The sequence below is a fragment of the Equus asinus genome, chromosome 1 (genome assembly GCF_041296235.1).
Source record: "Equus asinus isolate D_3611 breed Donkey chromosome 1, EquAss-T2T_v2, whole genome shotgun sequence".
Taxonomy (NCBI): Eukaryota; Metazoa; Chordata; class Mammalia; order Perissodactyla; family Equidae; genus Equus; species Equus asinus.
In genome coordinates, this window is record NC_091790.1 from 149,108,285 (window position 1) to 149,180,373 (window position 72,089).

The window sequence follows — 72,089 nt, forward strand, 5'->3', positions numbered from 1 at the left end:
GACTTGGTGTTGGTCCTTGCATCTCTGATCTTCCAGCAGGATAGACCGAGCGTGTTCTTATGCTAGGCAGAGGTACAAGAGCAAGGGCAATCCAAATCATACAAGCGCTTTTCAAGACTCTGCTTTTGTAGCATCTGCTCACATTCCATTGGCCAAAGTAAGTCACATCTATATGCAAGGGATTGGAAATAGAGTAGATTCTAACTCTTTAGTGAGAGGAGCTCCCTGGATACAGGGAAGGGTGATGAATTAAAATCGTCACTGCAATCGCCACACGTGTCTTTTTCTTTAGGGAGCCTACACTCTCAAAAAGATTTTTAAAATTTAGTTTTATCTTAATTAAAAGTACGTATGTACATAAAAGAGTCAAATGTTTCTATAAGACCATTGGTTCTATAAGTCCCCTAACAGTTTCAGCTCTTTTAGCTGTTTCTTTTGTTATCAGCCTCCATAGCTCTTAAAAATGCTTGCATTGCTGCTTCTTGGCTTCTATTTTAGATATCGCCTAATGACTTCTCATCAGGGAAGGTAAAAATTTACCTCTCTCTCACTGACCTCTCTCACCTCTCGTCAGACACATGCACACTTCCCATGCTCCTGCCTTTTCAGTATGGTCTTATAATTTTGTTTAGATTATTTCTAAGTATTTAGATTATTGAGACTTTATAAACTCTATTCATAGCCGACCCATATACTAATCTATGATTACTTTTCCACAGTCGCACACTTTTTATTGTCCCTGAAGTTAATTATTGTCTTATTTTTCTTTGCTTCTCTATTATTTATCATTAATACAGCCTCAATTCTTTTTCAGTTGTGTAAATCATCTTGCAATATGTTCAAACACACTGGAAATTCCCTCAGTTTCATTTACATAGAGATGTCTGTCTCAGAGCTGGTGACCTGTTCCGACCTGTATGATTCTGTCCTTGTATCTTTTAGCATCATCCCGGAGATCAGCATTTCCTGGACCCATATCTTCCTATTGCTTGTATTATTCCCCCTTTTGATGGAGTGCGTCCTTCTATCGCTTCCTAAAAAAGTAGTTGGATAGTACATTTTTACCCTTAGTGTTTTACTACATGCTACTGTCAGTATATAAAACAGATTAACTTTGTAATATAAACACCAACTCAAAGAGACAGGTGTTGAAGATTAACAAAAGTAGAAATTTATGAAATGTTATTTTTTGTGATGGATAAGCTTTTGCACATTCTCAGAATAGCCTCTTCTTTGACTCTTTAGTGATATATTTTTCCTCAACATTTTATTATAAAATTATTCAAATACAGAAAATTTGGAAAGATAGTAAATGAATAGTCACATACATTTACCTAGGTTTTGTAAATTATTACAAAATTTATTATATGTGTGTGATATACACATATAATGAATATATATATTGAATGAATACATATAATGAATATATGAATATATATTTCCCATATATATATCCGTATCTTTATTTGGGTACCATTTGAAGGCAAGTGGTTGACACTGTGAAATTTACACCTAAATATATCAGCACACATCTCCAAAGTATAAGAATAATTTACAAAGAAACCGCTATCTTTCACACACATAAGAAAATCTAGCGTCAGGTTCCCATTCAAATTTTCACAATTAGCACAAGAATGCCTTTTATACTTCCGTTGTTAAAAACAACAGTAACAGCGAGCAATCTAGGTTCAAGCATTGTAATTGATTATTATGTATTTTCAAGCTCTTTCAATCTAGGCCAGTTTCCCTATTAAAAATTATTTTTAGTTTACCTCCAGCCAAATTCACTTTTTTTGGTGTATAGTTCCGTAGATTTTAATCCATGCTTAGATTCATGTAATCACCGCTACAATCAGGATACGGACAGTTCCATCACCTCAAAACATTTCCTCATATTTCTCCTCTGTCATCAATCTGTCCCTCTGCCTACCCCCGGTAAGCACTGATTCTTCTAACTGTTATCTGTAGGGAACTCTGTCCTACACTTGTTTTTTCCAGAATGTCATTTGAATGGAATCAAATAGTACGTAACCTTTTCAAATTGACTTCACTCACTGATCATAATGCATTTGTGTTTCATCTATGTTTTTGTGTGTATCAATAGTTCATTCCTTTCTATTATTGACTTACATTCCATTATATAGATATGCTATGATTTCTTTATCCATGTACTCATTGGAGACATTTGGGTTGTTTTCACTTTCTGATAATTGTTAATAATGCCACTATAAACGTTTGTATACAGGGTTTTTTTTTGTGTGTAAGTCAGTCTTCATTTCTCTAGGGTAAATACCTAGACATCGGTGGCTCACGACATCAAGTGGTAAGTAGATGTTTAATTTTTTTTACTGCAATCCCCCAGATTATTGTTTCCATTCAATCTTGGGAGAGGGAACAAGGGTGGTTAAAAAGCTTCCCAGTGGCTTCAGGGAGAGGCTCAGGTAGAAGTGCTAACACCAGGGGGATGCAGAGGGCCCCTCAAAGTCTGGAGATCTCTAGTCATGCTTGAAAGTGAGCCTTTTGAAGAGACTAACCTGGGGCCAGCCAGCATGTGGAGCTAGTCAGGTGGTTGCCCATCTTCCTGATGAATTTCACCTGCTCTTCTGGGAAGTGGCTCTCCAGGGAGATGCAGAGATGTGGGTCTGTGTGGGCAGTACCCATGGCACACAGATCCCAAAGGGTCTGGGTCAGGTTCATTTCCAGGTCCATGGCAGCTTCCGTGGCACCCAGGGTTTTACCCTATTCATCTTGGGACTGCTTCCACACGTCCTGGCAGAGGATGTGGCCACCACCCCAGTTTTGCATCTTCTCATGGAAGAAGTGGCCCTTGCAGTACAGAGCTGCATCGTAGCTGTCAAAATAGAAGCTCCAAGAGAGAGGTAGGTGTGGGAGGCCTGTAGATGCAGGTTGACCAGGAGGTTGGCAGGAATAATTGTAACAAATCTGGGAGCTCATATTTGGTTGGCAGTAAGGGGCTAACCACCATAAATGGTGTTGGCTGGGCCCAGAGGAAGGGGATTATCGAGAAGATGGCCCTGTAGGTTGCAACTGGAGAGGAGGTTGGAAGGTATTCAAAGGCTGGAGGAAGGGGGTCCCTAGGTCTGTCCCATCCAAACACTGTTGAAGCAAGAGACAGATCCATGGGACCAACGGGCATGCTGACTGTGTATGTTTAATTTTCTAACAAATGTTGAAACCAATTGCCAAAGTGGCTATACAATTTTGGGTCCTAACCAGAAATACATGAGTTTCAGTTGCTCAGTACTTGGCTTTAATTTCATTTCCTTAATAACTACTGATGTTGGACCTCTCTCATGTGCTTCTTTGCCATCTGTATTTCCTCTTTGATAAAGTGTGGAGTCAGGTCTTTTGCCTGTATTTTAAATGGGTTATTTGTTTTCATATTGCTGAGTTTTGAGAGATCTCTCTATATTCTAGAAAAAAGGTCTTTCTCAGATATGCAATTTGTAAATATATTCTGTCTGTCTGTTGCTTGTCTTTTTTCCTCCTACCAACGTCTTTCAGAGAGCTGATGTTTAAATTTTGATGAAGTCTAATTTAGCAATTATTTGTTTTTTGAATTGTACTTTTGGTATCTAAAAATACTTTGTCTAACCTCAGTTGATGAAGATTTTCTCTTGTATTTTCTTCGTTAACCTTCTTATTACCTGGTTGGTTAGTTTGACATGACACCGTTTGACCGTCTCTTTTACCTATATTTCTACATCAGTGCTTATGTTCTTCTTCCTTTGTCTATTTTTACTTTTCCTACATGTGTTCTAGATGCATTCTTTCTACTTTGCCAGAATATCTCATTTTTATATACTATTCTTCCCCCTATATCTCCAGCCTCGTTGTAGTTGTAGATCTTCAATTCAACATAGTAAATAGTAAATGTTCATTATCAGTGCTTTTTCCTGATGTTTCTCCTGTTACTTCTTGGTTGGATGAAGCTCATTCTCTAGAAGATTTCTTGTAAAAGGCTTATAAGTGCAGTACTTTCTGAATTCTTGCGCTTTTAAGACTGATTTGCTATAGCCCTGATACTGGAAATTCAGCTTGGCTGGATATAAAATCCTTAGTAGTTTTCAGTTTTTTCTTTGAGTTTTAAATGCTTCTCCACTGTTGCCTTTCTTTTTTTGTTGTTCTTGAGAATCTTGGTTAACATAACTGTTTTACTGTTAAAAATAATTTATTCTTTTTGCCTTGAGGTCCTGTGGATTTTTTTCTTTCCTTTAAAATCTGATATTTTGCAGGGCTGTTTCAAATTTGATCATTCTGGGTAAACGTCTCCTGGTGCACAGTAGGCCCTTTCAATATATAGATTTAGGTGGTTTTTTTTTTTTTTTCAATAACTCCAGCATTTTTTTTTTTTTTTAAGATTGGCCCTGAGCTAACATCTGTTGCCAATCTTCCTTCTTTTTGTTTTTTTCTTCCCAAAGCCGCAGTACATAGTTGTATATCCTAGTTGTAATTCCTTCTAGTTCTTCTATGTGGGATGCCACCATAGCATGGCTTGATGAGCAGCGTGCGGGTCTGTGCCCAGGATCTGAACTGGTGAACTCCAGACTGCTGAAGTGGAGTGTGTGAACTTAACCACTATGCCACTGGACTGGCCCCAGATTTAGGTTTTCTTGAATTCTAGGTTTAAATATTCTGTTCCATTGTTTTATTTTTCTTCCTCAGGGACTCCAATTATACATAAGTTGGCTATTTGCCTATCTTGCATTTCAGCCGCTTTCTCTCTTTTTTTAGTTCTTTCTTTAACTCACTTTCATTTTCTTGATTTCTTTCCTGCATTTATTCAATATTCCTTAATAATGTTTTATTTGAATCTACTTTCCTTTGGACACCTTATTATTTATTCTTCATTTTGGACATGTTTTGTCTATGTAATTTCTTTCCTGAGTTCTGCCAAGTCATTGCATTTCTTCTTTTTTGTGCATGTATTTCTGTACTTAGTTTTTGAATTTCTTAATTGTGAATTATACATCTATATCTCAATGCTTATTTGCAGATATTTAATTCAGCTTTGAGAGTTATGTTACAATTTCTTCTGCCTTGGGGTTGTGTGTAAGAATTTTTGTCATTTGTAATATGTTGATTTTCATTTTTTATAATAGCTTTGTATTGAATTGGTCTTATTTTGTTTTTTATCCACTTTATTGATGGTTTTCCTTGTTAAAGTGTGCCCTCTTCAGGGACCATAATAAAGTTACATATCTTTAGTAGATAAATTTCTTGGTGGGGAGTGGTGGTGAATGAGGAAGGAGAAGAGTTTACTTGTCCTGTGATGGTTTATATTTCTGTATGCTTCCTAATTTGTCCCTCTTGCTTTCCTTTTACTGCCACATCTCTAAGGGGTATCACCTCTTCTTTATTTACCTACTTTTCCCCAAGAAACAGTGTTTCTTCAAAGTTGCCAATTTCTAACTCACTCAATTTTAAACCCCTTCCCTGTAGCTATTGCTGTGAATTATCTGGTCCCAGACCTGTGTTCAGTACTTTAGCTCTTAGCATTGGACTTTTTTCTTTCTAAGGGTTATTTTGTCTGTGCTTCATTTAAGTTCTCTGGTTCTTCCTTTTTGTACGTAGACGGCTTAAAGACTCTGCTCGTTCACCCTCCCCACTCACAGTGTTGAAGGCAAGGTATGCAATCTGCTGGAAATAGAAGTTCATTGTATTCTCTGTCTCTTAGTGATGCTGAAGATGTGGGTCAGGTGTGATTTGATTTGCGCTCCTCTTCCCCCTTCTTCTCTGCTCCTCTTTCTCTCCCCCCATCTCCTCCTCCTCCTTCTTTATTTTAAAGTTGTGTGGGGAGATTCAGATTTAGGCAGCCACTCCTATGGCCAATTGGAACTCCTACTTTCACAATTAATTGACACTTTTTCTGGGTGTACAATTATTAGTTGGAAATCAGTGTTCTTCTATTGTCTTCAACATCTAGTGCCAGTCTGATTCTTGATCTTTTATATGTGATATACTTTTGCTCTCTGGAACTTTTAGTATTTTCCCTTTTCCCAAAGTTGTTGCATTTTCAAGGTGAATGTCCTGCTGTGGGTTCCCTTTCCTCTATTGTTTAGGTTCCTAGATGGACCATCTCAATCTGAAAACTTAGGTCTTTCAATTCTGAAATATTTTTTTTAACTTTTTATTAAGATTATGATAGTTTACAACCTTGTGAAATTTCAGTTGTACATTATTTTTAGTCATGTTGTAGGTGCACCACTTCACCCTTTGTGCCCTCCCCCCAATTCTGAAATATTTTTTAGAATTATTTCATTAATAATTTCATCTCCTTATTTTTTTATCCCCCCTTCTCATCCTAGAATTATTATTCAGATGTTGAGCATTCTAAATAAATCCTTTAGTTTTCTTTCTTTTTTAAGGTCTTCTTTAGCTTGCTATTTCCTCTCTTTCTTTCACTCTCCATCCCCTCCTTCCCTTTTCTTGTGTTTTCTCTAATTTTATCTCCCCATCCTCAAATCTTTTATTAACTTTTAATTCCAACCATAATATATTAAATTCAAATATGAAGTAAAAGGGTATAGAGTGAAAAATATAGAGTAAAAAGTGTTTTGTGGGAATTTTACTTTGCTGCACTATCTCAATCACCACCAAGCTGCATTTTATTTTGCTTTGCTTTGTCTTTTGTATTCTATGTTAGAGTTTTGCCTTAAACGTTTAGTAACCTTGGGTTTACCTGCTTATGTTAGTAAGTGCGGCACTAAGCAGCTGATTGCAAACTGTAGGTATTTTCATGAGACTTGTTGGATATGGGCTTTCAGTAGGAGAGTGTGGTTTGATTATTTTTATTAGGGAAACATCTGATATCATAATCATTAAGTCTTTTTTTCCTGGGATCCTCAAATTCCTCAGAGAAAAAATTTCCAATCCCTTACTGTTAGCTGTGAAATGAATAAACTAAACGACACCCAACAACATGGATGAGTTTCACAAGTGTAATATTGACTGAAAGAAGCAAAACAATGGAATTCATACAGTGCAGTTCCACTTTTATAAAGCTCAAAATTATGCAAAGTTAAATGTGTCGGTTAAGACTGCATATATAAGTGGTAAAATTATTTAAAAGAGGGCTTCCTTTGGAGTTCCTTGAAAGCAGAACATAAGTCACAGGCTTGTGGCAGTTAGTTTATATGGGAAGAGATCCTACGAAGCAGGCTAAGGGAGTAGGGAGAGTGAGAAGGGAAGGAAGACCAGCTAATATAAGTGTGTTTTTCCCAGGCCACGGCTGAAAGCCAGTGCCTCTGAGGACTGGACAGAATGCCTGCCAGAATTATCTATATGATGGACTGGAGGCTGGGATATTTACCCATCAGCTCCCATTGTCCATTGATACAGCCTCGTCCTCACGTGTGTTAACCTCCCCTCCTACGCTTCATGCAATGACCGAGCAGGCTTGCAGAACGTCTTCAGGCAGGAAAGCTGAGAGATGCAAGCCAAGTACTTTAGGTGCAGTAATGTCAGTGTAAATCTGAGCTCACACCTAGCTGTCTGACACAGCTGTGGTTGCAATCAAGCTGGACTGAGGGATTGTGGCTCAGGGCACCAAAAGTGTCTGCCACAAAAGGCAAGATCACAATTAATAGCAGACAGTATCGTGGTTACGTCTAGCAGCGAGAGAAATAATTGTAACAGAGGTGTAAATTGAGGGTGTGAGGGCTTTGAGGGTCCTATAGCATCTCATGATTTTTCTTGTGGTTACAGATATTGTTTTTTAACTTTCTAAATGGATATATATTTATAACACATTCTTCTGTGTTATGACGTAGCCAATAATAAAGAGGAAACTAGACGGATGGTAGTGGCCTTGAATGCCAGACACTTGGCCTCATTTCTCTATTCAAATTGTGTGTGATGGGGCTGGGGGCATTAAAGATTCTATTCAATGAGGAAACATGAAAAAAAGTGATACAAGAAGAAAGAATTGTGGTTGTGTTCAGAATGGACTAAAGCAAAGATGGATAGCATGGAAAGCACTTAGGAAACTGATTATACAGTTTAGATGTTTGGCAATAACGGTCTGAATTGATGTGATGACAGGGCAAATGTGGAGGAAGGAGTTGATGTAAAAGCTATTCAGGGCAGATAAGTCTGACTTGATGGAGAAATCAACAGGTAAATCTCTGAGACTTTAAATCTCATCCCTTTTCTCAATCTCACAGAACTGATCACACCATTTTTTGGTGTACCACCACAATACTTTGTACCTTATCCTTAATCTGATTATAGCTCTTATCTTATCTGGAAACACTAGTGTACAGGTATGCTTTTCTATTTCAGGGTAAACATCGAGGGGAGAAATTGTGAGTGTCTTATATACATTAGTTGCTTGATGATGTTTACTGAATTACCAAATAAAAGAATGGATTAATGCGTGAGAAATATTTGGCCTAAGTGAAAATTAAATCCATGCTGGGTATTTACTTCATCAATGAGAGCCTTTGCTAATGCTAATACATAGCTGAATAGGGAATAGGAGAATTGGAAAAATGATTAGTAGCAGAGATGAGATTAAAAATATATGTATATTGGCTACTGCTTCTCCCATAAAACAGCAAAAGTGTGCTCTTCCTTGACTCATTCTTTTAGGCAGCTGTACAAATAACACCAATATTCTCAGTTGTTCTTTTGACTTTCACATGGTGGATAAGGATGGACCTTCACAGACTTTTATTCTCTGCTGTGAAATTGAGCCTGTGTGTGAATTTGTCTCTCCTTACTCCCTTCTTAATCCAGCTCCCTGTAGGGGGAACGAAGGGATTTGACGACATTAGACAGAAGTTCACTATTAGTTGAACACAGAATCACCACTTTCATATGACAAATATCACAACACTATCAATAAATGTTGTCGAACAGATGGGTGAATGACTGGGGCATTTTTTGGTCACCTCCCTTGAGTGATCTAGTATATTAAGAAGTACCAGCAGGGTAGGATCAGTGAGAATGGGCATTGGGACCACTTTAGACACCCAATGTCAATCAGATCAACTGCTACATCTGGGAACATGGTCTCAGAGAGGTTACTCAAGACCAATGTCCTGAAACTAAAAAAAGGGAAAAAATACTTCCCAAAAACTATGTCAAAGAAAATGATTTCATAACCTATTTTTTTGCAGATGTCAGAGTGAATGGAGTTAGCAAATAGGAATCGAAGCAGTGTGTGCTTTGTCCCAGCATTGTTAAAATTAGATCAGAGTCTGGGATAAGATCATTAGCAACAGACATCGATTTTTCACATGGTAACAAATTTGGAAGCTTAAAAGAGTGCATAAAACTGGTTTTCTCCATTCAACATTGTCCAGACGCTCTCCCTCCTCCCCACTCCGCTGTCTTAATGACTCCTTGACCATTTGAAAAGAGCAGGATAGTTAGAAAAAGGAAATGAATAAAAGGAAAAGAATAGAAGGTGAGGGGATGTAGCTTGGAAAAATGTACTAGTAACAGCGGTCTTATTTACACTAAACACTTGACAGTATTTTAATAGATGCAATATGAGGGAACTTAAGTTGCATCTATTAAAAATACCTTCACGTACTAACATGAATAAACTATTTCACAAAGAGTAGTTATTGAATTTTTGGAGAACCTCATTTTTCACAATAGAAATGATGCTGAAAACCTTGGTAGTATCTTGTAATAAATATAATTACTTGTGAATCACTTCATTTTATTTTATACTTTTGTAATAAAATTTTCTTTTGCTTTCTTTAAAATTGTTACTTGGCTAGGAGAATAATCAGTAAAATTGAGACTACAGAAAAAACGGATTGTAACTTCCATCATGATTTGCTTTTGCAAGCAACAAAAGCTACTGATTTTCCTTCTTTGAATAAGGTGAATGAGTTTGGCTAAGGATGGGAAAGATTTGTAGGTAGGGGAGGGCAAACAGAAGGGCATGAGGAACAACTTTTATTTGTTTTGGGGATGGAAACAGGGCAGATACACCAGCATCATCAGTACTATGGTTTCCTGAGCTTTGGATACTGACATAATGCCTCCAATGGATGCCCAAGACAGCTGTGGAATAGAGCTGCGGGCACACTCCTGATCTTCTGGTCTACCCATTTGCCCAGTTTTTCCTCTAGAAACTTGCTGTCTCCACCCCAATTTCATCTCCTCTGCTCCTTAATCCCCCTGCTGCAAAGAAAGAGCAAAACGTTGCTTTGAGGGCTAAGATTTCACCATATGCACAAGAATGTGTGAGTCTGGAAGAGTGGAACAACATGTTTGCATGTGGAGGCCACTGGTAGATCATGTTTAGTAGAATGGGATTTGCAAGAGAATAAAGGATGGATTATGATCTCCAACTGAAATCAAAGGAAAGATTTTGTAATTTGTAACTATTCTTAGTGTCAAAAATCTCTCAGCATTTGGCTCTAGGGACCATTTCTACATACAACATATTTGTGTTTGCTTTATGTAGTGTGAAAGCTTTATACAAATGTCATTATTATGAGATATTATAGTTTCAGCAAGATTGTAGGAGATCGTGGATATATGGTGGAATGTCTGCTAATTTCTCTTAATCTGCATACTTTATGCTGTTTTTAAACTAAAGTAGGATTTATTTATTTTTTAATCCTCTTTTCAGATTTCTATATTGTAATACCTTTCAGCATCTATGAAAAATATAGAAAGTCTGGTTATTGTTCACTAACCTATCATAGCACATGTTAAAAACCTTGGGGTCTTTTTTTTGGCCACTCATCTTCCCCATGTAGTAATGTATTTTAATCAAAAATATTCTCTAGATATTTCTCTTTCTGTATATTTTTAAGCATCCTCCTATTTCTCACATCATTGCATTATACCTAAACTACTACAGTAGTTTTTCTGTTGCTCTGTCTTCAGCATTTCATCCTCAAATCCACAGATGTTAGAACTGCTCGAAGAGTTCAACACATTTTCCATCATTCAAACTAAGTGTAAAGGGACCTACTTTGCAGCTGAAGTAACTTTTCAAAAGAACGAGGGAATATTATCCTTAAAGGAAGATAACATGATTGTACACCAAAAATTTAACTGGAGAATTATTAGAATTAGTAAGAATTTGTAAAGCAGTCAAGCACAAAACAATATGCAAAAATCCATGATTTCCTTGTCCTCCAGGCGCAATGACAGATCTAGTTGTGCTCATGTACCCGATGAAAATGGTTTCATCACCTTATGCATCTCACCAAGTCCCTTATGGAATCATGGCCAAGCAAGTGTAGGTCATTGTACACTTTATTTCTATAGGCTAGACAGGGAAAAGGAGAGAGTTTCTCTACCCCAGGGTAGTTGAGTCTTGCCTTGTCAGTTGCCTCACAAGGAGAGATCTGGGCCCTGGCGGGTCTGGTCCAAGGGTGCAACGCGCTTTGGCTGAACGATCTTGAAGGAGCAGAGTCAATTCTCAGGCTGCCCAGGAGGCCAGCCCAGCAGGAGGATGATATAATCTAGTTGCCTGAAACTCACTCAGGCTGGATGACTAAAGTAGATGGAAGAAGTATAAAAGGAAGGTATATATTAATTAATTATATTAATTAATATAATAGTTGCTTCAACTGCTTTCTTAAAGTTTTCCTTTAAGAAAGAAAACTTCACTCTTCAAAATTGAGTTTACGTCATTTTTCAAAAGCACAAAAAAAAAATGTCAAACTTCTGGTCATGTCCCTTAAGTCTGACACTTGAGCAGATGCCTTTGGGTGAGACTTTTCTTGCCTCCATATCTTTGGGAAGGAATGGGAACAATCCAGTGTTCTGTCAGATGGCCTCTTGAATGACTCTTTAAGTGGCAGGTGAATACTGAGACAATCATGGACAATTCCAAAGTAAAAACTTATATCATTAGATCTCACACATCACATATCAGATCTATGTCTACTATTCTCTGAAATGAATACAGGTTATATGATATCACGTTTTTCAACACATTCTTTTAGAAAGTTATTAAACTTTGATGCATAGATAATAACTTTATCAAGTGAACTATATAGAGTACAGTACAGTAAATGAAATAGAATAGGTATTACGATTCTCAGCTAATTGCAAATAATCCCACACCACCATTAAGAGCAATGGAGATATAATTTTGATTAAGGTCACAGCTCAAGATGGATTTGGGAAACAGTGAGTCATTGCCAGATTAATGAATCAATTTTCTTGGGGTAAAACTTCTACAGATATTTTTGCCAACTCTGCTAAAGATAAGAACTGAATTAATGTATTCAAAATAGCTCTCATCTTATTGGACCACTTTTATGTGGGAAGGATAAATTTTTTCACATGAATAAGAGTTCTAATCAGGGCAAGATCTTCTTAATATATAAGTAAAGTGTTTCAACATCTGATTTCATCTTTTGTAAAAGTTGCACTTGCCAAAAAGTTTGACGGGGTTAAACAAAGGACAAGGGCCATACTGATAATAAAATATAATAAAAGAAAAGAAAAGAAATTTTAATAATTTAAGTTAAGGAAAAAGTTAATCGAACCTGGTGACTATTGATGCGGGCTCGGTGAGTCAAGGAGTCGAAAGAAAGATTTCTGGGACTCTCAAGTTCTGGCAGTAGTGCTCTTTTATTCAGAGAATAACATGGAGTAGCATAGGGACAGGACCCGGCTAGTGAAGAGCTGCAGCATGGGGACAAGACCCATGGACAGTAAGAGCTGCAGGCATGGGGACAGGACCCATGGGCAGTCAGAGCTGCAAACATGGGTTGAGGGTAGGGCTAAATTTAAGGCATAGGTATGTGAGTTATCTCTTTACAAGACAAAGGAAAGATTATGTTAAAAAAAAGTCATTAAAATGGTATCAGTGCAGGTGGGGTCTGGTTATTGGGTGGTCCTATTACTTTAGATAAGAATCAGATCGGATGAGTTCAGGATATCCTATGCTTTCCAGGAGGATGATAGAGATCAGTATGTAGGGCAGGACTCCTTGGGCTTCTTTCCTTGGGGGAGGGGCAGCCTTGATCTTCATCAACTATAAATCCAGCTTCTCTCAAAATACCAATAAATAGGTGTAATTTATAGGGGTTTAAAAAAATGTTGTAGTTAGACTATTGGGGCAAATGTAAGGATGTAGGGGTGATGAGGTAGTAGTTTTGCAGACTATACACACCTAGAGAGTTGCAAAGTGTCCCTGGCTGAAAACCCAGGGAATTTTATTGAATTATTTAGAGAAACGACCCGACCTAGGTTTTTAAGATAGTTGGTAGTGAGATATGTTCATATTATAGTTTTGATGAATTAATTGAAAACAACTTAGAGATGCCAATATTGCCTTGGTTCTTCTGAGAACTGTAAACTCTTTGTTTACTATTCAGTTACCTAAAAAAAAAAAGCAATGCATTTTAAAGTCAGCACTAATAAGTGGCAGTGGAGTCATGCTGTCTAGCAAAAATAAAAAAGAACGAGGTCTTGGAAGCTGCCTTTTTGTGGTTTAGGCTGACTTTTAAGTCTCACCGGAAGTTAATTAAAATGAACTTTTTTTTGGCTTTTAAAGTTTATTTTATTATCTTTGAGTTTACTCATTTAGCGGCAGATGCCAGAAAATTCCTCAATCCATGGTACTAATTGAAAAGCAACTCTTCAATCTGGGTGGAAAGCTCAGACATTCCAAATATCTCTTTTTAGTTGGATTAAAGGGTTTGCAATCTAAATATCTTGATTTGAAAAAAATGTGAGGAATTTCAAGGTTTCCAATCTTAAAACCATGAACGAGAGGGTTGACCATGCCAAGCTTATTCCTCCAAATTCTTTTGGAGTTCAAAGGGTGTGGTCTAGACTAGGATGCCCACGGGGCAATATCCAGGGGTTTTATATATATATAATCTGAGTGTATCCTGATTTTAAAAACATGTATATTAGTTCATATCCTGATTCCTTTAGGGAACCTCAGTTTGCTTTGATCAGTAAGTCTCAGGGTCTATGATATTTTTCCTGGCTGGCCCAGTGAGCACTTAGACTTCTGCCCTTCAAAGATAACACTTGGGGTGGCGATGACTATCTCTGTGTGGGGGCAGATTACCAGCAGTCATTTCACATTGTGCACCTTGGGTGTTTGTTTTGATGTGGCTTCAGACAATATTTGCACTTGTCATTCTTGACTCAGGGTTAGCTTAGACTTTTCTCAAAACAGAATAACCTCTGTGTTGTAGCAACTTACTTGCTGCCTACAAGCGTATCAAGTTTGAGACCTTCCTTTTGCTCCTTTGAGGGGGTTTCTTTTTCCTTTCCTTTTAGCGTCTAGTAGTTCATGTCACATCTCAGGGTACCTCACTGGATAATAAAATTGACGACATCCTGGGGATGCCTCTGCATAGTGCTTAGTTTAGCAAAGCACCGGTTTTTTCCTCATAAGGGATAGCCAGGCTGTGCAGAGTGAACCACTGATTTTTACTCCAACTTCAGTGACTTAGCCTGGCAGATAGAAGACAGTGAAGAGACAGAGGCTGAGACCCTGGGGAATGTGTGAGGTTGAAGGAGAATTAGCAGAAGTCAGAGGAAAAGGTAGAGAGATTTGTAGGGAAGATCAGAGTAACACACGCTGGTCCAACTTCAACAACTAAGGGAAAGAGTTCCAAGCAGAGAGTGGTCAAGCCAAACTTTATTGCTTAAGAAAGTCATAAAAATGGTTGTAATGTGGAGACCAATCCCAGAATAAAAATCATTTTGTGAACACTTGATTGGGATTTCTAAATTTAATCATTTTCAGCTGTAACAACAAATGTTCAAACCACATAAGAAGCTTTGGCTTCACATAGTTAACAGGTTTTTTCTCCCTATTCACTAGTTTTCTTTCTTTCTTTTTGTTTCATGGTGCATCATAGTCGCATGTCTCTAATTTGCCTTCCATTCAACTGTCATTGTAACAGAGGATAGCAGGGTGGCGAAGGAAAAAGTTGAACTTCAACACTTGAGTTTCAATCCTTGCTTTTACAATTGCTAGCAGTGTGACCCTGGACAATTGCATCCACTCTCTGAGTCTCATTTTCCTCATCTATAACATGGGATATCCATACAGCACCTACTACGTGTTTTCTCTAACATAGGAGACACTAGAAATGGTAGTTGCTTTTATCACAATGATTACTATTTTGAAGGTGGGGGCAACCTGATATAAAAAAGCATTTAGTGAGATTTTTTAACAGATTAAAGGGAATGAAATAAAATCTAAGGGTCAATATAGAGCAAAGACGTGCTGCTTAAAATAAAATCAGGCCGGTACTCTAATTTGACATACCTATCATATTATGCCATAGACCTGCACTCTCTAGCTTATCTGTGTTCTGGTGAATCAAGCAATGGATCTCTTTGGGGTGTGAATAAAGTCTTCCATAGGTTATTTATCTAAAAGTAACTACTATAAAGATAAATAATGTGCCCTACTTCTTTATTCCTGGCTTAGAGATCGTCTGAGCTCTGTATGGCCTCTCAGTTTTCTTTTGGTTTCTGTGGGTTTCGTAAGTTTGTGTGTGTGCATCTGCCTACCTGGTACCCAGGGGGTAATGGGGAGGAAAATCGGTCCTTTTGCATCAATTTATACAAAGACATTAATTAAGAAGCGTGTATAGCTTTAAAACACTTCTAAAGTATAGTCTTGTAAAAGTACATTACCACTTGAAGTATCGTTCTATTTCTTTAGAAAATCCTTAATTTGTTTACATTTGTGTTACCCAATCACTTTGTGAGGTCTTTTACTTTTTATACAAGCAAAGTCGTCAGACCTACATATTTCATTCTTTGGGACTGTTTTGAAATAAGCATACACTTGCTGACACATGTTTCTGCCACATTCTTTGCTTTCCCTGATAGGCAAGTTCAGACTTAGAAGGCAAAAGTCCAGCGGAAAGTACCGGAACCGAGGGAAGAATATTTGTCTAACCACCCACACCACAGAATGCTTTCTTGGAATCTGCTAAATGTATAAGATGGTATCCTACTCACACACACGTAACCTTTGCCTTTCTGAAAGTCAGATCTGATTCTACATGGAAATCACAAAAACAAAAACAGTGTTTTCTCAAGTTATATCAGATTTGTTTCCTTCCTAAAAAAAAAAAACCAGGCTAGTTTTAAAAATTATAAACTGTCCCACGTCAAGCATCTAACCATTCCTGGAACTTGGCTTTGTGACCTCAGTTTTTAGCAAAGGCCGTGCAGGCTTTATTTATAAGAAAAACAACTTAAGGGTGATGAAGAGCTATAGAAATTAAACTAGTTTTTTAGTGTATGGAACTTTCCTTTTGCTATTCCTTAATAGTTTTCCTGACTGTCCTGAAATGAAACCTGATTTGTTAGGGTTGTCTTTGACCTCTGCCTTGCCCAGCCATGGACTCTTTATAGCACATTATGTTTGATCAGTCTATGACCTTCTCACCCAATCAGTCACTTTCTCTGTGGCAATTGCTGCCATTTGTTTCCATGACACCATTCTTGTATTCTTCTTCTAGCCCTTCCAACTACTTTTTATTAGTCTCCTTTACTCCCTTTTTTTACTTTACTTATTTCATAATTATTGGTTTTTCCCTGGGGTTCCATTCTTGACCCTTTTGTGTCTATATACATTCCCTGGGCAACTTCACTAAGCCGTGAATCAAAGTATCATGTGGACGCTGACGAATCCAAAATTTCTATCTCCAGCCCTGTCCACCTGCCCTGGACAACTAACCCAATGTTGTGCAGACGGTTTAAAATGTCCAAAGTACAACACATTTTCGTACTTTTCTCCACCACTGCCCTTAAACCTGCTTATCTTCCTGTATTTTCTATCTTACAGCATCACCGTCTATCATGGGACCCCCTAAAATCTTTTTTAAGTTAGGCTGTGCCATACTCCCTTCCCTCTAGGACCTTGCCCACATTCTTTCTCTACCTGGAACATTCTTAGATGTCTTTTCACTTAGTTAACTGTTAAGCATCCTACACATCTCATGCTAATTCCTCAAAGATGCTCTCTCAAATTTATTTTTAACCAGCTGCTTCAAAACTAACTTTTCCTTCTTAGAATGTATTACAGCCTGAAGCAATACACATACTTGAGTGACTATTAGATAAATGACTATATTTTTCACTTACCCACTGTTTCCAAGAGGACAGGGGGCATATTTATTTTGGTTCACCATTTTATCCTCATCCACAAGCACGGTCCCTGGCATATGGAAGGCTCTCAATAAATCCTCTTGGCTATTGAATGAGTGACTTCTTCTTGGCACCTCCTGATCGCCTCCAACTTCAATTAGTTGCCATATCCCCTTTCTTCTATCAAACCATATATTTTTTTCTTTTCTTTTTTTTTTGAGGAAGATTAGCCCTGAGTTACCATCCACTGCCAATCCTCATCTTTTTTGCTGAGGAAGACTGGCCCTGAGCTAACATCCATGCCCATCTTCCTCCCCTTTACGTGGGATGCCTGCCACAGTATGGCTTGATAAGCAGTGTGTAGGTCCAAGCCCGGGATCTGAACCAGCGAATCCTGGGCTGCCAAAGTGGAGAGCACAAACTTAACTGCTTTGCCACTGGCCAGCCCCAAATCACATATTTTTTCAAATCTGCTGCTTCTTCACCTTCCCCAGACCAGTCCCTGGAGGAGGTCCTCAGCATCTCTTGCCTACCATCAGCCTCAACTCCATCCACCAAACTGTCAGTATTGTTACTTTTTAGATACAATTACAATAGATATGCTCTCCTGCTCTGGCATCATTAATGACTCCCAAATTTCTCTAGGAACAAATATAAACTTCTAGTTTAGCCTGGTCTATGAGATTCTCAATAACCTGACTCTAACCTCCCTTTCTAATATCATCTTACCAACTCATTCACCATATGTTTCAGTCACTGCGGAAGTCTCACGTGCCATCAACACTCCATATTCCTCATTTTCTCTGTTGGTTCCCTCTGCTGTTTTGAGCTCCTCCTTCATCTTTGTTTTGGATTCTAACATTTACATGAATCTAACAATTTTAAATAATAGAACTCCTACTTTGGCAGCGTATTACCTATCTACATATTTATAGAGAGCACATTTCCTAATGCTGTATTAGCCCTTGGATGCAGTTAATGAGTAGAGGCATAATATGATGGTAAGATAATTTTCTCTGACTTTAGATTCCACCTTCTTTTTGGCTAAGAGGACTCTGGTTCCATTTCCAGCATAGTCTCACATTTTCTCCCAATCATTTTTTATTGCCATCAGTTTTCTGCCAGCTGCATGCGGTCACGTTTCCTGTATCACGCTTTGGCAGGCAGCGATGCTCTGGTCTGCTCCAACTGCGGTTGTGCAGAGATTGGTGGTAAGTATCCTCTTATCACATGCATTGATCTTATTTGTGAGTCAAAAACCAGGGTGACCCCATTTTCTGGTTTCCTATACTGATGGAGTACATTTCTTGATTTTTTAATATATTTCCCGCTCTTGAGGAAATTGCCACAGAACTTTGAGAGGCTGGCTCAAAAGACAACTTAGGTAGCCATCCTCCACATTCCAAATCAAGTCTTTTCCTTACTCCCAGGCAAGGTGCCTGGTCTGGGTTGTCACTCTGAAACTTTCACCTGAGGAGTCAGGCTGTGGAGCCAACTGCAAGTTCCATCTCCTCCAAGCATCGTTTTCCTGTGGGTCTTACTGGATCTTCAGGCAAAACAGTTCTCCTGCTAGATTTCTTAGCTAGCTAGCTTATTAAAATAAGTCATGGACTGAAACCAAGAAACAGAAAATCTCAATAGAAAAGATATCTTAAAATTAAGGCATAAATGGTTAGCTTTTGAGGGTCTAAAAATAGATTATCTGTTGGTACTAGAAGTCTCAAAATTATTTCCCAATATGTCCTCTGATATTATTTAATAAAAAAATTGCTAATGGTCCCTGATATCCTGCAATAGATAATTTATGAGGAGGTGCATGTCAGCTTAGTTTGACAATTTATGTATGTGGCTACTAGTAAAGCAGATTCTGAATCTCTTGAAGAACCAGGGAAAGAAAAAGAGGTTCTCATATACTCAGTGAGGATATTTCTGCAGTTACTGGTTTGAGTGGATTCCCTTTGTAGAGTTTAGCTTGAGGGAATTTGGACTTACTCTAATATGATATAGTAGGGTGAAATGTTTTGGCCATCTGCCATTTAATGAGATATTGGTCTATAATCTATTTAGCATTTCTTCCATCCTTTTTTAAAAAGAAAAGAGGGAAATATGATCTGTATTTAGATTCATGGTGATTATAAATGATAGAAAACCTTTTGTTCAGGAGAAGCAGAGCTTTCCATTATGCTGAACACTGAGATAAACATTTCCTTTATATGTTTGTTACAAAAACAGATGTAATATAATATAGTGGATATCTACAGTATATATATAAAGTGTATAATCTACAACTTGCCTCTAATAGGTATAAATGTAGTAATATTCATATGGGTGTCCTTATTATGTCCTTAAGGTAGACTGTGGAATTCAATTCAGTAAAAGAAATTCTGCAAGAGATAAGCACAGTCTATGTGTGTGGATATGTTAATCTAGCAAGATGCATGAAATTTAAAATTTCTTGAATTTCTTCACGGAAAAGTAGAAATTACCAAATGTGTTTAGGAACTGTGTTTACAGAAAAATTACACAGAAAACATAGCTGCATTGAGGATTAAATGTTTTTATAAGCTAATTTAGCAAAATGACATAATTGCATAAAGATTACTGGAGACAGTGAAAAATATATAAGGATATCATGCTATCACAAAATCAGAGGTGATCTGTGGATAATTTAATAAGTTAAACTTCAATAGAATTTTTCTCTGTATCATGTTCATTCATTATATTAGATTGGTTATCAGTATTAATCAAGTTAAACAAAGTAACCAAGTTTGACTTTGCTAGACCTTTTTACATCCTAACTACCCTTCAAGATCCAACTGAAGTCCTACCACCCCCTAAGTCTTCTTTCTCCTCTTTGTTTACATGTGTGGTTTCTATTGTATAACATACCTAACTGTACAGTTCTCTACTTGAATTGTTTATATTATATGCATAGTCCTATTGTAGTTGACAAATTATCCTAATACAATACAATTCAATAACACAAAACTTTCAAACAATTGCCTTACATAGTTAAAGCTGAAACTTAAGACCAAGACCCATACACTCTATCTGGAAACCCAGTAATTTTTCTTTTTACATGAGTGCATGATGAATATGTGGGTGGCATAAATTCATTCAAAACTGAATGAGCCTTGAAGGGCGAGCACAAGGTGGTAGAATTTTATTGAGACATTGAATGCTTTAGTTTCAGCCCTTCTCAGAAAGGGCTCTGCTTGAGTCTATGTCTGTGTCTCTGTGCAAAATCATGTCCATTGATATTTTTCACTATTACAGGTATACGGGTTTTACTGAATATTGTTTTATTATTGCTTTCTATTACAATGCCTAAACAGAATATCATTTTACTATATCTACATTTCCTATGAGTCTACATTTTATATAAATCATTAGATTTTTGAAATATCATACTATATTTTAGCTGTGAGTCTTGATACTTCTTAATTTTCATATTCCGGATACAGTACACAGAAATTTCAATGGGATGTCACTGTCTCCATTAAGATTCTACATCTCTGTCCTGGAATTTAATCCATCATTGAAATTACAATTATGTGTAATGAACAAGCTAACTGTTCTAGCATGGAAACATGAAACCTCATTTGTGATAATAGGATATGACTTGTCTTCGTCCTCTCACTTTTAATAATATCATAATGTTGATGCCTCTAAATGCAATTAGCATAAACAGTCTTAAGAAATGCTTTACTCTACCAGAAAACATGGATTAGACTTTCAATTATTATTGTTTTTCCAGACATTGACTTTTGGGGCCAGGCCAAATGGATTTCTGGTTCTTGGACTGTGCTAATCAATATAACTGTAAGTATATGTTTTCAAGATTAATTTTATGACGGATTTTCTGGTCTTGATGACAAGAATACTTTTCCTCTTTGGTGTCTGTTAGAATAGACTCACTTACTTTTGGAGAACACTAGAGGGTAAAAACTAGATGGTGGTAAGAGAAAAAATCCTTTTCCTCTACTTTATTCCTTTTCCTACATGTAGATAGTGGGAAATTGAGTTAAAAATAAATGTTTCACTTTCTCACTCATGAATTATTCATGTGAAGTGAAAAGGCAAGAAAAACATAATATGGGAGATTGATCTGCAAAGAAATATTAATTCAAAAGAAGTTTAACTGAAATATTTTAAGAAATAACCAATAACTTAAATATATTTAGCTGAAGGTGTATCCTAGATATATAGACATAGCACAATAATTTTACATGGAAATGTACTGATAAATACTGAGGGCAGAACCTCATTTGAGAGAACCTGGACCTCGAGCCTCCAGTGCCTCTGGAGACCTCTGAGGTCAATGTGTGACAGCCTATGGCTTGACTCGGGTCTAGTGCTTCCTCTTCCTGCGTAAGAGAGTGAGATATCTCTCTCACTAGCTGCTGTCTTGGCTAACAGAGTAAATGTGATTTCTGTGGGTTGGAGTAAATGGGGTCTGAAGTTAAATTTTGAGGTTTACTACGTCCTACATGGGGATTAGAGATCTTTAACTTAAAATTTATAGGAATTTTGAGTAATTTCTCAATTTCTGGAGATTTTAGAGTGCTCAACTGGACTGACATTTGTTCCTGGATCTTGTCATCTCAAATACAGCATAGAGCATTGTCTAGAAATCAGACAAATTGACATATCCTCTCTTTGTGGATACGTGTAATCTCATTTTTTATATTATAAATATAACAAATATGTTATATTGAAAATATAATGTTATATTGTAAATATTTGCTTTTGGTGTAGATTCTTTTTTAAACCTTGGGAACTCTGAAGAACGTTGTGTATGTATGAGTCCATGTGTGCTTTTGGTAACTTTGTGAATATTCTTATGGAAAAGAAAGAGAGGAAGGAAAGAAGGGAGGAAGGAAGATGGAACACTGTGCATCTTGAAAATAAATAAAATTAAGATAACGAATGCATGGTTTAGAGTACATAATAATTATACTCTGAGTTCTAACTTACTGAGTAAACTGGGATATCATATTCATAAAACAGGCATTAATAATGGCATCATGCTGACTTTAAAATTTATACTAATAATCCTCCACTAGAAGCATCCTTTAAATTAAGCATCTATTATATACTGCACCCTTCATATGGCATATGTGAATGTGGAATTATTTGTAATTTACTTACATGTATATACTACTAGAATTAGCATTTTATAGGTAGATCAGGTCTAAGAAACCATGTAATCTTGGCATTGTAAGTTGGTTTACACTCTTGTGTTAACACTGATGAAATAGTAGTGGTTGTGTGGAGCATTTCTTGAGAAGCATTCTGGGGATGCATTTAGAACAGGGAAAAAGAGGTCTATGATTGATTACTTGCATCTGCATGGACCCAGCATAAAGAATGGTGGCAGGTATAGTAGGCATTTTGATATCTCTAATCTATTTTAACATCCTAAATTTATGTGGAAAAAAGCCCCAGACATTTATATGTTGACTCTGTTATCATATGACATTCAGAGATTGTGCAAGGTATTCCCATATGCCTAGATAGTTAATTTTTACGACAGTCTTTTAAGGTAGGTAAAATTTGAAACCCAAGTGTAGATAAGAAAACTGATGTTGTTTAAGTCCACAAAGCAAGTTAGTGGCATGTCTAAGATCTAACCAAGGTCTTCTGTCCTCCAGGCAAGAATCTTTTCCACACTGAAACAAAAGATTGTCACTGTATGAGTAAGGAATGTCTTTGTGAGTAACAGAGAATCTGATTAATAAATGACACGTTAAGGGTGTCATAAATTACAAGGTTCCTATTGCTGCTGTAAATTACCAAATTCAGAGGCTTACCAAAAAGTATCAAAAATTCAGAGGCTTAAAACAATACAAACTTATTATCTTACAGTTCTACAGGTCAGAGGTCTGAAATCAGATTTACTGGGATAAAAATCAGATGTCAGCAGGACTGTGCTTTTTCTGGAGCCTCTGGAGAGAATCCTTCCTCTGTGTTTTCTAGCTTCTAGAAGCAGCTTATGTTCCTTGGCTCATGGCCCCTTCCTCCACTTTCAAAGCTGGCAGCTTAGCATCTTGTTTCCTCTCTGACCTCTGCTTCCATCCTTACATCTTTTCTCTTTGACTCTGACCCTCCCACCTCCCTCTTATAATTACCCTTGTGGTTCCATTGGGCCCCCTTGGGTAATCCAGGATAATCTTCCCATCTCAAAATCTGTACCTTAATCACACCTGCACAGCATAACATTGTAAACATAGTATATTCACAGTTTCCAGGGATTGGGACATGGACATTTGGGGGCCACAATTCAACCTACCACACATAAAGCTAGCGTGGATATTCCTGAGATAGTGCAGTAACTCATGAGCATACCAACTCATTTTATCATCAGTGACCTATGCTCCTTCCTTCTTTTCACTCTGCCATCTTTCAAGTTTTGGTCTATTATCTGGTGGTTGCAAGATGGCTGCCACTGCAGGCAGTATAGCATTTCTTTTTAAGGCAGGAACACGAGGAAAGTGTGAAGGCAAGTCCTCTTCTTTTTATTCAGAAAATGAAGCCCTACTGAAGAAATGTCCCCTCTAGCTCATGGGCCAGCACTGTATCACAGGGATACCTCTACCTGCAAAGGGGAATAGAAACTTGGATATTTCACTTTTTAGTCTCTCTCTTTTTTTGGGGCGGGGGGAAGATTAGCCCTGAGCTAACTGCTGCCAATCTTCCTCTTTCTGCTGAGGAAGACTGGCCCTGAGCTAACATCCATGCCCATCTTCCTCTACTTTATACATGGGACGCCTACCACAGCATGGCTTTGCCAAGCAGTGCTATGTCCACACCCAGGATCTGAACCGGCGAACCCCTGGCCACCAAAGCAGAATGTGCAAGCTTAACTGCTGCGCCACCGGGCCGGCCCCTATTCTCTCTTTTTGAAGATAGCAAGGAAAAGAGAAGATTCTGAATGAATGTGCAGTGAACCAACTTTCTATTGGTCAGGATTCCTTGTTGCAAACAACAGAATTCACAGTATTTAATTTAAGCAGAAAGATTTACTATAGAATATCAGATTACAGAATATCCAAAAGAAGTAGAGAACTAAGATTACTAATTCAAAGACTAATGACACAGGTAGGATCATACCCAACACACCACAGGACTTTTCTAGCAAAAACATCTCGGCTGCTACTGTCCCATGTTTGCAGTGGTCATTCATGAATCTTGGATTTGGATTCCAGAAGATCCTTGACACTAACACCACCACAGCATGTGCTGAAAGATGTCCCCATCAGTGGCCACTTACACATATTGCTTCTATCTGCATCCAAATCTCAAGTGCATCCAACTAATGAAACCTGGACATATGTCCATTCCTAGCTGCAAAGGAGTCTGGAAAAGGTAAATCTCTTAGACCAAGTCCTCCAGAAAGCAGAGCCTGAGACAAGGATTAACATGCTGACATTTTATTTGAGAGACACAGATTCAGTATGGGAGGTAAGAAAAGAGTGGAAGCAGAGCAAGGTGCTATGATGCATTTCTGTGTTGTTTCTTGCTCAGCATATGTGCATTGGCATGCTGTTCTTTTCCAGAGCAACCGAAAAGAGTAACTGATTCAGGGTGGTCCTTAGTAAGGAAAGACAAGGAGAAATTTATCTGTGGGGCTTCCTCTCATATACATTTCCTATTGGCCAAGGTCAACCTCACAGTGGGCCAGTTCCCTCATATGTCTAAGTTGTATAACTCAGGACACTGGTGAACATTTGGGAAGCTAGATTCCACTCCTGGCAGTGTGGCATTTCATCCAAGTAAGTGTGGGGCAATTTAGGGCAGATAGGTTTTAAATCTGAGAGATGTGGACCATGTGGTCCAGAGCTTCATCTCAGGGCAGTGACATAATCCAGAAATGGGTAGCACCTTTAGAAGGAAGGAGGCCTTTGAAGGAATTTAAGTATGCATGACAGGTTTTTGTCCTAGACAGTAGGGTTTTTGGTTTCCATCTTAAGAAGGCTGTTTTCACAATGTAGAAAACTATCATAATGTAGGAAAGTGTTCACAAGATATTGGGCAGCCCCCAGTGACAGATGTCCATTGCCACCAGCCACACCTGATCACCCAATTAAACTGTGTCTCCCATGTCACTTCCTTTATGGCCCTCTAGTTTCTTTTCTTCTTTTCGCTAGAACTTCTCACAATTAAGCTCCATGATGGCAGTACTGCCTGTGTTTTTTGATCACCATCATATACCTAGGAACTAGTATAATGCCCAGCACGGTATAAGTTTGAATACATATTTGTTGATTGGATGACTGAATGAATGAATACAAGAAAGCAAATGACAAGCTAAACATTGAGTGGCTATCATCAGAATTAAGATAAATAAAACACTCTTAGACTGGGATAAATTTTCACAGAAGAGGTGGGATCTGGGTTAGGTGGCAGCATATAGTTTTAACCAGAAGAACAAAGAGAGTAAGAAAACCATGTCTAAAGATACATATGTGGAAATGCTCTTAGTTTGTTCATCAAATTTCTTGCAAACATATTTACACATATACATGGATTTCTGCTGACCTCTAATTATTTTCCTGACTTAGAGGTCCACAAAACATTGTACTGGAGAGAATCAAACTTAATTCTATCATGTCCAAATCTCTCCTGAGAGACATTTTCCTTCAGTGACCTGGGAAGCTGAACTTTCTTAATTGGATTAGTGGCATTTTGCTGTTTCAAACTGAAACAGGATCCACTGGCCTAAACCAGCTAGTGCTTTATAATCTGCACCATCTATTCTGCGGTCTTTGCCGAAGTATTAGAGCTAACCCGGGGAGACAGGAAGTGGCATTAGAATTCTTTCTGTTTAGCCCCGCTTAGAGATGTAATCTGAGATACAGATTTCTGTATCAGAATCCGTCTTTCCTGTGAAGCTGAAGTCTGCAAAGAAAAACCAAAAGGAACTTTTCCGTTAGTCAGGCTCGATATTTCCTGGGCACTCAATATTTCAAAGGAGACTTAGATTCAACCCATTTGCCCCCAGCTATTTTCTCATTAATGAGAGAGTGAATTCTACAAACCTTAATCCCATTTACCAAAATACCAAAGCAATCTGTACCTTATATCAAATAATTATGTCTGAGGTAAGCTTAGGGAATTTAGTCATTTGTAGAGGGTTGTTTTTCCCATAACGAAGTCTCCAAATAGAATTATCAAGTCTATCAAATGTTAATTTGTCAAGAAAAACAGAATAGCTAATCAGGAAAATTAGATTTATATTGTAAATAGAGTATTATCCTGAAGGCTTCCATGTCTCCAAAAGGAAGTATGACTGAAATATGACTGAAGGAAAGTCTTAATCAACCAAACTGTAGAGTCATTTTCTCTTCCATGTACTACAGAGTCTTGCTCTGGGGTAGTGTTTGGGAGAATACCACCACTACATTTTCGGTTTTCTGCAGGATATATAAGATATTTATATGGACCTCCTGACTTTGGGATCCTGGTCCTCAGCTGTGAATTGTTTCCTGCAGAAAACGCCCCCATTCGTATAGCAGACTAGGGAAGGTGGCTGCTTAGCTCTCTTGGCTATCCTGGAGAGAGATGGAACACAGCTTCTGTCCCTGCACAAGGGCAGAGGCCAGACTGCTGGCAGGATTTCCAGGTTTCCAGTGGATGAGGTTTCCTGCAACTTTTCCCTTAGAGAGTAAACATTGACCACATTATAATAGATGCTCTGGGTACCTAATGCCCTCCCCGGATTTCTAGGAATCTGAGGGCATTTACTCCATACTCTATATTCTGTCCAAGTCTCTCATCTCCTGTTCTACCCCACCTCCGGTGTTTCTGCTATAACATTGGCCAGGTGAATTTTAATTTTGAGAAGCTGGCCTGAGATACAACTTTAAATTGCTTTTGTGAAAACCAATATCTGTTATTTACACTGTCAGTAAGTTAGTTAAATTTTAGGGCAAGAACTACAAATGTTTCCCTGCATCCCAAAGGAGACAGGACGACAGAGGGTGGTTTGCTAAGAGAATGACATTAGAGGGAAAGCTGCTGACACTAAGTCTCTTTCTAATGAAAACTCGGAAGACTTGCCTCACTCTGCTCCTTGGCCTGTAGCTGACCGTGACTAGCCATGGGAAGAGTGGCTGTGTCAGCCATTTCCCTTTCCTCTAGTTTTCAGTGGAATTGACCAGAAACTGAAGGAAGCTTACAGCGTGGCAAGTGCCCAGTCTCGATCGAATAGCCTTGAAGATCTGCAGATTAATTGGTTGGAACCTTGGTTATTGGAAAATCAACTGAAGTTCTTCCCATTAGGATATGCTGGCCTAACTCCACTCATTTTTTTCTCTGTTCTCTTCCACACCACCATCCGATGCCCATTCTATGCTTTATGCTTGCCTTCTTCCTCTTCCATCTTCTCTTTTTAGCTACCCTTTTTTTAATAGGTATTTTAGGAACAATATCTTAAGATTTAAAAAATGTATATTTATTTCTGCAACCACAAAACAAAACATCCATAATCCTATTTCTCAGAGATAAGTATCTTTGACATTTTCACCAGTATTTTACTATATATATATATTCATTATGTTAGTTTTGTAAAATTCAAATTATTCTGTGTATTTTATAACAGTATTTTCTAAATATTTCTCTGGTAAATAATAACTTCTATAATATGATTTTTTATGACTATGTGCTATTCCATTGTATAAAAATTCCATTACTCTGTTATTTTTTATTTTACCCATTTGATAAGGAAAATGATATAGCATTGAGTTAGTTTTTATTTCTTTGACTAAACTTGGATTAGTTTTATTTTATTCATTGGCCATTTAATATATATAGATAGTGCTTAGAAAAGCCTTTCCCACTACAAGATCAAATAAATACTTACCTACATTTTCTTCTGGTTTTCTATGGTTTTACTTTTTACTCTATTTTATACTACTTAATCCACTTGGAAATTATTTTGCAGAATAGGGTAGATAGATACTTAGTATTTATTTCCCAAAGAGATAAGAATCACTGTTGTATGTTATTTGATTTTTCCTATCAATTTTTGTAATACTCTCTTGATGTGGTAAATAACTCCTTAAATGAAATTTCATCTTGTATTCTATTTTCTTTCTTTTTTTTTTTTTGAGAAAGATTAGCCCTGAGCTAACTGCTGCCAATCCTTCTCTTTTTGCTGAGGAAGACTGGCCCTGAGCTAACATCCATGCCCATCTTCCTCTACCTTATAGGTGGGATGCCTACCACAGCATGGAGTGCCAAGCAGTGCCATGTCTGCACCTGGGATCCGAACCCACAAACCTGGGCCACCGAAGTGGAAGGTGGGCGCCTAACTGCTGTGCCACTGAGCCGGCCCCAATGTATTCTAGTTTCTAACAAGAGATTGGCCAAAGGGCCTAAGGATTCAAGTGACAGTGGGAAAGTTTAGAAGATAGTAGCCAGGTAGTTGCTTCTGACCCCAGCAGAACCATCAATATCCAGCTCCATCAGGACCCAAGAGAAAGTAGCTTTCATAACTGTCGTTATTATTTCTACTACTCATACTGTAATACTCTCACTTCCACCACTCAAGATTCATTGAGGTTTTATTTTGTTCAAGATTGTGCCAAGTACTTTACATACAATACGTACATTAAAAACATGAAGATTCTATACATTTAATTTTCACCAAAGCCCGCTCCTGCGCTCATTGTCCCAACTTTATAGAGGAGCAAATTTAGATTGAGTCTTAGAGCAGTTAAATAAATTGTCCAAAGCTTAAAACCTGGACTCATAATTCTTGTTTTATGCTGCACCTTGTAATCAAGAACCAATGAAATATTATGTTTATGTGAAAGATACAGTAAATGCCTAATGATCAGCACGGTGACTACAATTTTTAAAACTCTGCAGCCATGTAGCACTGTGTCCTGATGCCCCTTGTAGGAATCTGTCTGCTTTTCAATTCTATTTTCTGTCAAGTTCTGATTGGGATTGAGGTGTTATTTTATTTGGTTGAGCTACATACATTTTTTGGCATAAAAATTATTTTGAGGTTTTTTTGAGGTTTTACATCAGATTTATTATATTAATGTTATTAGGATATTGTGAGTTGCAAACTGTAAGCAATGGTCTCTGTGTGGTTTTCCTGTTGTCTAAAATTAGAGTTTTAGCCTTAGATGGAGGTTGCAACTAGTCTGCTTGCCTATTCCAACCTATGCTGGGACTTTCTCCTGTTAAATATTATTAGAGAAAAAAGGAGGGTAACTGAAGAGTAGATCAAAGGTGAAAATTCAATCCACTTTGTTAACTGTCAGAATGGGGACAAAATGTGTATTGTGTGGATTTCAATTCCTTCATCTGTGAAACAAAGATGATAATTCTTACCTCGCTGGTTTGTTTTGAGAATAAGATGAGATTTTTAAAACACGACGTGGGAAAGTGCTTTTGAAACTCTCAAACACTGTAGAAAATATGAGGAACTTAACTGACAGTTACCAGGAAGGTAGCTATTTATTCTTAGTATACGAGGTCAAGTCTGGTTTACGCCTGTGGAGAAGACATTAATTCAGACTCTGGGTGTGGCCATATGTTTATTCCCCTACCATCTTAATATTTACTATGAAAGCAAAAACATTAGCGTATATTGCTAAACATCAATTTATTTTGTCTTCCAGAGGTAAAGTTTGGGCTTCTGGGAAAAAGCAGGAAAAATTATAAAAATTGTATTTAAATCTGAGCCCTAATATATAAAATGAGGGGTTGTATGAAGTGAACTCAAAATCCTTTTTAACTTAATCAAGTTACCCCTTACCTTAGCAGAAAGTATGCAAATTTCATAGCATAAAACAATTGTTCTCTTTTTTTTAAACCAAGAGATCTCCATACTTTTTTTTCCGTCTCTCCCCAAAACCCCAGTACATAGTTGTATATCCTAGTTGTAAGTGCATCTGGTTCCCCTGTGTGGGATGCCCCAGAGCATGGCTTGATGAGCTGTGTGTAGTTCCGCATCTAGGATCCGAACTGGCAAACCCCGGGTGGCCGAAGTGGAACGTGCAAACTTAACCACTACGCCACCAGGTCGGCCCCCTAAAACAATTGTTCTTATTCTAAAATTTATATTAAAATATCCTGTTTAAAGATATATTAGAATAATGATCTTATAAAAAATGCTGTAATAATTCAGTTAGTGACCAAAGTTTTGGTGAAAGGGGAATAATAAACACACAATGGAGGAAAAATTGCTTACTTTAAAATTTATTAACACAAACTCATTAAATAGTGTTTTCCAAGAGGAAATTATTTCTATATGTTTATTGGATAATAAAATAGTCCTAGGAGGCCGGCCCCATGGCCAAGTGGTTAAGCTCGCATGCTCTGCTTCGGCGGCCTGGGGTTTCACCAGTTTGAATCCTGGGCACGGACGTGGCACCGGTCATCAGGCCATACTGAAGCGGCATCCTACATGCCACAACTAGAAGGACCCACAACTAAAAATACACAACTATGTACGGGGGCTTTGGGAGAAAAAGGAAAAATAAAATCTTTAAAATAGTCCTAGACAAATGGAATCCTTTGACTACCAAGCAGAGCGTCATCCCGGCCCTACTATATAGTGGTAAACCAATGTGCCACTGCTAATAACACTTATTTCATATTTTTAGTGTTAGCAATAGAATTATAGTTAAAGTATTTGTGGAACATTATTGATTTTCATAGGAAGTTCAAGTCTTTATCCTCCTGGTTCAGGATTTAAAATCACCCAGCGTATGGATTGATTACTTTGAAATTAACCATGTCACTATGTAGTGCTACACATCATTAAATTGTGAGAAATTTTGTCTATGTTACATATTCTTTTAATGTTTTTGTCTTAGTAAGTCATGCTTTTTTCTAAATAAGCTATCTGGAAGTAGTAGGCCAGAGAGTTGAATAAGAGAAATTAAACCTTAAAATTTGAATTTTTTTCACTTACTTTCATTCTATATCGATGGTGTACATGTCTATTTCTCTGCCTTTTATCTCAGACAGCCTACTCCTTTTCTATAAGCTATCTGCATAAAGAACATGTGGCTGATGGTTGCATTTGCATAGATTGTGTCATATTCAACATTCGTTAGTAAAAATCTTGAACGGCTATGTTGCTTTCTTCATTATTTCATCTTATTTTGGTATAAAGACAGGACTTCTACATTAGTTAGTCACAACTAAATCATTAATTACCCCTTCTACAAAGAGCAGCTCAGTATAAATTCAAGATGGAAACATCAAGACAATAAATTGAAATATTGAAGCCATTGAGAGATGAGCTAATCAATAATTATTGAGCTGCTAATATTTCTAGAATATAATACAGTTAGTTCTTAGGCAGCAATATAGTACAATGGATGAAAATGTAGGATTTTGCAGCCAACAGATTTGAATTTTAATTTAGGTCTTCATTGTAACTAGGTTAGGGACCATAGGTGGGTCACAGTTTTTTTAATTACAAAAAGGGGGATAATAATACCTCCCATGCAGAACTGTCGTGAGGGGTCTACATAACACGGGTAAACCTCTGAGCATAGTGACTGGTACATAATGGGTTCTCAATACGTTCAAACTACTTTTCATTGAAACCAGACAGACCAGGTTAAAACCCTGGTTTTGTCTCCTACTAGTTTTGTGGCTTCAGTCAAGTTACTTAATCTCTCCAAGGCTGGTGAATTTGCCTGTAACATGGGGAAAAAATTATTGCCCTCACTCAAATCCCCTTCTCTGACAACTGCATTGCCAAACCCATCTATCAATTCTCTACATTAGTTTTTTCCCCTAAAACTAGAAGTATTAGTATGATTTTCCAGCTAATTCTTCCCAGGCTAAGTAGTATGAGATGAGTTGATTGAATGGTTCATGCTCAAAAGTAGTGAAGCTCTGGACTGTAATACCCAAAGAGAAGAGTGAAACACGCTACCTGACAGGATTTACCTTTCCAAGCTTATAGTATTTTGTATGTCTCACCTTATGTGGCAAGTCTGGTAGAGGAAACATAGAAAGAAAGCAATGCATTTGGAAGGGAAAGAAAGCATAAGAAGACAAAGCTAAATTTTCTTTTCCTCGATTTTCCAACTGTGGTGTACAGTCAATCACTTTATTTCAGAGCAATTTATTTACAATGTTTTTTATTCTCCCTTCTAGTAATCTCAAGCCTGATTAACTTATCCTTTAAACCTTTATCCAGATTTATGATTTGTGTCAGTCACATATCTTATTACTATTTAAAGGGAGATTTAAGATCGATTTATTTAGAAACAAGAAAGGATGCACTGATGGATGGTATTTAGAAACGGAAATGTACATCGCTTTCCAAACAGAACGTGGCATGAGGATGAATTTTCAGTGATCTACCACAACATGAAAATGCTCAGTTCTATTCCTACTCAACTGAACATTGATCTTCTAAGCCCTAAGCTCATATTTTTCTCAACTGAAACATGAAAGAGGAAGGAGAAAGGGAGTTAATATTTGCTGGGAGCCTGTGATGTGGCGCAATGGGGGGAACTTTAGGCTGTCTCATTTAGAACCACCACACATCTTGTGACATGGCTGACAATACTCCACTCATTAGATGAGGCAAGGTGCTTAGAAGTTACCAACTTGCCTTAGGTCAATTGCTAGTAAATCACAAATGCGGGCTTCCAGCCCTACCTTCTATTCTTACACTGTATGCAGCTGTTTTATGTGCTATTCTCAGATACTATTTTTTGGTAACACTCAAGCCCTGGTTTTAGGTGGACCAAAATAAAGAAGCCCATTTCTTTACCCTCATTTCTTTAATGTTATCCTAACCTACATATTAGTGAGCATGAAGTTGTTAACAATAAAACCTCACGCAACCAACTCCAAGGACATTATTAGATAGATTATAGATCAGGGATTCACAGAAAATATCCCAGAGTTTGAAAACTTCTGCACATGGAGCCAAAATGTTAGAAAATTCCTTCTCCCAGTGAAAGCCAAAGTAGGGAATAATTCTTCTTACTGATACATCTTAGGGTATTTCAGAAAGACAGAGTTGAGAGTTGCAATGCTATGTGAATAAAGACATGTCATTCTTCAGGTAAAATAGGCAGCAAGTATTTCGAAAAAATGTAATCAAAGAAAAGCATTCTCTTTAGGAAGAGTGTTGGGCAAGACGCTGTAATTTTTCAGCAGTAACAGATGGAGACAGATTTCTCTGGAGTTCTTATTAAGAGCCTTGCATCAAGGAAGCAGTCATTCTGATATGGTCCCAGGGAGGAATATAAACACCACAGAATGTAGCAGTTCAGGTGAAGACAGACTTAGAAAGCAAAAATCAAGAGACAGGAGAAAGGACCAGAGTGAACAACTTCCTTCAGTGAATCCAGTTTCATAATTCCTGTAATTAGAAGGGTTTAGAAGTTAATAGCATGACTGTACTTTGCACTCATTTTAATTTTTTATGCATATTCATGTATCATTTAACAATACAGGAAAAATTATACCACTCTCATTCTGTATTGTGCCTCCTGCCATTTTGTGGCCTTTATATATGACTCTAAATCAAAGATCTCCCTTCAAACACATTCAGACACTTGGGCCAGGAGGACCCCTGTTCATTCTTATAGGCAAAATTACCCCAGGGACCAGGTAAAAAGTGATACTCTTTATGAAGTGCTATTGGAGTAAGACTTAATCTGCTTTGCTGGACTATGTTATGACCAGACAATACCAGAAAACACTTGCATTAGCAACACTCATGAGCCTCTGAGTCACTCTACTGTTTATGATAAATGAAGTGTCCTGAATTTCTCTGCCTGAGAACATCCTCTGACTACAGAGTGTGGTAGGTCCAAGAGGTACAGGCCAGAGATGTGAGAGAATTAATACCACAGGAGTGACTCTCAACTAATAAGGATGGGAGCTGGTGGATATATATCCCAGTCTTGTGGTTGTTACTGGGCCAGTTCTGAGCAATGTTCTGTACAGCTTCCTAGAGGATCTCAGTGGGGCTGAGCCCAGATTCCCACCATGGTAATCTGCTCATTCACACACACTGGCTTCCTTCCCTCTTTGTTTTACTTCCCTTTCCTTCACTGTTCTTCCTGGGATCACTTCCCAAATAAACCACTTGCACTCAAATTCTTGTCTCCGTCTGCTAAGCCAAACTAAGAGAACGATTTTTTTTTCCTATGTAGCATACAGAAACACACTTCCCAAGTTAAAGTAGATTTTTAAAAGGCTGTATCATGTAATGTTTTGTCACCAGTGAGACTAGTGAGTTGGGAAATGTAATGGAATTAGAAAAAACCCTGGGAAAGAAGGTGGTGATAAGTGTTGGTTGCCAGTGACCAGAAGAATCAAATTTCTGCTAACATTCTCAGGTGGGTGTCCCTGTGGCACATGCTGCATGCTGGCCCTGAACTTAAGACTGTCTGCATGTTTAATGATGTGTGTATGTGTCATGAAGATGCACCACATTTGTACAAAGCTGTTTTTGGTCCAAAATATTGGGGGAAATCTTAGCACAGTGATGCCAGGAAGGTTACATCAGGCAGCGGGTATGAAAATGTTTATGTTTATATTATACACAGTGAGCACTGAGATCATGCTTTAAAGCTCACATTGGAATTAAGGCTAGAATAGTTGAGGTAAAAATTTCTCAAACCTTCCTGTTCTATGATGTATATCCTTAAATTGATTTTGTGTTTGTTATCAAAAGAGCTTCTATAATTTTGCTTAAAACAAGTACTGATTTAATGTAAAAATTAGGTTAAGTAGTGATTCACGGATTTTTTAGGAATGGTTTAAAAATTTTTAGTGTAAATCCATCAGCTTTAGAAATGTGCTCCAACAACCCTCTTCTTAAGGAGAAAAAAACATTTAAAAATGTAGTCTGAAGACCTTCTGAAAATAAATAGTTACTTGTAAGATAAATACCACGTTTCCAAGGAAACTACTGTGAAGCTTTGGCAATTGACCAGAGGGCGAGATACCCCTAGTTTATTCTAATTCTTCTATTTTTGGAATTTCAAGACTCATTCCTTTTCATTCTACTCCTGAAAGTATAATGATATTTTTAAACCATCAATAATCCAAATTACCATGAACAATCTAATTTTAAAACCTTCAATTTCTTTCTCCAAACTAAGGAATCTACTTATTTCTTCTTTCTCCTTGCATTAAGATAAATTTTTTTGTTCCTTCTGATCTCATTGGTGAAAAAATATGAAGTTTGTTCAATTTCATTATTAATGGGTGTACAAACTAAATTTAACAGTAATAACGTAAAAGAAATGGTTTTTCCTAGCTAAGTAAACAATTGGATTTATATTCTTACATGATGTTGATCGTAAGAGATAAGACTGAAAAAAACTAAAACCAACTAGAACAAAGGATTTGATTAGAGATGACAATTGTTTGGGAGTTTATTTTTGTAGGACAAAGGCGAGTTTTTAATTGTTTATTTTAAGGTTAGAGAGTTTACATTAAGGAGGTATTCATATCTCCATTTCTTTCGTTTTGCTGTGACACACTTCCTGGATATTTCAAACCACTCTGTTTTGCAAGACTATTTTGCATTCTGAAGAGGTTTCCTGCCTAATTTAGTTCCATCAACTGATTACCATGGAAACTCTTGTTATCCTTTCCTCTTCCTGGAATGAGACATTGGCTCTGTTTCAAATCGATTTTTTTGGCACAGAAAATAGAGAAAATTTACTAAAGTAAAGTGTGTTGTCAATGAAGGAGTACCCTTCGGGGTGACCCACTTGATGGAGAGAAGCCACAAATACGCACCTCACTACTGCACCAAATAGGTAATTTAACCATTAGAAACAGGCAGCAGCAGCATCCAAACCAAAATGAAGTGATGGCAGCCTGATTTTTTAATTTCATTGAGAAGGAAATTGAAATCCGTCCTTTGTTGCATGTCAGCCTGGTAAAGTCAAAACAAAACAACCAATGATATAGTAACCCTAAAATTTTATGAGATTGACTCAATCTGAATTTCTCAAGGACTGCTCAAAGCAGATTAATTTGGAGAATGTGAACAGTTGGGCTGGAAGAATAATTTGTGCAATGAACTTTAACAGAGATCCATCCATTTTACCATGGATTTTATTTTAGAATTATATTTTTTAAGGCATACCAAATATAATAGGTATATTTTGCCATTCTATTAAGACATAAGCTTTGAAACTAGAAACATATTCTGGGTTTATTCACTCATGTTTGAGAATTGTTTTGACGGAATTCTGGAGGCATAGTTAGTTATAACCATGGGGAAGAATTGTGTCTAGTATGTTACTCCTTTCTTTTGTGTTTGTATATGTGAGAGAAAGCTTTAATTGCATGACTGTCTATACATATATAATTATTAGACAAGACTCTTTATGTGTTTACATGTTGCATAGAGACATGTGGTTGTCAGAAGAAGTACAGATTGATAGAAAAACTAGGTCAATAATGAGAGGAAGAGGAAAGCCCTTTCTAACGATTCTCTGTAAATTCAAAGGTATAATAGCTTTTATAGAATAACTTCTGTTATGTTGTTATTTCTCATACTATTCAGATTTGGTATTTCCTTTGTAAGAAAATGCGTGAATCACAATCAGATATCTCCATTGCAACTGGGTGAGCTCCATTTTCCTAAGATGTAAAATTGAGAGGAGCTGGTTTTGTGTGTGTGTGTATGTTTGAGGAAGATTCGCCCTGAGCTAACATTGTTGCCAATCTTCCTCTTTTTGCTTGAGGAAGATTGTCCCTGAGCTAACATCTGTGCCCACCTTCCTCTATTTTGCATGTGGGATGCTGCCACAGCATGGCTTAATGTGTAGAACTTAACCACTACACCACCAGGCCAGCCTGAGAGGAGCCAAAATTTTGAATCCTTGCAAACCTTGGATTTACTGGCAGACACTAACGGTTTCTTTTGATGGCTTGGTTTGTCTATATAAAATTATTGGTCATGGATTTTTTTTCTGTCCTGGGGTAATAGAGACACATTACTTTCTTTTCCCACAATCTATTTCCACGTCTAGAAAATGCATTACTCTAAGAAAGTCTGTTTAAAACAAACATTGTACAATGTGTGGGGAGCACTTCCAAAAGGAATCCAAAAGGATTTAGCAAATCTGGAAAGAATAATAAAATAATTTTATAGATTCTAAATATTGCAGGTAAGAGATTTCAAAACATAGTTTATTATTTTTTTGGTCCACTTGGATTATCCAATTTAGGGAAAGTATATGATTACCTTCAAATTAGTTGCAGGCTTAGTTGCATTGTTAAAGCTTAAAGCAACTCCATTTTAATATCTCACCATGACAAAGTGGTAAATAGCTCCAGCCACCTCTGTATGTCGTTGACTTTCAGTGTAATTTAATTTACTCTTAGCTATATTGTACGTAAATAAAGCATAGTTTCTCAATGTTTGCTTTTCTTGTTAGAACAAACGCATGAATACAAATTACATTCATACCTATGCCTTCAACAGTTCTTCCAAACCCACTTCTCTTCATCCTTCACTGACAATTTGGATGCATACTGAAGAGGGCATGATGAAAATCTCTGACCTGGTTTTGCAGTCATGAGAGGTTTGGAGAGCGGCAATTAAGATCTAAACATTTACTTGATGTTTCAGTGAAGAATTTCAACTTTATGAGCCCCTTAACCAAAGGTAAGTAATTTTTATTTACTTTCTTTTTTGGATCTTTGCATACACTAACATATTGTTATTTTTTGTAACCTGGCTCGTCAACCTCTGTGCAAGTTCTGAGGAGGTGGGGAGCTTTCCTGTGACCCATTTTCATCCTTTGAACCTAGACCAGCAACAGACGTGCTCGTTATTGTTGCTGTTTGTAAAATGCACAAACATTATCAGCAGGTAAAAGCCAGATCCGTACCAGTGAAGCGATCCTTCTACCAATCAGAAAGTACTTGCCTAAAGTGAATATAACCTGACGTGGAAGTTAAATTGCTGGTTCTGGAGATGGCAGAGTAGGACAAGTGTGAGTGGAAATTACAGGGATGTAGATTTTCCCTCCATCTGAGGAAGAGCTTGGCAATAAGTAGCTGTTGAATTCCTGCTTCACGATGGAGAAGGAGTTTCCTGTCTCTTGGATGGATTTTCGGGAGTCACAGAAGAGATTATTGTATTGTTAGATGCTCTTTCCTTCCCTCCCTTCCGTTTTCTCTGTCATCTGTCTTCCTTTTTCATCCCTTCCATTTCTCCCTCCCTTTCCTTCCCTTCCCCCCTCTTCCTACTCACTCCTCACACGTGTATTAAATTCCTATGAAGCATCAGATACTTTCCTTCTTAATGTAAAGGTCTGTAATCAAGAATGGTGGAAGGGAAGAGCCTGGGTCCCTGAAGAGATCACAGAACAGAGCTGCCATAGCCATCCTACATTGCCTCCCTTTAGACCTTTAGGGAGAGAAAAATAAAAGTCTATCCTCAAGTAATATTATTTTGTTTTGTCAAATAGTTAATAGTATATATAATCCGCAACTAATACTGCCACTTTATAGGAAGGCTAAGGACAAATTGTCTCTATTTATCACTCTTAGATTTTTCATCGGTCCCCCAGCATTCATAGCAGATAAGGAATTAACGGCTTTTCAGAATGTTCTATAAAATACAGATGCTGTGAGTATTGTACATCGGTTTTCCCCTACTTATTCCTCACAGGTGGTTCAAGGCTGAAACCACAGATGAGAATACTCAAAGTCAGAGAGAAAACATAGGAACTAAATGTCACCTGGAATTTGAACACAGATCTACCTGAGTCCAAACTTTAACTTTTTCTAATATTTGATGTTGCCTCCCTGATATTCTGGCTTAAGACCCTTCCTCAGTTATGTGTCTTTTTGGCTGATAGACTGGCTAGAATCCGTTCAGCCAGTGTGCTTTGAGAGGAGGCTCTGGAGTAGGTAAAGTTTCCCTTAGTATATTAGAGGGGGGCAAAGACTGATTTCCAATCTAAAAAGAAAAGATCAAGTGTGACTGCTATTTGAGAAAGATTTGAGAGGAAATACCTCATCTGGTTGTATGTATGTCTATAGATTAGCAGTCTTAAACTGGCAGCCCCAGGTAGATTTCAGATTCCAAAAATATTTAGTTTGGCTCACAATATTAAAAAAAAATGTTATTTAGCTGCTAACCTTTAAAACTCAAAATATTTTACTGAAAAATCTGGATTTCTGGCTTCTCCTGAAAAATCAGAATCCAGTAACACAAGGGTAGCCTTCCCACACGACAGCAAAGAGCTGCAGCTGTGTATGGCTGCCTTTGTTGACGGGCTTGCCATCTCTAGTTCCCTATAGTTCTGTCTCAGCCCTCTCCACTCACTTGTATTACTGACCTTTTCTTCTTAGGCATTTAGGAAGCTTATGACCTTTGTGTGGACACTTTTCCTTGAGGATGATTAAACATAGAACAGATAGCCATCTGCCTGGGCTCCCTGCTGTATATTCCTTATTTGTTAAGTATGATTAGTGACCTGTAGAGACCACTTCTTTGCTACGGGGTCTCTTCAGAATACCTGTAAACTTCTTTAGCACAACTTGTAGATGAACTAAGTTCTCTCCGCATTCTGGCACGTAGAGTTGGATTATTTCAAAGTCTTACAGGTTTTCTATACAGTTGAATTTGCCCAGTAGGCTTTGAGCCCGGTTGCAATATGGTCCAGCAACATAACTCTTACAGTGGTGGTGTTTTTTCCAAAGCATTCCTCTCTCTTACAACACGATAAAGATGTATTTTTTCACTGAATGTAGTTTTCCTTATATCTTTTCTAAAAGGGATATAATATTGACAGCACTAGAGAGAATCTAGGTATAGCTGTGTGTAAGATGTGAGGAAAAAATAAAATTCTTCTCCTTTCTATGTTCTGAGAGAGTACATAATTTGACCCTTGAAAGTCCAGACAGAAAACTTCAATAAATATTGATAATGATGATCATGAATTAAGCATTCTCTGGAATCGTCAATTAACTATAATGTAATTAGAACAAAACTCAAAGGCCTATTAAAGGCATCCAGCCAACTCTTTAAAATGACTATTGTGAGAAGAGTTTACTGGGTAAGTGAGGGCCGAGGAATTGTTAAATCTGTGTCCTGTGACTATGATAAACATGAGTTCCTTTGCCTTCACCTAAGGAACAGGTAAAGTTATGAACTTCCATGTACATCACTGGTAATAATCAAAATCAGCAGTCCTATATACTTTGGTTTTCTTCTACAATTTCTTCTACAATTGCCAAATTAAAGTAATGCAACACCTAAAAATGACACCTTTTATACATTTTGAGCTCAATCATATTTTAGTCAATTAAATTGAATAGCATTTTTTCATAGCTTAGACACTTTATATCGTTCTAGTAAGACAACTGCTTTCAAACAGTGATATTCACAGTTCTCCATGGTCTGGTTTTATACCAAACCAGTCTTATTTTTAATAGAAAGCTGCTGCCTTCATGACCCACAAATGTATCACGGTTATTGCCCCAGAAATTTTGCTCTGCTGTGAATGGAAATTCTTCTTCGACCCTCTATGATATAAACCCAAGATCTCCTTCACGTACTTCTCAGATCGATACCACAGAAAGGACCCCTACTACATAAAGAAGAGGGGTATATATTGTGTAGTGAGCAAGTGCCTGGGCTCTGAAGTCAAGGTTCCTAGATTCAAATCTTATTTGCATCAGTTGCCAACTATGTTCGGCAAGTTAACTAATCAATCTTCAGATTTTCCCTGACAAAATGAAAATAATATCTATTTCATAGGTTTCTTGGGCAGGTTAAATATGGTAGTGAATTTAAGCCAGATAAATATTATATTAAGGCTTCACTAAATGTTAGCCAGTATCATCATTACTGAGACTATAAACTACTGGATCAGTCAAGGTTATTGATTACCAGCATCAGAAACAGAGTGTAGCTAATTTATGCAGAACTATATTGGGTAGCTCGCAGTATCAACAGGATATATTGACCATGAGACTTAAAAATGAAGGTCAAAAGCAGGAAAGGCTAGGCACAGGAAGCACAGGTAAGGGTTTGTAGAACAGGTGACTTAGAACATCGTGGCTGGGTACTATTGTACCTGAACACTGTAAGCTATCATCAGGGAATTCTAAATCTCCCAATCTCTGTCTTTTTCATCAGATGTTCAGTGTCAAACTTCTGGGTGGAAGCATCTAATGAATCTCTCCCACCCTCGCAAGCCAAAGCTGTCTGCCAGGGCCTAAGGAGAGAACAGATCTCATCTCCTTGCCTCCCACCAAGATTCACGAAAAAGGAGTTTCTCCCCGAATAGGGCAGAGTTCAGATGTTGGGCAGTTACAAAGTATTCCAATACACAATGATGTCCTTCATTATTCTATAACTTTTTCAGATTCCAGTATACACTCTTGGAAAGCAGAACCTGAATATATCTCATGGATCTCTTCATGTAACAGATTCTCAATAAATACATGTTAACCCATAGTTTAAAGTTCGACAAATTTGATTTCAAGATTTACTGCTTTTTATGCTCTAGTTAGAGTTTAACAAATAAATGAATTGTGATATTTTATTACAGTATCAGAGAAGTACAGTTGCCAAAAGGTGATTACATAATGGCAAGAGAAACCTAGAATGTCTTTTTAAGCTAAATAGACCCTCTTTATTGAAATTAATCTCTGTAGAGTGGAGAGCCAAAATGAAAGGATTGTGGCTTTGGGGAGAATTAAATTCTGCATTGTGTAAAGGATTTTAAGGGAAAATTATGGTAGAAAATGGGAGTAGCAGAGAAATAAGACCTATTAATATTGTTTAATAAAATTCTTATCAGAAAAGTAACATCTGACTATTACAGTAAACTTTTAAGGTACAGAAAAACACAAAAGAAAACTCTTTCCTAATTTTAGCATAATTATTAAGGCTGTGTTTGTGTATTCGTTTATATATGTATGTATATTTTGTGTGTGTGTGGTGTATGTGTGGTTAGAACCACACATTCATAACAAACATATCCATAAATATATATAGTTGTTACAAAATTGTGCTCTTATGTACAATGTTTATTGTTGTGCTGTATGGTTTTCTTAAAAAGAAAGATTCTTGTTAAAAGAGAAATAAATGCTTATTACCAAAAAAATAGAAAACAGAATAAAAAAGTAAAACATGCAAAATCTCAGCAACCCAGAAATAACCATTGTTAATATCTTGCAGTATGATCTTTGAAAATCTTTTCTTTGTATATACACAAATATACTGTTTTTGCAAAATAGATTATGCGTTCTATAGGATATTTTGTAACCTATTTTTAAAGAATAACAATAGATTATAATTATCTTTCCATGTCAGTAGGTATATTTCTGCACTATCATGATTAATGGCTGTATAGAATTCTACTTTGTGGATGTACACAATCGATTTTCAAAAATACCATCAAATTAAACATTTACATTTTTTGCCTTTTTGTTTTTACAAGCAACACTTGAATGAACATTCTAATAGTTTAATCTTCATATATATCCTTAATTATTGCCTTAAGGCAAATTCCCAGAGGTACAGTTAATTGATATAAATTTTATGTATATTTTTATGTCTTTGCATAACAAATTGCCTTCCAGGATATGATACCAGTTTGAAATTACAAAACAGGATATGAGTGTGCGTTCTCCTAAAACTAAATATTCTTTTAAATGAGGTTAAAAAAATACTTTTAATTATTTTGGCTTATAATGTATTGTAAAATTTTCCCATGTGACAAACATTTTAATGACATGTTTGTTTTTTTTTTTCTGCTTTATCTCCCCAAACCCCCCTGTACTCAGATGTATATCTTAGTTGCAGGTCCTTCTAGTTGTGGGATGTGGGACGGCGCCTCAACGTGGCCTGATGAGCAGTGCCATGTCCGTACCCAGGATCCAAACCCTGGGCCACCGCAGCAGAGCGCGCAAACTTAACCACTCTGCCATGGAGCCGGCCCCAGTGACATGGTTTAAAAAGCTTGAGTATATTCCATTTTATAAAGTAACATTGTGACAAACAGCATCTTACTAAATCTCTGCATACATTTATGAATATTTTCTTAGGAAAATTTCCAAGTAGTAGTATGTCTGGGAAGAATGTACATTATTATCCTGCAGCACATTGACTTTGGTTAATTTGTAGGAAAGGAATGGTAGCACTATAATATGAAGAGTTCAAAAGAATATATAACTATGTGTGTTCTTTTGTGGATTAAAGTTATGTTTTATCCTATGTTTAGTTTCAGTCTTATCAAATTATAAATGGACTTCTATTACTAATAAAATAAAATATACACTTATTGTTATTACCTATAAGTTTCTATTATGATGTGGTCCCTACTTCCCTTTCTAATCATAGCATTAAAATCTTCCAGTCTTTTCAACTGTGCTGATTAACTGTGCTCCAGCCTCACTATCCTTGTTCTCATTTCCTTCAACACACCAGACTTGTTTCCTCCTGAGACTTTTCACTTACTCCTTGCTCATTTGCTATGATTGGCTCCTCATCATCCTGATCTTTGTTTAAATACCATTCCTGCAGAGAAGCGTTCTGTGATAAGGTCAGTTAAAGTAGACTGTGATAGTCATTGCCCTTCACCAATATTTCTGGCTCTCCTCCTGCCAAGCATGCAGTAGGATTCCGTTTCCCTACCTCCTTAAATTTAGTCATGGCCATGTGACTGACTTTGGCCAATGACATGTTAGAGCATATGACCTGACGCTGCTAAGCAGAAGCGTTTAGAAGCTGGTATATAATTTGCCATATGTCCTTACCCTTGTCACTAAAATTGTTGGCATTCAACAGTGAAGCCTCCCTCATTCTGCATCTCTGAGACAGGACATAGACCTGAGCCCCACACTGAATTGTGATGGACGTGTCCTGTGAGTGAAAGAGAAATCCTTGTTTTCACACCATTCAGACTTTGGGGTTGTTTGTTAGTGCAGCACACCAAGCTCAGCCTGAATAAATTCCTCCTCCCTTTAGTCAATCTCAATATTTTCTTGTTTTACCATATAATTGTGGAGAATCATCTTATTTATTCATATATGAGTTCCCCTCCTCCCACTTAAATGTAAGCTCCTTGAGAGCAGGAGCTTTGTCTATCTTGTTCATTATTGTATCCCCAGTGCCTAGAGGAGGGCCTAGTGAATAGTAGGTCCTTCTTAAGTATTTGTTGAATAAATGAAAGAAATGGGTGGAAGATTTCAACCTGTGCCTGTGGAATCTAGACTAAGACAACTTCTTCCTTTTATAAAACAATTGTTCTCAGATTCCAAGGTAACCTTTGGCATACTTTAAAAAAAGATAATATACTAAGTTAGAATTCTGATGGCTAGATAGGTTTAATATTTTCTCACCAAGATGTAAGAACTCTTAACCACTTTAATCATTTGGTCTTTTTTTTCCCTTTAGAACTATGAACATTTTCCTTCTGTGTGGATGAAAAACAACCATGATTGTAATTATTTTTTAATGTTCTGCTATCACTAGAATTTTTTTTTTCTTGGATGAAAATCACTTTAGCAAAATCTTAGGTATATTTGGTGAATAGACAAGTGTATGTTCCCTGGCATCCCAAGGATAAGACATGGCATTATGTTTTTTATGTCCACACTCTTAAGGTGTACTCTTCCCTTTTGGCACTTGCTCATTCTTTATAACCATTAGGTCCCAGCTACTTTATGGTCTACAGATGTGTATCAATTACAAAGATGTTTTGAGTTAATGATTTCTGAAAAGGCTTCAAACAAGTGGAGTAGATATGTTTGTTATTGGGTAGTTGGTCAACAGTGTTTCACAGCAAGAGGTAACAGACTTATAACCCATTCTTGCATCTGAAAGGGGCTCAGGACTTGAGCCAGATGACAACTTCTATTCTTTGGTCTTAACACACACTAATTTAGGGTAACTATTTACAGCTGTATCTGTTGGTATCTTCTCAATCAGCATGTGCCTTCTCTTGACCAGAAATAGAAAAGCACAGATGGCAGTGCTACACATTTGTATCTCCCATTTGGCTCTGAAGCGACTCATTGTCTTTTCACGTGCCAGGCAAAGGCAAAGAATGGAGGAAGCTCATATGCTGAACTGCAATGGCACAAATGTGGCCATTTGTTTGCTTAGTAACTGGAAACATATCAGCATGGATCTGCCTTTAGATGGTCCATGTGCTTGGATTTGCCATCACATGGCCCATGTTCATCAGAGCTCATTTCTTACAGAACAAAAGAAGGACATAGTCCTTTTGTGTTCTGAGTTTTTATAACGTTCTGGAATTCTTTACCCTTAAATGAACTCTTCCTGGTTTTTCAAGCATGCTTCATGTTTCTTTGGTTTACTCTATTGCACTTTCAATTTACTTTGATACTTTGTTTTCATATGTTGTACTATATATCAGGAATTTTCCTTGTTTGTTTGGCTGCTAAATGGAAAAACAGTAGCAATTATGTTTAGAGCGTGAAATTATTTTCTCTTTAAACTACTTTGGCACCCAAAATAATTCAAGTACTTTCAAGAGCATTATATATCAGATAAACTTGTATAAATTCACAGTGATTTTTTCTAGTTTTGATGTGAGGTATAAGGAGGACTAGATAAGACTTTGGAGTCAGACAGTCCTAGATTTGAATACCGGCACATTTACTGACTATGAGCTTAAGTATCTTACTTAATCTTTTAGGGTTCAATATCCTCATCTGTTAAACTGGGAAAAATATTTCCTGTTTCACAGAGTTGAAGTGAGGATTAACTCAGATAATGCACTTTCAATCCAGGACCTGGCTCAGAGTGAAACTAAACACAAGGCAATTGTTGTCTTACTGAGGGCGATGGCACATACCTGAAAGGTGAGTGCCTCAGAGGCTGTGATGTCACCACTGCTAGAATGAAAGCTGTGTATTGCAAGTGCTCTTTTAGTTAGATTCCAATGTCTAGGTAAATCAAATTCATTCTAAAGAAATAAGGAATAATGGCAACAGATATTTGTTATTAAAACAATAATAGTTTTAAGAGCTTATATTTATTTGGCACTTTATAGTTAGTGAAAAGTTTGTACTTGCATGTTCTTATATAATCCCTGTAATTCTTGTGTTTGTTTGGAGGAAAAGCTTTCCAGACAGGGAACTTCACTGCCAAGGTCCTAAGGGAAACCTGGCATGTTCAGTGAATAGTCAGGAGACCCATGTGGCCAGAGCAGAATGACTGAAGGGATGAGAAGTAGGGGGCAATGGTGAGAGAGGAAACCACAGGCCAGACTGTGTAGGTCATGGTTCAGTCCTTGGGCTTTGCTTTGAGTGGAATGGGGGCCACTGCAAGGAGAGAGGTATGGCATGATCTCACGTATGTTTGATAGAGTGGCAGGCCTCACTTTGGCTGCTGGTTTTAGAATACACTGTACGGGAGCGCAGAGTGGAAGCAAGGAGAAGTTGAGAGCCAAAAAGCAGCCCAGCTCTAAAGCGGACAAACTGTGGGTCTGTTTTGAAGGTAAAGGCCACAGGATTTCCTGACAGACTGGATGTAGAACTATAATGGAAAGTGAGCGGACAATCCTAAGGTTTTTGACCTGAGCGACTGCAGGCCGGAGCTGCCATTCTTCAGGAAAGTTGGAGCAGGTTTCAGGGGAAACATCCAGAATTCAAAATATCTATTAAGGGGAGTTTAAAAAGTCTATCAGACATCTAAGAGTATGGCTATATGAATATTCAAGATGAGAGAATGGAAGCTTAGTTTATTCCTCATCTTAGAAAACAAATAAAATACAACCCCAGTAGCAAATATTATTACCTGAAGGAATGAGACGAATTTCAACAGATCACTCATTAATACACTCAACCACAATTAATTTTTAAAATGTTAACCATTTTAAAAATTAGCAAAGAAAGAGAACTGTTCACTTACCTTTCAAATTGGCTGTCAACTGTAGAACTGACTGTTTTCTCAGGCAAAGAGGGAAATCTGTGATTCAACAGCAAAGAAGTGAATGTACAAAACTGCTGTCATTGTGCACACCAATTCCACAGAATTCACACATATGCCCACCAGGAGTACAAAAATTGCTTTTTAGGATAAGCACAGATGAAAGAAACATATGGTCTTGCGGTAAGATAGTACATAGATGTCCCAGATCACAGAAGACCTTCCCACTGACTAAAGACTTCTAATCAGCATGTTCTGAGCTGAATTAACAGTTTTGACTGGTAATAAAATAATTGACTCTCTTTGCCCTTGACCTGGGATAGGGGAGGCAATGCCAGTTCATGTACTATATCGTACAAATCTGCCATCTGAATAAGTCAGCAACAGTCGTTGTTACCTAAACAATGTATAGTCACATAAAGTGAATTTAGATTTGTCTGACTGCAAATTTTCATATGCTATTTATAGCTTACTGCAACCTGTAAGGTAAAATCAAAATACTTAAATGACTAGTTCTGTAACTAAATTTGTGTTTTATCATTATGGGAAAAATGAAGACTCTCAGATTACTCATTTATGTACCCCAAGGTGCATTCAACCTGAGAGAAAGGCAGTTTGACCAGCTCAGAAGGTGTTTAGAGGGCAGTGGTGTGAGAAAGGCAAGGTGGGGTGGCTAGATTTTAGAAGGCTAAATGCCATATTAAGAAGTTTAGGGGGCCAGCCCTTGGCCAAGTGGTTAAGTTCTCGCGCTCCGCTTCGGCGGCCCAGGGTTTCGCTGGTTCAGATCCTGGGTGTGGACATGGCACCACTCATCAGGTCAAGTTGAGGTGGTGTCCCACATGCCACAACTAGAGGGACCCACAACTAAAATACACAACTAAGTACTGGGGGGATCTGGGGAGAAAAAGCAGGAAAAAAAAAAGCATTTAAAAAAAAGTTTGGATTTTACTCTGTGGGCAATGGGAGTCACAGAAACTTTTCAGATGGGCCTTGATAGAATTCATCGCAGGATCTTAGGAAGATATTTTTACCCATGAGTAATATTTTGGCAAAAATGAGAACTACTTAATGTGCATGTAATTATAGTGATTTTGATAAGTCATTCTTTGTTGAAAAGGTAATTGATTTATATAAATATATTGTTAAAAAGGAAAGCTCCAATTAATATCTCCAATGTCTGTCTCCAAAAATCCAAATCCATATCCTTAGATATTTAAACTTAGATGTTTCATTCCCTTCAAATATCTGGAACCAAATTTATGGTTTTTCCTACAAACTTGTACTTCTTTTCAGCCTCCTTTTCTCTTTATATGGTGCCATTACTATCCCAGGAAGGTTGGTTAGAAAATATAAATAATCTTTATATCATCACTATTTCTTCATCACCATTTCCTCCCCTATTCATTCAGATACTTAATCTTTTTGAAAAATTGTTTTCCTTAAAGAGTCATATAATTGAACATTCTCTGTCCCCACTCCATAACTTTGCTATAGATTTTATCACATCGCATTCAGAGAACTTCCAGAACCTTCCCTGAAATATCCTTTAACCCTTCCTATATGATTCTCCCCAGTGAATCTTTTATGTCCTTGGCAATATCAGAGTACTGTTATGGAAAGAACACAGGCTTAGAACTGGGAAGACAGGTGAAATTCCAGTTCTTTCACTTGCTATCTATGTGATCTTGGGTGCATTTATTACTTTCTCTGATCCTCAGTTCTTTGTTTGTTAAGACATACTGTTTCAATCATAGGATTAATATAAAAATTAAATATGAGAATGTGTAAGGGCGTCGTTGGCATTTAACAGGCCCTCGGTGGAATGGTAGACACACATGATGTCATTCTGTTCCCTCTAAGTTCCAGATGGCTCCTTTGGCCTATCATGTGAAACCTAAATTCTCCTCTAGTTTCCCCCACGATTCTCCTCTTTGTGCACATCAGAGGATTATACTTTTTGTCCCTTTGTAGTTAGCAAGATCAATTGGTTGTGTCACTTTTGAGCCATGGCATTTAATTGCCAGGATAAGACCCTCCAATACTCTCTTGCTCTGGTGTGAGGGTTGTTGAAGAGCCCTCTTGTTGGGATGATAGAGCCTCAAGATCAAAGCAGACTGGATCTTTGAGTCATTGCATAGAGGACAGTTGCCCTGAAGTGTCTCCTGCACCTGCAGCACATTTTATGTGGGCAATAAATAAACTTTTGTTATGTTAAGCCACTGGAATTTCAGGATCCTTTGTTACAACAGAATACCTTTATCTTATTAAAACCCTGGATTCTTTCCATTTTCTGGCCTCTCTATAGTAATCTAATCTTATTTTTCTCTTGGACTTTGTGCAATCTGTCTTCTTTACCCATAAGTTATCTCATTTGTTTATGCCTTTGTATGTTTGCTCATGTTTTTCTTTCTTTCCTCTCTCACGTCTACCTAGAATAAATATCACCATGTATCAGAGCCCAACCTTTCTATAGCTCATACAATTATGCCCTAAAGTGTAAACAACCTAAACATAAGCTCCACTTGTAATAAGCCTTGAGAATTCCATTAGATCAGCCTCTGTGTCTTCCACCTTTTTCAAGCTCAACCTATGAACTGGTTTCCTTGCCGCAAATTCTTCTAATGAAGAATCTAGTACCATAGGGTTTATCTTTTGAAAGCATCTCTCTGAATATAGACCTTCCCAGCTGAGTACTTTCTCCTGGCACTCTTGCAAGCGGAAAAGCCTAAGAGAGAAAGTTCAGACATTTTAACTTGACATTCGAGAACTTTAGGAGCAGTCCCAGATTTTTCTTCTGCTACTCTTCTATGCAAGCATAACTTGAGCTTTCCTAGTTCCGTGATTTTGTCTATGCCATTCTCCCAGGATGGAATGCCTCATTTCAGCCTATAAAAATTCTGTGTTTCCAAAAAACGCTAACAATACTAACTAAAATGGAAAAGATTGACAAATGAAACTATATTAAAATTAAGACAATCTCTTCACTGAAAGACCCTATTCAGAGGGTGAAAACCAATCCAAAGACTCTGAAAACACATCTGCAATACGTATATCCAAAAAGGGCTTATTTTTACTCTATGTAAAGAAATCTCAGAAATAAATAAGAAAAAAAAGACAGGCAACTCAAACAAATATACAAAATACTTGCACAGACTTTTCACAAAGGAGGGAATCTGAATGACCCATAAAACATATGAAGAAGTACTTATCTTTACTAGCAACCAGGGAAATACAAATGAAAACCACAATGAGAAACCACAACATACTAACCAGATGGCCTAAAAATTAAAAGTCTGACAATACTGAACATCAATAAGGATGGAGAACCCTGGAAAAACTTACCCAGCATGTAAGAAGGAAGATTATTACAGCCACTTGGTAAAAAATTGGCATTATATTCTAAGGCTAAATATATGCATAAGTGATGACCCAGCAATTAAATACTTAAGTGTGATTATATGGGCCAGGATTCAAAGTAGCATTGTTCATTACAGCCAAAAACCTGGAAACAACTCAAAAGCACATCAAAGGAAGAATGAATTAATAAATGGTGTAATCATACAATGGAATACAGCATTGAAAGTAAGTGAAGGCTTTCCGTGGATCTCATGGGTGAATATTGAAACCACAATACTGAGCAAAAGAAGTCAGATACAGAAGAATGCATACTGCCAGTATCCAATTTATAAAATTGAAAAATAGGCAAAACTAAACCATATTGTTTAGGGATGCATACACAAATAGCAAAAACATAAACAAGGCTATGATTCCCCTGATATTTGATAGAGAAGTTCTCTAAGGTAGAGGTAAAGAAATGCACATAGAGATTGATTCTGAGGCAGATAGGATGATCGTTACATGAATATTTGCTTTATAGTTTTTCACCTCATACATTTTTTCTGTGTCTGTGTTATAATAGCAATAAGAAAAAATTTTAAAATCCTATGCATCCTTCAAGAACTCATCTCCATAGAATCCATTCTGATCACCCTATTCTGTGAGCTTACTTTCTCTTCTGAACATTGAGTCATTATCTGTATAAATCAATTAGGCATTGCCTTACGATGTTGCTTCAATGGTTATCTTGAAGTGTTAGGTACCTATTTTATAGTGGTCCCAACAGTATTTTATTATGTTATATTATTATAGCTCATGCAGCTCTTGCTCCATTGTAATGAGTTACACATACAAGATAGCCAATTTTTTTGTTCACAATAATAACAGCCCTTATTTGGTATTTAATACATAATTATAGATTTCAGTTCTAGGGAATACTTTGTTCAAATACTTATTTCTGAGAAGTTCAAATGGTATTATATCATGAAGGGCAATATTGTGTCCCAGAAAGAGTATTAGAATGGGGTAAAGAAGTTTGAGTTTGAGTTCTTCCTTTGCTAGAGGTTGGCTTAACTTAGCTGTTTAAATTTTCTAAGCATTGAGTTCTTGATTGAGAGCATTGATGTGGTACTTTGTCTAAATTCTACTTTGTAATTCTAATATTCTACTAGTCTTTGAAATATCCTGTTATAGTAGGACCCTGGGACAAATGTTCAGAATCTCTTAAGCAAATCATGTCAAAAAGTCCAAAGGTTATAAGCGAGATCTTTTGGAAAACAATAGACCTGGTATTCCTTGAACAGGTAAAAAAAAATGTTTTTAATGAGGGAAAGCTCAGTATGTTTAAAATAAAAAGGCATAGAAAAAAATAGAAAAAAATTGTGATATGCAACACAAACCACTTTTTTTTTTTTAAAGGAGTGAGGAGATGAGTCACCAACCGACTCTGTGACCAAAAAAATCATAGAGGAAATTCAGAAACAGAACCTGGATTAAGAGAACTGAAACAATCATCAAAGAAATAAAGATACACGTGTTTATTTTTCATGGGCCAGGACATTATGTGTTTAGTTGCCTCAATTTTGCTGTTTTATTTCACAGATTTGTTTGGAAGGAAACAGTGCCTTCAAAATTAGGTGGTGATTATTAGAGATTATTGATAAATAGCTTGAATAATCACGAAAGCATGATCTCTCAAGTGATAGAAAGTTTAAAGGTTGTTTATTCCTGATACCCACCCATTAAATATGCTTGAATCAGTTTATAAAATATCTGCTGACTGGTCATCTAGCATATTCTGGAATATCTCCAGTGAGGTAGTGATATGTACTAAGACTGAGATCTTAGTACCCTCTGTTGTTACAATATTAGTTTCAAAGACTGTCACTGAATTTTCACCTAGTGGGCTACTTTATAATGTGAGATTGTTTCACAACCCCCGCAAATGATATCATTTTTGTTAGTTTGTTTTACATCATATTATGTATGTCTGACTGTCCTCCATTTTATTTACTGTTGCCAGTGATGCTTTAAGAAATGTTACTTTCTGAGGGTGAGATTACATGCTTGTACTTCAAATATGAGCATGAATCCATGATTTTGAGCACCAAGCCTCTGTAAACCCTACATGGTGGGCTGAAAGAAACAATTCCTATCCATCCGGTTGTCATCGGACAATTCTATTTCATTTTAAATGACTGAATTCAGTTTGGCCATGTCATGGTAACTTATTTGATTGGTGCCTCCCCACACATGTGGACCCTTTTATACTCAAGGCTAAAATGAAGTTACTTAGAGACAAAATAAAAATATTTTAGAATAAATATTTAGAAATATTTAGAACGAAAGTAAAATATCATCTAAATACATCACAAAACACAGAGCTGACTTAAATTACTTCCTCTTTCTCTTTTTTCTTCTTGTTATAGAGAGTTTCTCTATAAGGTTGGAAATTAATATCCCAGAAAACATGTTACAATCTTAGGTATTTTGTTTTGGAATAAGAGCAGTATTTGCCCAGATAAAATTAACTGCCATTCTGTTTGTAAAAAAAAATTTGAAGAAATGGATACAAGTTAGGTGGTTTCTTATATAGAATGACTAAAAACAAGAGAGAACTAGATGATTCTATCACATTTATAGAAATGTATAGCCAAAGCGTAAGTGTGAATGCATCATGTGCTTTCAGATTATGTTGAATCTAACACCTTAGTCCTGGCGCTAGCAGCGTAGGGCATGCCTTAAGGCATTGAGGATGTCCCTGCATTTGATGCGTCCGATGAATTTCACTTAGCTCTGCAATAGTGACACATCTTCAACTTTTCTTTGAGCTATCGGTCAAAAGATAAGTAGATTCTTAGTTAAGATTCTCGTAATTTGTGCATTCCTTGCTGCAATAACTTTTCTTTGTGAGAAATAGGATCTAATGTTCTCTCCTGACTCAGGATTTTGACAACTGTGACATCTCCTTGTTTAATAGAGCAGTTCATCCTCTATCATGGATAGCATGCTCATGATTTTTATCTTTCATTTAGTATGTTGAATATAAACTTGAATGAAACTAGTGATTGTTATTATAGCCACAAAAGAGGCCTGCCCTGTTTGGAGAGGCTGTTTGACAGCTTCCCACACAGAGACAGCTTTTTACTTAACTGTCGGCTGGAGTCTTCTGGGGGCAGTGATGTCAGCAGCACATCTGTGAAAACATGACTATCACATTTCCATTGCCCAAGAAGGTCCTCAAATCTTGGCCTGCATATTTTGATCATTTATTTGCCATCATCTTCTTTATTTCCTCAATATGTAGGTCAATGAATAGAAGGACTCTGTTTCAAGCAGGAAATCTTCAGGACACATAGTGTACAATGTAGCAATTTGTTGCTATCTGATTTGTTTGCACAGCCAGTTACATAAATCACAACACAGATAACCTAAAACATAAATATTATTGGCTTTGTGTTGCAAAAAATTGGCCAATTTAATATGTTGGAAATGTATTTTTCTCTGCCACTTAATTATTTGGTTTGTTTGTGTTATTTTTATAGCTTTCTAACAGATAAATCACCTATCTAATTTCAGCTTGGACTTCTCATAAATAAATAGAATAAATTAGTAAATTATGTAGCACAAGATAGATGCTGTAGAAAAAGGCAAATAGACACGGAAGACGGCATTTGGGGGACAGTGGAGGACTGTCGAAGTACTTGTAAATAGACTCAACAGGGATCCCTAATTGCAGTTTTGCAGTTAAATGCATCAAAAGTAATTAATATTGAGGTATTCCAAATAAAATATTAGGGTATGTGTTGCTATGCAATACCCATTACTCACAGACTGTAGTCAGGTGCATATACATTGTCTGGGAGAGCACTTGCTGTTTCCTTAAGAGATAAGTTTGAGATAACTCTCAATTATCTATAGAAGTTGAGATGTTAAATTCATAGTCATTTATCAATTTCATCCTAGCAAATATGGGAGTTGAATCAAAAGTATTAAGTTTTAGAAAAGTGGTCTAATTGAACTTATATCGTTTTGTGGCAACTCCTTTTCTTCTTTCATAGATGTCACTAGTAAGGTAAAATACCTAAAAATCAAACAGCAGATGGAGGCTAAGACAGTAAATAATCATTACTAGATACTGAAAGTTTCACAATTAAGCTGTATTATTTAAAATGAATCATTTCTTTAAATATAAAGTTTAGGCATTTAAAATCCAAATTCAATTTCTTACTTGCATGTTTGAGCAAATCTTCAATCGTGCTATTTTATTTTCTAGAAGACATTTTTATGAATCTCATTCTTTTCACATCTGCTATCAAAAAAAAAAAAAAAAAAACAAAGCCAAAAGATTACCAAACTGAATCTATACCAATAAAATGTTTCAACACATCACTTCTCACATCCATAAAAATACTCATTTTTTATTTTTTATCTTGGCTGCTTGAAGAGCCAACAAAAATGGGATGGTTTATGTTAAATAAAAAGACAACTAATCTTTGTAACATGAACGTATCAAACACATTTTGAAATTTAAGTGGACATCCTTGGAAGAGATTAGTTCACAGATGGATTTATTTAGGTCATTGCCACTCAAATTCTTTCTGAAAGCAGACTTAGCATGTGAAGGGTGGGATGCAAATAAAAACTCACCTTATTTGCTTTTAGTTGTCAAATGATGTTCCCTAAATCAGCTCACATGTGAAGTAATCCAACTCAGTGTGTCTGAAAGTGGGTCTGCTTCCCCTTTCTTTTTGTTTATATTTAAGGACAGTATTATTTGAAATTGTTTTAAAAGCTTTAGTCTTACTACAGCTCACTTGAGTAGTGCATCGAAGCAGAGATTTGATGACGTAGCAGATACAGTTATTTTTTCATTCTCTGTCTACGTATCCAGGTTTTCATCCTTGCCAATGGAACACCAAATTTGTTCAAGTATTTACCCTTTGAGGAACACAATCCTTTTCCCCATTTTAAGGGGGGAAATCCTGATTTCTCTAATTTTTAAAGAAATTCCCTTCCCCATAACACTAATTAGTTTGTGATCAATTTCTGTTCAGGGAGATATGTGGAGAAATCTGTTGAGAGCCTTCTGTGATTGTTTTCTTGCTCTTAAAAGGGGGCATTTATTATCTCCTTTTACCCACTTCGTAGAGCTATGGGAGTTTATATTAGTATTATTGCCATTTTTCATATTAGAAAACCAAGGACAAGAAGTTTTTACTTTAGGATGAAGCCAACCCTGAAGATGGCAGAGTGGAGAGATGAAAGGGATCTGAATCTTGATAATATTCTTTAGCTACTGCATAATCAAGACTGTGTCTATCCCACTTCTGGACATGTTGATCGTTCATTCATTGAACATTCATGAGGGCCTACTATTCACTAAGAATTGTTCTAAGTGCTGGGTATTTAGCTTTGAAACAAATATGAAAACTCTGTGTGCAATGAAGCTAACATTCAAGTAGGGGAAGCCAGACACTAAACAGAATGAATTAGTAAATTATATAGTGTGTAAGAAAGTTGCCTTAGTCAGCTTGGGCTGCTATAACAAAAATACCATAGACTGGGTGGCGTGTAAAAGATATAAATTTATTTCTTACACTTCTAGAAGCTGGGAGTTCAAGTACAGGATGCCAGCATGATCAGATTCTGGTGAGAACCCTCTTTCAGGTGGCAGACTGCCAACTTCTCGTTGAAGTCTCATGTGTCCGAAGGCAGAGAGAGGAAGAAATCTCTCTCATGAGTCTTCTAAGGACTCTAACACCATTCATGAGGGATTCACCCTAATCTAGTCCTAATTACCTTTCAACGGCCTCACCTCCCAGTACCATCATATCAGGAGGTTGGTTTCAAGATATGCATTTTGGGGGAACATAAACATTCAGTCTACAGCAAAGGTGATGAGAGCGGTGAAAAAATTACAAGGGCTGGCCTGGTGGTGTAGTGGTTAAGTTTGTGCCTTCCACTTTGGCGGCCAGGTGTTTGCTGGTTTGGATCCTGGGCACAGACCTTCACACCTCTCATCAAGCCATGCTGTGGCAGCATCCCACACAGAGCAACTGGAGGGACTTACAATTAGAATATACAACTATGTACTGGGGCTTTCGGGAGAAAGAAAAAAAGAGGAAGATTGGTGACAGATATTAGCTCAGGCCCAACCTTCCTCACCAAAAAGCCTACCCTAAAAAAAAAAAAATTAATAAGAGGATAGGTATGCTAGGAGGTGGGAGGGGTACTATTGCTGTACAAAGAGTCATTAGGGAATGCCTAAGGGAGCAGGTGATATTTTATCAAAGACAACAAGGAGATATGAGAGAATAAAATCCTCTAGTGAGTTCCCCCCGCCCCCAGCCCCCCTGTTATTTGCAGAAGCATGCTTGCTGATATTGCGATCATGGCTAAGTTACTCAGGTCTTCAAGGGAATTAATAACTTCCTGCCTCTCGATATGTGTGTATTTGCATTTTTTGGTATCATGGTCATTGCAAATGACTTTTGTGAATTTGTTATTTCTGCCTAATTATCTGTTGAGACAAACTCTCTGCTTTCTTTATTTCTGAGTCAATCTTTTGTTACTACTGGCAATTCAGGTTCTAGTAAGGTGGAGCGAGAAAGGATTTGCAGGTGGACATTGAAATTTGTGATTTTATACTCTCTATACCACTTTCACTGTAATAACAAGAGCTAGCATTTATTAAGCACTTGCCGTCCTCTGGGTAATATCGCAAGCCCTTTGCATTTATCATCCCCTTTAATCTACTCAGTGGCCCTGTGGGCATTTGTGTCAGTATTATCACCATTTTTCACATTAGAAAACCAAGGACAGAAAAGGTTAACTTGGCAAAAGTCACCGAGTAAATGGTGGAGCTTGATTCACAGCAAGGAGTTGGACTCCAGAGCCAAGCAATTAAATGTAAGATAAAAATGGTTATTTTTCAGGTGAATATTGATAACTATTACAGAGGTCACGAGAGAATGAATGATCCTTTTCCCTGACGGGTTGAAGCCCAATGTAAATTATGAGAACCCAATGGTCCTTTACCACAATGAATATGTAGGCTTTATTTAAGGCTAGTTGTGTCAGAACAGGACACAAATACATATTCACAAGTTTGATAAAAGCATATCATGATAGAGGCTGGCCTGGTGGCACAGCAGTTAAGTGTGAACGTTCCACTTTGGTGGCCCGGTTTGGATCCTGGGTGTGGACATGGCACCACTTGGCAAGCCATGCTGTGGTAGGTGTCCCACATATAAAATGGAGGAAGATGGGCATGGATGTTAGCTCAGGCCTGGTCTTCCTCAGCAAAAAGTGGAGGATTGGCAGCAGTTAGCTCAGGGCTAGTCTTCCTCAAAAAAAAAAAAAAAAAAACATGTCGTGATAAAATTGCCTACTAATTTCTTTTCTTTCAAATTTAGATCAAATAAAAGTTAAATGAGACTAACAATATTGACTCAATCGGCAGCTAAATTATATTAAAATGCACGATGTATTTTGCTATAACCTATTATAAAGAGGAATCGTTGCAACCACAAAATAGTGAAGCAGAATACACTTCACTAACATGGTACCGTTAATTACCAAGCCATTTCTAAACTTCTGAATAAGACAGTCATGTGTAGTGAGTTTCCAAGAGGAAGTCAATGGTTAAGCTATATCTGATATAGATTCTGGAGAAGGGAAGAAAAGAGTGGTTTCTGCAGAAGAAACTCCCGATAGCAGAGAGGGTATAGAGAGTTGAGCCCCCATTCTGGTTAGGTGGGCGTCTAGGAGTGTGAGCAAAAAAATGTATGAATGAACTCTAGGGTATGGTGAAGGATTTTCAAAAGTGTTTCAAAACTTAGTCCCCAGGATGTTGATAGGTTTTTGGGCTAATAACAAATAAAAGTTTAGGTAATAAAATAATTTTGTGAAGGCCCCAAGTAACAGATCTTTAATTTACTGATTTGCATTATAAAATTTCACATATGAGGAAACATTTTATGCTATGTTTCCTAATACTATTTATCCGAGGAGAAATTACCACTTGCCTGCCTTCTCCTGCAGGGAATCCTATAGAACTAAAGTTCCATGATAGACATTTTGGGAAATATTGAAGAGTGGCAGACATGTCTGAACATATCTGAGCATTTTACCGAGTCCTCAGAGAGTTCTCTAGGAACCAGGGAAAGGACGGCTGCTGTGGAAAAAGAAGAGCGTGAGCCATTCCTATGCATGATCCTAGCACTGGGACTAGAATTTTTTCCCAAGACTCAGCCCCATTAGAGAGTCCATCATCGGGCAAGGTGGTGTTGCCAAGTAGCCAGCATCCTAGGAATCATGTGAAGTTTCCAGGTATTGGTTGAATACCTGGCAACCTGAAAATTGAAACTTCTGTATGGAAATGCAGATGAGAATATTCCAAATACATAGATGCCCAATATTTCCTAGTTAAATGTCACGTTATTATGTCATGGCCTGTTTGTCCATGAGTACCCTCATACCTTGCCTGTTCTGAGCAGTACCTTGCCAGTGAACATTTTGCCCGGGACACTCAAGCCCCCACGGCACATCAGTAGACTTCTGCACGTGTTTCAGATGCTGTGTGAATTCTGGCCACCAGCCAGGTAGTGTAGAACTGGGTATGCATGGCAGTATATTTGTGTCAATATTTTCCTTTCGCCAGATTTCATCTTTATCGTATATCACAGTTCTCTTTTAAGGTAAAAATTATTTGGCCATATTCTTTAAAGAATGTATACTACATAAATTATATCTCATAGTATAATTACATCAAATTTGAAAAAATGGTCAATATTTTGCATCAGTTCCCAAGCTCTATGCTATTATGGAAATGTTTAATTATCATAGCAAATAATAGTAAATCAGTGGACCAATGGTTTTTCAGATAAAGTGTTAAGTCATTAAGAGGTGAACTTGATATTTTAAAAGTATATATCTCTAATATTTGGAAGGAAAATATGAGATTCTGAGCTATGAAAAATTGATGAAGAAGCTCACAATTGAAGGTAAAACATACGCCATAATATAGATGGTTGTCAATACATTTCACTTAGTACCTACATACATATGTGTATTTTATGCAAATATGTTTATCAAGCCTGCCAAGTATATTCATTGATGTCACCTTACGAACATAAGACTAGTTGGTTCCTATATCAATACACTGGATACTGTTAGTCCAGATGATGGCTCTTTGTAAGATTCCCTCAGGGCAAAGGACATCTTTAGGCTCTTGTTTGGGCTTCTTAAACTGTAGTCCAGACCAAGGGAGTTGTATTCAAAATTTGTGAGTAGGTGTCTATACATTTTCAAGTGAGAATGTCCAGAGCTTTAGGGAGATTCTCAGTGCTGGTCCATTACCCAGGAGAAGTGAGGAATCACTGCTTTCATGCTATAGTCCACGAAGCGGGGCTGAGCTGTGACGGCCTCAGTATGTCAGCATACCCCCTGCACCTGGATTGATGAGTAAAAGCTTGGAGGATTTATCCTTAGTCTTACTTCAACTATCACGTGATCTTTTAAACAAAAGCGATGTGAACATTCATTATAATAGGGCGCAATCCATTTCGTACCTCATCCATTATTCCTGGGTTATTTGCCCCCTGATGTGAGTGTGTGAGTGTGTGTGTGTGTGTGTGTGTGTGTGTGTATGCGTGTTCATGCATGTGTAGGCACAGCAGTGAACCTTTCAGTAGACCCTTTCGTGGACTATGACAAGCCAGAGTTAGAAGATAAGTCCTGAGTCTCTCACTTTTGGGAAGGAATGCTCCTGTTCATGTAAGCTTAAGTGTTTGCTAACTGAAGTTGGTTTTTCCTTAACAAATCAATTAAAAGTTTAAGTTTATAGTTCTAAGATTATTTGAGGAGGGATATGTCAAAAGGTTTCAGAGTATTTTTAAGACTATCAGTCTCACAGTATCACTGATTCTCAAGTTAAGGATGATTTTGCTTGCTTGCGATCCTGAAAAGTACCAAAATGTTTGGCTTCAAGCATTTTAACACATATGCACATACACAACCACAAATAAGAGAGTTTGCTGTATTTGCTCTTCTTAAGCATCTTCTAACTGTTGGACAAATTTATTAAGGCACAGAGAGCTTGACTCATGCTTGAATCATAATAGATCTCCATGATTGCTAAAATGAGGAACTATAAAAATCTTTTATTTGATCAGCTTTAAGGAGAAAATGATTGTCCTGCAAAGTCTTCCTTAGGCATTTTGTAGCATGGAAGAGATCAAAGCAATGGCAGCAGCTAATTCAATATTCTAACAATAAATATTCCCAAACAGGGAGTTGTTTCCTCAAGTAATTGTCTTCCCATAGTTGACATGGGGGAGAGGAGCATTAAATGCAAAACTCCAAGTATCTACACAATGTTGGGCTTGCACATCCTCCTGGCTGCTGAGCTGGCTTTTTTCATTCAGCAAACATCGCCTGACACTTCCAGTGATTTTCATAATAAACTTTTTGCCGTCTCATCACAAAGGAAGGGGCAGAAATCAAAGCAGGGCACCATGAGGCTGGAAGAGGTGGGTTTCCTTTGGTTTGGCTTAGTCAAAACATCACATGTTCTTCATATTCCATTTCATCATGTCAGCCTTCTCAAGCCGCAGCATGTTGAGGATTACTGAGGACCATTTTAATATAGTTTAGTTTTCTTGAAATTAAGTATTAAGTGATTATACTAAAAGTATATGGGAAAAATAATATAACTCAGGCCAGACTAGAGAGTCTCACAGATTTTCACGGAACAAAGTTAGGAGGTGCATAATAATACTATGTTGAATTTATATTTTGCTTTTAAAGCAGTTTAATTACACTGAGACTGGATCCAAATCCATAAACTCCTGTTGAGTAAACTCTATCTGCCAGCATGTTAGAGGTCACCAAGGAAAACCATCAAGACATATCACACTCTAGTAGTGCTTAATCTAACTCTGGAATTTATAATACTACTGTTAAGGGGATAGAAAATATTGAGAATTTGTCTGTAAAAGAGAACTCATTATAATAAAAATATTCATTCCCAAGGCAATGTGTAAAGTGTTTTCTTCAGCAGGGAATCTTATAGGACTAAGATTCCATAATAGACATTTTGGGAAGTACTGAAGAGTGACAGACATGTTTGAACATATCTGAGTACTTTATTGAGTACCCTAGAGAGTTCTCTAGGAACCAGGGAAAGGATGGCTGCTGTGAAAAAAGAAGGGGATGAGCCAAGCCATTCCCATGCATGGTCTAGCATTGAGACAAGAAATTTTTCGCAAGAGTCAGCCCCATTAGAGCATCCACCGTTGGGCAAGATGGTGTTGTCAAGCAGCCAGTATCTTAGGAATCATGTAAAGTTTCCAGGTGTTGGTTGAATACTTAGCAACCTGATGACTGAAACTTCTGTTTGGCCATACAGTTGAGAATATTCCAAACATATAAGTGCACAATATTTCCTAATTAAATGTCATGTTACTATATCATGATATGTTTGTCCATGACCTGTTCACTCCATGTGTTGTTTATTGAGTGCCTACCTGATACAACATCTACAGGAGCTGAACTGCTCTTAAACAGCCTCCAGTCTCCGTGTCTAGACAGAGGCAGCATAGAAGCACATTGGCACTGAGATAGGTGCTCACACATCTAAGGCAGATTTGTGCCCTGTCCGAGATGGGGCAGGAATATTTATTCTAGAGGGAGGTGACAACAAGGCGTTGAAAATACAGTTCAGGTTAGGGGAAGTCATGGGGAATTTCCTTATTTCCGTTTAGGATGCGCTCTCTAAATCCCTGCCCTGCACACTCCTACATGGGTCCCACAGTTTATAAAGAGATAGTTTGGGTCGGGCAAAGGGAAGCGAGCATGTTACTGCATTTAGTCATAGATTACAAATATTTATTTTGCGCCCACTGCATTCCAGGTACTGTTCTAGGTACCAGGGATTAGGAGTGGCCAAAAAGTGCTCCTGGAGCTTACATTCTAGTGGTCACTCTTCTAAGCACTTCACATGACTTAATCCACTTAATTCACAGAAAAATCTATGTGGAAGTTTCTAGAAGCCCCATTTTATAGATGAGGAAACTGAGGTCCTGAGAATTTATGTAACTTGGGGAAACACAATACATACGCATGCAGTGGCTTCTTAGCCATTTTGCTATCCTGCCTGTGGATACTTGGAATGAAAATGTATGTTTGGAAGGAAAGAGAGGCAGAGAATTGGTAAAGCGGAGAAGAATTAACGTTGTCTGCTGAGTGTGACAGGCACTGGGCTAGGTGCCACTCTCAGATTATCTAATTTTGTCTTGAAACATTTTATTTTATGATGTTGAACACTTTGTTAAGGGTCACAACCAGTTAAGTGGAAGGATCAGGAATTGTCAGATTCCAAGGTCTCATGATTTTTACTTTATACACTGCCTCAAAAAAGAAAAACAAAAATTTGAAAACTCATTTTTCAAATTTGCTCTGAAGTCTTTGGATAATTCTTTTTTGGTTTGTTCATTCAATTGTTTTTAATTAAAACTGTAATTACTTAGCACCATCTTAGACCTGGTATCAGGTTTAGCAAATGAAATGAATAGGTATTTCTTGCTCTTAAACAGAAGTTCTTATGATACGTCCAACATGTGCTTTGGCAAGGTTTCTCACATCCTTTTTTATTTTTGAGAAGAAAAGAAAAGCTGTGTGGCAATATCATTTGAAAATTTTCACATCCTATTTCACAGAAATTTTTAGTCTTTGAGAGTGCAAAACATGAATTGAAAATTTTAAATTGGCTAATCAAATGACAGACAATATGCTTTTATATTTTGAGTTTCTCCACATGCATCACCAGCACATGGTAACAGACACAATCACATAGATGGTGCGGTTGACTTGTCCTTGCCCCTGCTTGCTGACATAAAACCTCAGCGGTCTGGCTAGAATCCCCCTGGTTTTCCTGGGAACTCCCCTTCCCCTAGATTGCCCAACACATGCTATCGAGCAGGTCTGCTTCCCAATCCTGGCCCAGTACCATCTGGGTGCCTCAATGTCCGCCAGACCCCTCTAGCCCCCATGACGGCTGGGATATGGAACCCTTGAAGTACCAAGGCTGCTCAGGTTTCTGCTTTAAATGAGAAATGATTCTTTGATGGCCTTGAGAGAAGTGCTGCTCCTCTTCCAATGTCTTTGCTGAGATGCTAGCAGAGATGCTCTTGATTTTTATCTTTCCATGTGTCCAAGATGAGAGCACAGCAGCGCTGGAGCAACAGATAAGTCCAAGGAAGAGGCATCGTGTTTATTCCGAATCACCTCTCATCACCAGTAGCCAAGGCTTTCTGTTAAGCTCATCTTTCTGGGCTAACTTTTCCATCGGAACAATTACTCTCCTGGGAGTTGCCCAGTCCTGTTGCAAAAAGGCTTCTGGAGGATCCACCCTGGCAATTTCCTAAACATGCCCAGACCAGTCTAATGCACCCCACAACATTATACCATACCTACTAGAAATGAAACATTACAAACGTTGTATTTCAGCTTTACTACAACTCTGTGAGGAAAGAATATTATTTCCATGAATCAGTTAAGGCTTGGTGTGACAAAGTAACTTTTCCAAGGATATGGAGAGTAAGTGACAGAGAGTGAACATTTGTGGCTTCTGAACCCAAAAGTTCAAGACTCTTCCCACTATATCACAGTGTCTTCCAGTTAAGAAAAAGAAAACCAACAGACAAACTTTAGTTTTTTCAAAAACTTTAAAACCAGAAGTCCTCATCCTTATGTATTATCGAGTGATACATACAGCAAATTACATATTTAAGCAACCCGGAAATCCCATGTTCAGGTATAGCAGTATTCAGTTATGCTGTAAAGACCAATTGTTTTCATTTTAACTTTTGGATTGTCAGTAGTTACACATGGTAGATAAGGCATCAGATTCGAAAGAAAGCATTGATTTGACTGATTCCAACTGTAAATCTGGAACACATTTTTCAATTTATGGAGTCGGTTATTCTTCTAGGTCTCTGAATTACAGTACAATTTCCTATGCAAAATAGAATAGTTACCGACATATTTTTTAACTATAGATCTTCAAAAGTATAAAGAACTTGAAAATATTTGCACTTTCTTTTCAGTGACCAATTACAAGTAGATTTGTGCAATAGAGTTATTGAATTACATGAGCATTTACATCTCAGTGAATTAACAATTCATAGCACATTCCTGTTAAAAAAGCAAAGCCAGGAAACCCGGTACCTGTCTCCAGTTACACACTGTACATGATGAGTGTGGCCCGCTAGTGCTCACAGCCACTGACACACCACGTGGCTTCAGTCAGACAAATGTTTTGTGTGGGTGGTCTCAGACTACATAAGATAAACCACTTATTCAAATAAACCTGTTGGTTCCTTCTCTGAGTCTGTGCCAGGTGGACAAGCTGATAGCTATCTTGAGAGTTTTTCCTTTCCTGATGCTTATCCCCCACACCATGTGCTATCTGAGTACTGGAAATGATTTGAGTATGGGAGAGACTGTAGTGAAAATGTAAAAACTTCGGCTAAAATGCTAAAATGAGGTGAAGGTCATAAACTTCATTTCACAAATGAGAAACAGCATGTTATGGATTAAAAGTCCGCAAAATATATTTAAACATATATAACACACAGATAATAAATGTATGATCTAGATTTAGTAGCAAAACCGCAACCCGCCTCCTCTTGCCCTTCACTCCCCTCCCGTGTTCGCTGCTTAGCCACACGTAGGGCTGCTGGAGCGCCTCTGCATGATAACATTTCCATTCTTTCCTGCTCTCCTCAGTTTCCGGAAATGTTACACTTGACAATTCCAGTCCACAGGGCACGTCTGCAGTAAAATCATCCGGGTAGAAGTATTTTCTCAGAACCTAGGAGATTTTTGTATCAAGTGTATCAAAATATAATCTACGGAAGTTCCTAGTGTTAGCTCTTGTGTAAAACACTGGAGACTCAGGTTCCAATTTATGCTACAAAACATGTACCACGTAATATGAATCCTAGGATCCTCTATCCTAACAGTTATAATGGTGAAAATAGAAACTCATAGAAAAGTTTGGCTTACATTCAGCAAAAATTCACTTTTTGCAGTAGTGCCCGAATATGTGTATATTTCAAAGTATTTCTGTGGTTCTGTGCACTTTTTTGCTCCCTTGCAGTGGGTTAAGGAAAAGACAAATTAGTCATCTGAGATTACCCATACAATCCACTCTTGTAGGTCAAGATGGAGACAAGTTAATGGAGAAAAGATATCATTTATTTATAAACACTTCAGTTAACTAAAGTGACTCTATGCATATTCAACTGAACTCAGAGCTTCTGGAGGCCACTGTGTATAGGAAGAAAATAAAGTAATCATCAAAATTAATCATACTGACGCCTGTTTGTCTGATATTTTTTTAGAATATTGTGGGAAGCTAACAGCAGTGAAATCTGCCAAACAATTTGGAATTCGTGTGTGTGTGTGTGTGTGTGTGTGTGTATGTTTTGTAAAATGTAGCTTTAAGACTTGCAGTTAACTTTGGCCCAAACCCCATTCTCTGGAGTTCTGGGCAAACCAAGTTTTCAAATACAAGAGAGGACAAACACCAATTTGCAAAAGGAAAGACAGCGGTAGTAAATTTAATGCTCACACATGTTGTGAAATTTCAGAACACTGTTGTCAAGTAGAGAATAACTGTACTGGATAGTTCATAAAAGGTGGGATTCAATACCAGAATTTAGGTAGAAAAGACCTATTTTTATATGCTCTAAGTAAATGTGTAATGCAGTACAATAATTGAGCATTCATTGAAGTCTTACTCTGTAAGAACCTTTCAGGTAGGACAATATCAGGGTGTCTTCAGAAATCAGAAGATAGATGTCAAGATTATAAATCGTAGATAGCAACACAGAATGTCTATTTTTACAAAAGATGAAAAGTATAGTGCATTGGAAATAGGAACAAATGATATTAGACCTATGGTCAGCAATGGAAATCAAAAATGTGGTACAATGAGTTTTCATTTGAACAGATATTCAAGATTTAACAATGCCTCAGTCTGTTGTATGTCAATTAACTAAGAAAACAGTCTTGAACATTCCACAAATTATGACAATTATGTAGCATTTGTCTGTATAGGAGCTCTGGAATGAAGGATTAAAGTCTCATACTTCCTGGAGATAACCCTTTAGAAGAAAAACTTTGGATGATAAATGATAGGAGAGTCACAGTGACATTCCTTAGCATTGAGAAGGTTCTTTGTACTCTTTGTATTTAAAAAGTCTGTCATTTTTAAGTGACTTTATTGCCTTCTTTTATGAAAACGCAGAGAATAAACAGAGTCTACAGCTCGTTTTCCTAGCTACGGTGGGGTGATGGAAGATTTGGGTAGAAAGTAACAGAAAATAGCTGCTCATCTATCTTGGGTAACATGAAGTTCATTAAATCCATACCTGTCTCCCTTTGTATAAAGGTTTCTTTTATCCTTATTATTAGATTCCATTTTTCCATCTTTTAATCATTCTTATGTCTCTGCTCTAAAACTGATTCCAATTCTGTAATTTTCTTGTGACTTGTGCAGCTCAGAACCGAACAGAAATTTCTATTAGTCCTCCTGAATACAGGTTTTTTGTTTTTATTTTGTTTTGTTAACAGTTAAGTGGTTGTCTAAATATTTTGTCTGATTTTTTAGAGTTTCCATTGAAAGCAGAAATTTATGGCATTCTAATAGCGATCCAATGCAAATCTGTCAGACTTTGGCATAATTCACACTTTTGGACACAATAATGAAAAATCATTTTCACCCAATGATATTAAGCAAGTGGCAGCTTGATTTGGATAGTGACATATTCAGACATGCTCAAAGACTGTTTACTGGCCTTTTTTGTGTGAGAATAAACTGCCTTTTCTAAAAATGTTTCCATACAGTTTGATTGAACAATTTGTTAAGAAGTAAAAACAGACTTCAGAATTTACTCGTGGAAACAAATAGCATAGTTGTCATCTCTAATTCCGTTTGAATCACTGACTTCATTGATAAATGTTTGTGTGAGCAATGACGCATCCTGCTGGTATATAAAAATAGGCAGCTCAGTTCTTTGGGGCATATTTTTCAGAGCTCAAAAGTATTCAGTTTCTAAATTATGCTACACGTTCACTACATACACACAAATTTATTCCTTGATTCTAAAGCCTGGCATTTTAAGTTTTGTATGAAATGTTATTACCTTGAGGGAAGTGGAGAAGAGAAATGGGTAGAGGTCAGCGCTGAATTTTAGACTTATTCTTAGAATTATTTGCCAATACTCCACACCTTCTTACTATGAAAGATGATTCACTTCCAAGAATAAAATACATTTCTGAAAGAGGATCCTTTCACATCTTTCAATGATGTGTACTTAGAAGGTATTCTTTTTAACTTTTTTTTAAGACCAACACAAATGTATATTCTAATTAAAGGTTTTTGAATTCCAAAGATCTGCCTATGTTTACTACACATGCATAGTCTAGAGGACAGCAAATGTATTTTCAAAGCTATTTGATTGGTTAGGTAGTAATTACAAGCACTAAAGTAAAGCTTGATGTATTTTTCAAACAACTTCAAAAAACTTTATTTACGTGGGATTCTTTGTATCAAATGTATTCTAAAGATCTGAACATTTAAAGGAGAACCCATGTGTTTGGGACGCCCTGGCAATGATGTTTGGTGAGATCTGTTACGGCTGTTAGAGTTCCTGAGGATCAGTTTAGATTTCCACTGCTGCTCATTTCTACTGAATAGTTTTGTCCCCCCAAAGTTCGTATTTCAAATCACATTTGTTTAACAGCTCTATAAATGAACCTATTTTGAGAATGTCTATTAGATCCAGTTCTTACTAGAACATGACCCAACAGTTGCTTAGAAGCTACATGGAAAGAATGAAAACAAAGGAAATAGGAACTTGTTCACACAGTCATTCATTGACCAAAGACATTTTTATTGATGATAAGGCCACAGGACACTTTATCTGTTTTCATGGTTAAGCATTCCATCAATGCCAAAAGAAGAAAAATGACTTTTTTTTCATATTTATAGAAAACGTATATGATGCTGATTCAATGTGTTTTTTATGAAGATAAATTTCTTGTCTGTCCAACAGTTGTCAGGTGGCAAAATCAGGGTTAGAAATCCAGTGCTTTACCATTAGGTTATATTGAATGCTTTTACAAGGATTTCAAATAAAAATGAGACTTGTAAAAAAAATGGTGACAGTTATAGCTTCTGGAGCAAATAATTCTTGCTTCTTCGTTTATTTGGGCAAGGTGAATAGATATAAAGGCAAAAAAAAAATGTCAACCAGAGTTTAAGTTATTAAAAAGGAAACATAGATTTCTTTATCTATTTCTCTTCAGTCCTGTTATTTCTTCCTTTAAATATCACTTGAATGGATATAGAATGCTATCTCAATTTTGCTCCCAGATTCAGACTCTTTATCTCTTGTTCTCTCTTTCATGGTGACATTCTCCCTCCTCCAATCCCTGACCAATAATCTTGTGAACAACCTTATTCAAGTTTTTTCTTCTTTTTTTTTTAACCATTTGAAGTCACTGCTCTTCATTTTACTAATTTGTTCTTCATTTCTATAATTTTGTCATTTCATTAATGTTATATAAATGGAATCACATAGTATGTAAACTTTTAAGATTTTTTTCACTTATCACTATTCTTTGCAGATTTATCCAAGTTGTTGTATGTATTAATAGTTTATTTCTTGTTATTGATGTGTAGTATTCCAAACAGTTTGTTTAACCATTCACCCACTGAAAGATATCTGGGTTGTTTCCATTTTGGGGCTGTTATAAATAACGCTGCTATGAACATTTGTGTACAGGTTTTTATGTGAACATAAATCTTCGTTTCTCTGGGCTAAGTGCCCAGAAGTACAATTATTGCGTTATATGGTAGTTGTGTATTTATTTTTTTTAAGAAACTTTGAAATTGTTTTCCAGAAAGTCTGTACCATCCTATACTCCCACCAGAAACATATGAGTATCCAGTTTCTCTGCATCCTCACCTGTATTTAATGTTGTCACTATTTTTTTATTGTGTTTATTTTGATAGACATAGTGATAACTCATTGTGGTTTTAATTTGCACTTCCTTGATGACCAATCATGTTGATAACTTTTTAATATGCTTTCATGCCATCTGTATATCAACTTTGGTAAAATATCTATTCATGTCTTTTGCCAGTTTTCTAATTGGATTGCTTATTTTTTTGTTATGTTTGGAGAGTTCTTTACATATGCTAAGTACTAGTCCTTTTGTTGAACATGTGGTTTGGGAATATTATCTCTCAGCCTGTAGACTGTCTTTTCATCCTCTTAACAGGATCTTATGCAAAGCAAGTACTTTTAATGTTGATGAAGTTCAACTCATTATTTTTTTTTCTGCATTGTGCTTTTGGTTTCACATTTAAAAACTCCTTGCCTAGCCCTAGATCCCAAAGATCAATGTTTTTTTCTACAAGTTTTATAATTTTTCAGTTTTACTTTTTAGTCTATGATCACTTTTAAGTTGATTTCCATAAAAGGTGTAAGGTTTAGGTCAAAGTTCATTTTCCACCTGTCCAATGGATGTTTGATTGCTCCATCACCATCTTTTTTGAAAAGCTATCCTTCCTTCATTGAACTGCTTTTGCACTTTTGTCAAAAGAAAGTTGGGTATATTTGAGTAGACCACTTTTGATTTCTTTCATCAGCATTTTGTAGTAGTTTTCAGCATGGAAGTTCCATACATGTTTTCCTAGAATTACCCTGAACTATTTTATTAAATGGTAATCAATGACACATATTTTAAATTCTGTTTCCCTGTGTTTATTGCAATAAATGCAGTTGACTTTTTTAATGTTTACTTCGTATTTTGTGGCCTTGTGAACTTTTTAGTTCCAGGAGGTTTTTGACTGTTTTTGGTTTTTGCATTTTCCTTAGGATTTTCTATGTAGATAGTCATGTCGTCTGCACAGTGGCAGTTTTAGCCCTTTCTTTCCAATTTGTATGCCTTTATTTCTTTTTCTTGCCATGTTGCCCTGGCTAGAACTTCCAGCACTATGTTGAATAAGAGCAGTGAGAGCAAATATCCTTGTCTTGTTCCTGATCTTAGAGGGAAAGTATTTAGTCTTTCATCCATAAGTATAATTTTAGCTGTAGATTTTCTGTAGATGCTATTTATCAAGTTGAGGGAGTTCCCCTCAACTATTTTTCTGAGGGTCTTTTTTTTATTATGAGTGGGTGTTGATTTTTTCAAATTCTTTTTCTTCATAGATTGATATGATCGTGCAACTTTTACTCTTTAGCATGTTAATACGGTGGATTATATTAATTGATTTTAAAATATTAAACCAGTCTGAAAACTCACGTGGTCATGGTATATAATTTGCTTTATATACTGCTGAATTCTATTTGCTAATATTTTACTTAAGATTTTTGCATCTATATTCGCAAAGGATATTGCTCTGAAGTTCTTATTTTGTTTTATTTGGTATTGTCTTTGTCTGATTTTGGTATTTAGGTAATACCAGCTTCATAAAATGAATTATGAAGTGTTCTCTTCTGTTTTCTTTAAGAGACTGTGTATAATTGGTGATAATTTTTCTTTGAAAGTTTGGTAAAATTCTTCAGAGAAACTATTTGGCCTGGAGATTACTTTATTTGTTGAGCTTTTAAATTATGAATTCAATTCACTTAATTGTTACGGGTTTATTCAAATTATTTATTTTACATTGGATGAATGTTGGTAATTTTGTGTTTTTTGAGGGAATGATCAATTTCTTTTAAGTTGCCAAATTTAGCTATGCAATGTTGCTCATCATACTCACTTATTAACTTTTTGATGTCTGCCGGCTTTGTTTTATTCCTGATATTAATAATTTGAATTATCTCTGTTTTCATCTTTAGAGTCTTGCTGGAGTTTCACCAATTTTATTGATCTTTTGGAGAAGAAGCTTTTTGTTTTATTGATTTGCTCTATTGTTTTTCTATTTTCAATTCTATTGCTTTCTGCTTTTATCTTTATTATTTCCTTTCTTATACTTGCTCTGCATTAACTTTGCTCTTCTTTTTCTAGGTTCTTGAAATGGGAGCTTTGATTATTGATTTGAAATATTTCCTGTTTTCTTATCTAAGTGCTATAAATTTTCCTCTCAGCCCTGCTTTATCTATGTCCCCCAAATTTTGTTCTGGTATTGTTTTAGTTTTTATTCAGTTAAATATATTTTTAAAAATTTTTTCTTGAGTTTTCCTCTTTGACCAATGAATTATTTTAACTGTATTTTTCAGTTTCCAAGTACCTGCAGATTTTTCTGTTTTCTTCTGTTATTGATTTATAGTTTGATCCCTCTGTGGTCAGAGAACACACCTTCTATGGTTTGAATTCTTCCAAATTTGTTGAAGTTTTCTATGATCCAGGATATGGTCTCTCATGGTATATGCTTCATGGGTGCTTAAAAAGAATGCATATTCTGCTTCTTTTAGGCAGAGTATTCTAAGGGTGTCTATTAGATTTCTTTTTTTGATGGTGATGTTCAGTTCTCCCACACCCTTGCTGATTTTCTGTCTGGTTGTTTATCAGTTGCTCAGACAGGGGTGTTGAAGTCTCCAATACAATGGTGGATTTGGATATTTCTTCTCTCAGTTCTATTGCTTTTTGCTTCATATATTTTTCATCTTGGTTGTTTGGTGTATGCATGTATTTATGATTGCTCTATCTTTTTTGGAGGATTGATCCTTTTGTCGTTACA

General features: G+C 37.0%; 2 long non-coding RNA genes across 2 annotated transcripts; one reads left to right on the forward strand and one right to left on the reverse strand.

Annotated features, from left to right (window-relative positions):
- The first annotated feature begins 2,242 nt into the window (after positions 1 to 2,242).
- On the forward strand, positions 2,243 to 37,729 carry LOC123283912 (uncharacterized). The gene is made up of 5 exons (XR_011503297.1): positions 2,243 to 2,323; positions 18,203 to 18,299; positions 20,846 to 20,910; positions 28,302 to 28,391; positions 37,547 to 37,729. It is a non-coding gene; the product is annotated as an uncharacterized lncRNA (long non-coding RNA).
- Positions 32,135 to 55,126, reverse strand: LOC139045265 (uncharacterized). The gene is made up of 5 exons (XR_011503298.1): positions 54,974 to 55,126; positions 46,970 to 47,026; positions 45,912 to 46,022; positions 35,848 to 35,986; positions 32,135 to 33,448 (listed from the first exon to the last, which is right to left on the reverse strand). It is a non-coding gene; the product is annotated as an uncharacterized lncRNA (long non-coding RNA).
- Positions 55,127 to 72,089: the final 16,963 nt, after the last annotated feature.